This window comes from Gastrolobium bilobum, unplaced genomic scaffold, assembly GCF_033153095.1.
Source record: "Gastrolobium bilobum isolate Gb01-03AN ecotype WA unplaced genomic scaffold, APGP_CSIRO_Gbil_v1 utg4431, whole genome shotgun sequence".
NCBI classification, from domain to species: Eukaryota; Viridiplantae; Streptophyta; class Magnoliopsida; order Fabales; family Fabaceae; genus Gastrolobium; species Gastrolobium bilobum.
Genome location: NW_026899844.1, coordinates 500,432 through 571,873, shown reverse-complemented (window position 1 = coordinate 571,873; position 71,442 = coordinate 500,432). Strand labels below are relative to the sequence as shown.

General features: G+C 33.8%; 6 protein-coding genes and 1 pseudogene across 12 annotated transcripts; 3 read left to right on the top strand and 4 right to left on the bottom strand.

Moving 5' to 3' along the window:
• The first annotated feature begins 6,830 nt into the window (after positions 1–6,830).
• On the top strand, positions 6,831–8,091 carry LOC133293912 (transcription factor bHLH94-like). The gene is made up of 3 exons (XM_061492534.1): positions 6,831–7,340; positions 7,454–7,852; positions 7,993–8,091. Exons 1-3 carry the CDS (start codon positions 6,831–6,833, stop codon positions 8,089–8,091), a joined length of 1,008 nt encoding a protein of 335 aa, XP_061348518.1.
• An 11,566-nt stretch (positions 8,092–19,657) lies between these two features.
• On the bottom strand, positions 19,658–26,851 carry LOC133293873 (branched-chain-amino-acid aminotransferase-like protein 2). Its single transcript, XM_061492495.1, has 9 exons — positions 25,917–26,851; positions 25,492–25,590; positions 24,583–24,649; positions 23,900–23,988; positions 23,387–23,458; positions 22,978–23,058; positions 22,596–22,631; positions 19,915–20,046; positions 19,658–19,796 (listed from the first exon to the last, which is right to left on the bottom strand). The coding sequence occupies exons 1-8, from the start codon at positions 25,998–26,000 to the stop codon at positions 19,918–19,920; spliced, it is 657 nt and encodes a 218-aa protein (XP_061348479.1). The 5' UTR covers positions 26,001–26,851; the 3' UTR covers positions 19,658–19,796; positions 19,915–19,917.
• Positions 26,852–27,010: 159 nt separating this feature from the next.
• Positions 27,011–31,449, bottom strand: LOC133293839 (uncharacterized). 7 transcript variants are annotated; one of them, XM_061492448.1, is made up of 12 exons: positions 31,352–31,449; positions 31,209–31,278; positions 30,978–31,103; positions 30,804–30,867; positions 30,623–30,710; positions 30,181–30,265; positions 29,895–29,951; positions 29,583–29,696; positions 28,976–29,046; positions 28,796–28,866; positions 28,435–28,705; positions 27,011–27,960 (listed from the first exon to the last, which is right to left on the bottom strand). In XM_061492448.1, exons 1-12 carry the CDS (start codon positions 31,447–31,449, stop codon positions 27,936–27,938), a joined length of 1,140 nt encoding a protein of 379 aa, XP_061348432.1. In that variant the 3' UTR covers positions 27,011–27,935. The 7 variants fall into 7 exon arrangements, with proteins under 7 accessions (XP_061348432.1, XP_061348430.1, XP_061348433.1 ...); XM_061492446.1 differs by having other exon boundaries at positions 28,435–28,866; XM_061492449.1 differs by having other exon boundaries at positions 28,435–28,866; positions 30,978–31,117; positions 31,352–31,401.
• A 1,167-nt stretch (positions 31,450–32,616) lies between these two features.
• LOC133293898 (UPF0603 protein At1g54780, chloroplastic-like) lies at positions 32,617–33,794 on the top strand (annotated as a pseudogene).
• A 660-nt stretch (positions 33,795–34,454) lies between these two features.
• LOC133293842 (GDSL esterase/lipase At1g54790-like) lies at positions 34,455–36,574 on the bottom strand. The gene is made up of 5 exons (XM_061492454.1): positions 36,249–36,574; positions 35,890–36,090; positions 35,612–35,778; positions 35,206–35,476; positions 34,455–34,723 (listed from the first exon to the last, which is right to left on the bottom strand). The coding sequence occupies exons 1-5, from the start codon at positions 36,475–36,477 to the stop codon at positions 34,455–34,457; spliced, it is 1,137 nt and encodes a 378-aa protein (XP_061348438.1). The 5' UTR covers positions 36,478–36,574.
• A 2,509-nt stretch (positions 36,575–39,083) lies between these two features.
• LOC133293897 (kinesin-like protein KIN-1) lies at positions 39,084–48,293 on the bottom strand. Its single transcript, XM_061492519.1, has 15 exons — positions 48,180–48,293; positions 47,933–48,035; positions 47,578–47,621; positions 47,177–47,206; positions 46,968–47,090; positions 46,846–46,871; positions 46,598–46,679; positions 40,920–40,961; positions 40,807–40,840; positions 40,557–40,632; positions 40,269–40,488; positions 40,091–40,182; positions 39,767–39,881; positions 39,516–39,692; positions 39,084–39,242 (listed from the first exon to the last, which is right to left on the bottom strand). Exons 1-15 carry the CDS (start codon positions 48,291–48,293, stop codon positions 39,084–39,086), a joined length of 1,437 nt encoding a protein of 478 aa, XP_061348503.1.
• A 9,534-nt stretch (positions 48,294–57,827) lies between these two features.
• Positions 57,828–68,265, top strand: LOC133293856 (glutathione synthetase, chloroplastic-like). The gene is made up of 12 exons (XM_061492474.1): positions 57,828–58,205; positions 62,521–62,690; positions 63,287–63,362; positions 63,717–63,847; positions 64,205–64,327; positions 64,414–64,494; positions 64,763–64,843; positions 64,949–65,018; positions 66,071–66,192; positions 67,315–67,454; positions 67,583–67,775; positions 67,858–68,265. Exons 1-12 carry the CDS (start codon positions 57,897–57,899, stop codon positions 67,979–67,981), a joined length of 1,620 nt encoding a protein of 539 aa, XP_061348458.1. The 5' UTR covers positions 57,828–57,896; the 3' UTR covers positions 67,982–68,265.
• The last annotated feature ends 3,177 nt before the right edge of the window (positions 68,266–71,442 follow it).

Below are 71,442 nucleotides of genomic sequence, written 5' to 3'. Positions count from 1 at the left end.
ACAGATCTAAGTATAAATAGATCTCAAGTGTAACTGATCAATCAAGCTTTTCATAATTCACTTTTGCAATTACAGTTTCTTTCTCTTTCTTTCTCTCTCTGATACCTTTCATGGTATCAGAGCTTACTCGATCCATGGCTGTGCAAACCACCACCATTCACACGTTCTCTAATCCAGTGTCTGTTAAGCTGGATGAAAACAACTTTCTACCTTGGAAGCAACAAGCTTTAGCCACTATCAAAGGCTATGATCTTGACAGGTTCATCACGCAAGAAGTGCAAGATCCCACACCTGCTGCAAATAATACTACTGGTGAAAGTGTTGAAGGCAATACTGCAACAACCAATGGAGGCACACAAACTTCCAGTACACAAAAAGCTGCAAATGATCGCCAAGATCAGCTACTGATGTCATGGCTACTCTCCTCAATGTCAGAAACTTTGTACACTCGTATGGTAGGCTGTTCAACCTCATTCCAAATCTGGCAGAAACTAGATGATTTTTTTGTCTCTCAAACAAGAGCAAAAATCAAGCAACTGAAAGTACAGTTGAAGAATTCCAAGAAAGATGGAGATGTATCAACATACCTACTCAAGATCAAGAAAGTGGTAGATTCCTTAGCAGCTTGTGGTTCATCAGTTGATTCTGAAGATCACATAGAAGCTATACTTGATGGCTTGAATGAAGATTATGATTCGTTTGTCACTTCTGTTATTTCAAGGACAGATCCTTACACGGTTGGAGAAATTGAAGCTCTCTTGATGGCTCAAGAACAAAGATTAGAGAGGCATAGAAAAAATGTAACAAATACTCTTCAAGCCAACATGGCTCATCTTCAAATGAGAAGATCCAGTAATTCTTCAAACTTCAGCAGAGGAGGTTATACTCAGAATAGAGGAAGGTTCTATGGAAATAGAGGACCAAATCAATTCTACAGAGGGAGAGGAGGTCGATTCAATCATAATAACAGACCTCAATGTCAAGTCTGTGGCAGATATGGTCATTTGGCTTTGGATTGCTTTCACAGGTTCAATCAGCACTTCACAGGTTCAAACAACCAAAGTCAGTATAGCCAGAACAACAACTCGAGTTTGCAGGCAAATATAGCTGTCACAAATCAGAATGGTGGAAGGCAACAAGATGAAAGTGCCTCTGATTTCTTTTCAGTAACTGACAGCAGCTGGTATCCAGATTCTGGAGCCACTAACCACTTCACACCAGATCCTCATAACCTGCACAACAAAATACCATACAGTGGTCAGGATGCTGTTCAAGTTGGTAATGGCTCTAATCTAAAAATCAAAAGCATAGGACACTCATTTTTGCATTCATCTGTTAATTCTTCAGTCTTTCAACTATCCAATTTGTTACATGTACCTGGCTTATCTAAAAATCTATTGAGTGTATCTCAATTTGCAAGAGAACACAATGTCATTTTTGAATTTCATGCTGATGCGTGTTATGTGAAATCTCAGGCTACCAAGGAGACTCTTCTCCAAGGCAGACTTAAGAATGGCTTATATGCTTTTGATGGAACTTCAAAGTCCAAGCATATTTCCTCTGCAGAAAATTCACATCTGAATAGCTCTATTTCTTCAATTCAGCACAAATATCCTACATGTAACCATACCTCTAGTATTTCAACCTTAAGTCTTTGGCATTCTAGGCTGGCTCATGCCTCTCTTGATACTGTAAAGTTGGTACTTAGACATTGTAAAATACCATATATAAATAAAACTGACTCAAAGCTTTGTTGTGCTTGTTGTATGGCAAAAATGCATCAACTCTATTTACCTACTACTACCACTGTCTATTCTCAACCTCTTGAACTAATCCTTTCAGACATATGGGGTCCAGCACCTATAGAGAGCACATCAGGTGCAAAATACTACATAATATTTGTTGATGCTTTCTCAAACTACACTTGGATCTATCCCTTAATAAATAAATCACAAACCTATGAAATTTTTGTTCAGTTCAAAACTATGGTTGAACTCCAATTTGACAGCAAAATAAAAGCCTTGCAAACAGACAATGCAAAGGAGTACCTTAAACTCACTCAATATCTAAAACAACAAGGTATTATCCAACGACTAACCTGTCCATATACACATCAGCAAAATGGAAAACCAGAGAGGAAACATAGACACATAGTGGAAACTGGATTGGCCCTACTAGCACAATCTCACCTACCCCAAAAATTCTGGGAGGATGCTTTCCTCACTGCCACCTATGTTATAAACCAATTACCTACACCCACTTTAAATCAACAATCACCTTTTGAGACTCTTTTCCACATTACCCCTGACTATTCCTTTCTAAAGACATTTGGTTGCAGTTGCTACCCTTACTTAAGACCCTATAACAAACATAAGATTGATTTTCGATTAGCCAAGTGTACCTTTATTGGGTACAACACTCACCATAAAGGCTATAAATGTCTAAGTCCAACTGGTCAAACTTTCATTGCTAGACATGTCTTGTTTGATGAAACTAGTTTTCCCTATCTTCTTAAGTCACCTAATCCCATCTCTATCCCAACTCCTACTAGTCAGACTTCAAGTCCCATAATTCCAATAAGTCCCATAATTCCAGTAGGTCCTTTAATTCCAGTCAATTCACACACTACTCACACTAATTCCTCGCTGCCTCTGAACCCGAATCCTACTATATCTCCTTCCACCAACTCTATATTGGGTCCTCCACCTATTCACTCGCCCAACCATCACTCCAACAGTACAAACTTGAGTGTTCCATTGCATGATTTTTTTGTTAGGACTACTAATTCTACTTGCAGGTCCTCTACTGATACACATCCTCCTCAAGCATCTACTCATCCCATGACTACCAGGGCTAAAGCAGGCATCTTTAAACCAAAAGCCTACTTGGCAAGTCTAGAACCTACATCTACAGCTGCAGCTATTGCTCAGCCTCATTGGTTTAAAGCTATGCAAGAAGAACACTCTGCTCTTCTACGCAATCACACATGGGAACTGGTCCATCTTCCTCCAAACAGATCTCCTATTGGCTGCAAATGGGTGTTTCGTACAAAGTTTAACCCAGATGGCACCATCCTTAAATATAAGGCTCGCCTTGTAGCTAAAGGCTTCCATCAAGAAGAAGGGTTTGACTATCAGGAAACCTTTAGTCCTGTAGTCAAGCCAACCACCATTCGTGTTGTCCTCACTGCTGCATTCTCGAAGAATTGGCCCATTCATCAACTGGATGTTAATAATGCCTTCTTGAACGGTGAGCTTCAAGAAGAGGTCTTCATGCAGCAGCCTCCTGGCTTCATTCACCAAGACAAAACATTGGTCTGTAGACTTACCAAAGCACTATATGGTCTCAAACAAGCACCTCGTGCTTGGTTTGAGAAACTCAGCAACACTCTCCTTAGACTTGGCTTCACCACAGCAAAGTGTGACTCCTCCCTGTTCATATCCATTACTCCAACCACCACTCTCTTTGTTCTAGTTTACGTTGATGACATCCTTGTCACTGGATCTTGTTCATCTGCTATCCAATCCTTAATTGATTCTCTGAATCAAGCCTTCTCCCTTAAAGATCTTGGACTTCTCCACTACTTCCTTGGTATAGAGGCCACAAAAACAACTTCTGGAGGATATCATCTTCATCAGTCAAAATATATTCATGATCTTCTTAAGAAAGCTAACATGCATGACTGCAAAACCATGCCTACTCCAATGATCTCTAGCTCCAAACTCTCTTCTCGTGATGGATCTCCTTATTCAGACCCTACACAGTACCGCTCTATAGTTGGTGCCCTCCAGTACGCTACAATCACTAGACCTGAAATAACCTTTAGTGTTAACAAGGTGTGTCAGTTCATGCACAAACCCTTAGACACTCACTGGAAGGCAGTCAAGCGGATCTTGCGTTACCTGAGTGGTACGGTGTCTCATGGCTTAGTCATCAATCCTTCCTCCAACTTCAACTTAGCTGCCTACTGTGACTCTGACTGGGGTTCGGATCTTGATGATCGTCGCTCCACCAGTGGCTTCTGTATCTTCTTTGGCTCCAACCTGGTTACTTGGTCTTCGAAGAAACAACATGTTGTCAGTAGATCTAGCACCGAAGCTGAATACCGGTGCTTGGCTGCTACTGTTGCTGAGCTCACCTGGATCCAGTCACTTCTTTCTGAACTTAGAATCACCATTCCACGTCCTCCTACCATCTACTGTGATAATATGTCAGCTGTTCTTCTCACTGCTAATCCCCTTTTTCACAATCGTACCAAGCACTTTGAGCTTGACCTCCATTTTGTACGAGAAAAGGTGTTAGCTAGGCAAGTATCAGTTCATCACGTACCTGCTCCTGATCAGCTAGCGGATGGGCTCACGAAGGCTATCTCCACTTCATCTTTCCATCAGTTCAAGTCCAAGCTGTGTGTCCTTGCCTCCAAGCCCACTCAGCTTGTGGGGGGATGACAGATATACTAAGGCCCAATGGCCCATATGTATCCAAAACAGAATTCAACAGAATTCTGTTAACCCAATTGTTAGTTAGTTATAAATAGTGAGTTAGCTATTATTAACAGATCTAAGTATAAATAGATCTCAAGTGTAACTGATCAATCAAGCTTTTCATAATTCACTTTTGCAATTACAGTTTCTTTCTCTTTCTTTCTCTCTCTCTGATACCTTTCAATGACCCATTAGTGCGTGGGTTGTTGCACACAAAAACTGGCTTCAACATAGTGTGTGATCCGATGTGTTGCAAAAATGGGTGTAAATGTTAATATGTCAAAAGAATACAGAAAAAATATTAGTAGTATATATTATCGCCGAAATATTAAATAATTCACATGATTTCACCCAATACCTTAAATTTTTGGAAAAATAGCTTATAACAAGGCCTTAGACCTTCTATAAGAATGAGGTGATTTAAAGTTTATTAATCTTTATTGTCCTATTCTTTTAAATAAAATTTGAATGTCATTATACAAGAAGGGCGAGTTTGTCCGAGGATTTGTTCTTCAGACTTCAAGTCTAAAAAATCATATTGCGTGAGGAGTGAGGAAGTATAATGAAAATATAAAATCATTTATATATCATTATTTAACCAAATAATTTTAAAGAAAAACATTTTATAACATTATGTGTGTTAAAGGATAATTTATTATTGTTTTTTCAGTAACATATTAATCAGTTCCCTAGATATTGAGATAGACCACATGGTTAAGAGATACTTCTGCAAGATAGAGAATATGATGTTGAATGGTCTTGTTTGGCCGGGATAAATGTGGGATACCTTCAAGGTATACTGATGTTCAGGTAAGTATTTGATCAATAAATGCGCTTTAGTAAAAAACGGATAAGATGCTCATACCTAGACTTCAAGCTTTGTTATATAGTAATTGGTTGTTCTAATTATGCTGCCGTAGAATAACAGAATTTAATCCAATTGGTGGGCTGAAATGGCTTCTATAGGCTCTCACATGTATGAAATGTCTAGTTATGGGCTAAACCTTCTAGGAATCGCTGGAACTATGTGTCTGTCCCTTAGCTATTGGCTAGTAGGGTGGTTGTATGTCCTAAGCTATTGTTACCATAGTTTTAGCACATGCAAGATGGCGTCTACGCAAGTGAAATGCGTTTTCTTAGCCTTTGTCCGTTGGGTCTCTTGGACTATTTATGGGTTGAGTCTTGTATTCAGATCGGAATAGATTTAGACTATCACTATGGTCTGCTAGATTATAGTCCAAAGAACAATATATTATTTTCCAAGTTATGGATGATGAAGACATAGATGTGACAATGGAAGAATTTGTCAACAAGTCAAGGAAAGATTTCTTAGAATTGTGCGACATGTATGAATCCAGCTTGTGTAAGGTACTTCGTGATCGCGTCAGGAGTTGGTCCCCGCTGTAGTCTACCACTTCGAGTCTTCAGCGCTTGAATATTCTCTTCATTCCACACGGCCTACGAAACGTGTGTGCGCCGTGTTCGGCTACGGAGTGTGTCCCACATGTATGGTGTAGGAAGAACATGTGTGGTGGGATGAGTAGGCTCAGGCTAGTGCTCGAATAAAGACAGAGAATACTCAGATGACGACGACTCAACCATAATAATATACTGTAAAAAAATTAAAAATTCATTGCTATAAATAATTTAATTTCAAATAATTTACATGTCTAGTACATTGCTATAATTAAGATTTTAAAAAATATTAAATTACAAATAAAATTTTTATTAATTTTAATGCGCATCACTAAGCATAATATATTCGTCATGTATGCTCTAACTCACTTCACAAAATAAATTAGACTAACTACGATCAAAATTTATAGTCATTTTAAAAGTATGTATGCATAATCTAATTTATTAAGTATGAATAAAATTCTTTATGCATATATTATAAGTTACTACAATTCTCCTAAGTCACTAATTATAACCTAAGTTACTAAGCATGTTATAAATCACTAACCATCTCGCAGGAGTATATCCTATGTAACTATTCATATAATAAGTCACTAAAAATTTCCTAGGTCACTAGTATACTATTTCTATTGTTGTAATTCAATAATATAGAAAGCATAGATTAAGACTTACTTAACTGACAGAGTTTTGCTGCGTGTAAAAAATTCAAGGAGAAATCCATAAAGAAGTGAGAGCAAAGTCATGGAAAAAAGGTAGAGAGATTATGTGATCCACATTATTTCACGGGCAAAGCACTGTCCATTAATTTCGTATTTTCACCTCATCCAAGGCCTTTATAAGCTTAAAAATATTCTTGAAAAGGACGCAACTTGGCTTTTTCTCATCATCTTCTTCTTCTTCTTTCAGGACCTCGACCTCAAAATCGTGTGCATGTGTTTGCAGGGAGAGAAATATAGTGAGATAGCCATGGCACTAGAAGCAGTAGTATATCCACAACAACAAGACCCATTTGGTTATGGGATCAAAGATCTGAACAACTACAACTTATTAGCATGTGATGGAGGCAACTGGGGCTATGGCGATTTCAACCTCGAAAAAGAAGAGCATGGTTCTATCAATTTTCTCGAGAACCAAACAGAGAATTTTCCTTATGGAGATTGGAATTGCTCTCCGCCATCAATGTTGCCCCGCACGAATGAACTTCATGTCTCTAATAATCCATCTTCGGAGGCCACTGAACCCAGCACCACACACAACTTAAATAGCTCAACTTCCACGCCTTCTCGTCGTAAGAGGAGAAGAACGAAAAGCAGAAAGAATAAGGAAGAAATTGAGAACCAAAGAATGACTCACATCACTGTAGAGCGCAACCGAAGGAAGCAAATGAATGAGTATCTCTCTGTTCTTCGGTCTTTAATGCCTAAATCTTACGTCCAAAGGGTACTTTGATTAAATCTTTGTTCCATCGAAACATGCTTAATAATATGGTTCTGCTTTTCAAATTCTTGAAATGGGTTAACATAATTTGTTTGTGTTTTCATTGATGAATGCAGGGTGATCAAGCATCTATTATTGGAGGTGCTATTAACTTTGTTAAGGAGCTTGAGCAGAGGCTGCAATTTCTTGGTTCTCAGAGAGAAAAAGAGGGAAATTTTTATAAGGGTGCAGATATGCCATTTTCTGAGTTCTTCACCTTTCCACAGTACACAAGTACTGCTAGTGGTTGTGATAATTCTGAGGCAATGGGTGAACAAGTGGGTGAGGTTGAGTGTGGCATTGCTGATATAGAAGTGACAATGGTGGAGAACCATGCAAATCTCAAAATAAGATCAAAGAAACGGCCAAAGCAGCTCTTGAAGATGGTATCTAGTTTGCATGGCATGCGTCTCACAATCTTGCACCTACATGTTACTACCACCGGGGAAACTGTCCTCTATTCTCTCAGTGTTAAGGTTTGTGTATGGTGCCTTTTTGGTTTTCACTTTCCAAGCACTTTTACCAGTCTTTGGGGGTTCTTTTCTTCTCCATGTCTTTGTAAGCAGTGAAAGTGAAAGTGTACTAATGAAATTTTTTTTTTTATTTTGTTTTGTAGGTGGAAGATGATTGCAAGCTGGGATCAGTGGCTGAGATAGCTGAAGCTGTATACCAAATGCTGGATGGGATTCAACAAGAGTCAATAATGTTGAATTAAGATCCGAACTTGAAACTAATTTGGCCTATTTTTTTGTTTTTTTTGTTTAACCAAAGGAGCTTATTGAAGATGGTGGATATTTCTCTCTTCTATCCTCCTTCAAGTTGTACCTAATAATTGCAAGGGCTGTTCATTCTTTTTTAATCTATGATAGTTTGATAGTGCCTTGATGTGGGCTCCTTGGAAGAAGGTTTTGGTTTATTCCTTCTAACATATCTTTCTAGCTATCTACTTTTGAATGTTGTGTCTTCTCTTTTTTCTCTGGGTCTGCGTTGGAGAAGGTTGTTGAGTATTGTGCTTGAGACATACCTAAGTGCTCGGTCAATTCTGCCTACCTTGCTTTGATAGCTGTAGGACCATCTCAATCTCAATCACGAGCCAAATTGAGATTAATTATCTCAAAATAACTTTGATGAAAAAGAAAGCCAAACATTTTCGGAGATTGCCACATACTAGTAATTGTCTCTGAATACCCCTTTATCCTTACAATCTCTTATAATCAATTTCTTTGTTATTGAATCAAAATTAGATAAACCATTTTTTATCTAGCGATAATATTATAAGGATAAAGAGATTATGAATATAACTATAGGTTTTATAAGAATTATGTTGTAGGAAAAAGTAATTGTGTTATGTTATAGAGATTCGTTTTGCGTGCCAGAGTTTTTTTTTTTTGCTTCAAAAATTGTGGGTCCCACAAAATGTTATGTGAGTAGGAAAATTATTGTGGTCATGTTAAATGATAGATGTAAATCCCTATAACTATATAACTATATATATATAGTCCACTACATCTAGTCCTAACTTTTAATTTTTGCCAATAAACAGTTATAATTTATTGGGAATCAAACTTATTAATTAATATTAATTATTAATAAATAATAACCGTTGATTGACGGAAATCAATGGTTAGGATTTGATGTCAAATTTTAAAGTTTGACATCGGTGTCAAAGGATTATGCTTCATACACACACACACACACACATATATATATATAATAATAAGATTAAAAAATTATAATGATAAAAACTAATATAACCCTGCAATTTAGTATAATTATAAAAATACCTTAATTTCTGTCTCAAAAAGACATTGTTTTGAACTTACCGAAAATAACTTATTTCTATTGACTGAAGAAATCCTTTACCCATATATATATATAGAAAGAGAGAGAGAGGTGTTAATAATTTCTTCTATTGCATAAGAAACTATTAACCTTCTTGCGGAGATAAACAAAAGGTGGGACCTATCAATTTTTATTTTTATTTCAAAAAAAGGGGTGGGACTTTTGATGGATGTGAAGGACAAGAGAAAAAAAAATACCCATATATATAAGATTCTTTTTTTTAAAGTTATTTTAAATAACTTTGTCTTTTGTCTAATATTCATCGAAACGATGTCATTTTGGGGCAAAAATTATATTGTATTTGTAATTTTAATTTATTTCTGGATTATAATATTCTTTATCATTCTAAATTTTTAATTTTTCAATCCTAAAACGACGTCGTTTCGATGAACATTAGATAAAATTATCTAAAATAACGTTATATATTTTTTCCCCATAGAGACGAACCTGCACTTGTGCCACTGTGTGCAAGGTAGAAACAAATCTTTGGGGAAAAAAATAGTAAAGTATTTTTTGATTCCTCAACGAAAATTAAGGGGCCCAATTTATTCTTTTAGGAAAAAAAAAATTGACTTCTGATTCTTTTAAATTCCAAAATAGATTCAATTGGTTGAAATTGTGATTCCTCTTAAATTCAAAGAAAATTCATGTTAGTCGTTTAAAATGATTAATATGGGTATATTTTGAATTAAAAAAAATAGAATATAAGAGACATTCAACACGTTGAAAAAAACAGAATATGATATTGATTCTTGTTTATTAATGGACAATAGCTGAGATAAGATAAACATCTAATTCAGTATTCATTAGTGTGACCTGCTTCTCTCCTAATGCAAGGAATAGAAGAGGTTTAAGGCTCCACTACATCTTCAAGATTCTGAAGATCCTAAATGATTTCCAAATCTGCACTTTACTATCATCAGAGCTTCTGTTCTGATGATTTGACTCAAGCATTACTGTGGTAGTTTCTGTAAAATTGAACAAATGGAAAATAATAAAAAATCAATTTTGCATTATATTCTGAAGAAGGACGCCTTTCGTAGATTTGCAGCGAAAGCTCAATTAAAGAAAATGAGGGTCTGGTCGTTGCATCGGAGGAGAAGGCGGCGGGGCACAACTTTACAAAATCCTACCATTCTCTGCATGCATAGATTTTTATTGTTTCAAACACATGAAATAAAAAATGCTCCACCCTTATATCATTATCACGATGATTAAACTGAATCTAGGAATCTACAGATACCATATATTTATCTGAGTATACATGTCTCATTATATGAAGGAATTCATAATTTTTCAAAAATGCTACTGTTGAGTACTTAATTTTTAAAACCAGAAATGATGCATATCATCATCACAGCCCTCGATGGGACCAGGAAGAGAAAGGGACACAAAATAGAGGGAATAATAATTTCAGTAAATACCATTTTCGGTTATTAACAAATTTTACGATATTCACTTTAGTCTCTAGTAAATAAAAAGGTTATTAGTGATTTTTAAGAAATTCAAAGTGGACCGATTTTAATTCTTTTGAAGGACTAATGTAAGTCTTTTTTGAATTTGTGAGAGATCACGATTTCAACTATATAGGTCCATTTTAAATTTTTTAGAGACCACGAATAGCTTTTTATTGGCTAGGGACTAAAGCGGGTATCGTGAAATTTGTTGAGGACCAAAAATGATTTTTACTCTAATAATTTTTATGTTGTAGGAAATAAATTTTGTTTCCTACATATATATAAAGTGTATGAGATCTATATTTTTTTCTTCATCTTTCACATGCTCTCATACAGAGCATATAATTTTCACATACTTTTATGTATATATAGGAGATAAAATTATCTCCTACAACATAATAAATATTAATCTCTAAAATAAATGAATAAAAAGGAGGGCAATAATTAGTGGTGATTTGCGTTACGGGGGATAACGATTAATTTGTTACAATTTGTGGGGGAAAAAATGTTTATATAACACGACGCTTAAATTATTTTCTGATACGTCATGATTAAATTGTATTACTGACCAGCGAAACACATTATGTCATCTAGCACAATGTAAGATTCTTGTTAACTAAGTCAGAGTGTAAATTTTTAACAATTTCTTTTTTCGACATTGTCTATATGTGACTATGCAATTCTTCGTTCTTCCTCATTCCTTTTTCACTTTTTGCATCTATGTTTTTTTTTTTAATAATAAATTAGGATTCTTTTCTAATATCGAATAACTTAATATGATATGATTATTTCTTAGAAAGAAAAATACAATTTTCAATGGGTTTAGTGTGGGTTCTTTTAAAGAATGTAAGTTGTGTTTTTTTAATGATTTACACAAAGTATGACCGGTCATATTTTGTGTAAATATGAATTTTTTTTTTTTACTTTATACGTCAGCGACGTAACTGAAGAGAGAAAAAAAAACTTTTCAGATTTACATAAAGTCTAACCAGTCGGACTTTATATAAATCAATTAAAAGAACACAAGTTTGTATCCTTTTAAATGATACTTCTTTTTTTCCATTTTTAATATAATTAGTTAATCTATAATTAATTATGGTACAATTTTTATAATATAACTTATTTTTTTCTTCAACTTATTCATATTTGCAATTGATTAAGGCATTGAAGTTAAAAATAGTGGTTCCCATTAAGTTGTACGACTCATAATCCAATTCCAAGGCGAAAAAAAAATAAAAGAACGGCAAGTGCAGAGAAAAAAGTTTAAAAGTTCGTGGGGAGGGGCTGAACCTTTAGCCATCACTGTTCTTCCGCACTTCGGATTAGTCTCATAGCCGGCTCAAAGAGTCGAAGCTCGTGGGGATACCGGAGGGAGCCAACTCGTCTCAAAGAGATAATTAGGATTGAGTAACTCCAAAAAAAAAAAAAAGTTTAAAAGTTACAAGTATTTTAAACTAGGGAAAAAGAAGTATTAATCTATTATATTATAGAAAAGTTGTTAGGTTATATTATACAAATATCGATTCATTACTATTTTAAAAAAAAATTAATAAAAAAATATGGGACACATTATCATTGTTTCTATAATATAACCTAATAACTTTTTTATAACATAACATTCATAAAACCCTAAACTATTGTTAAAAGCGAACACTTTTTTTGTGGTTAATATTTATTTTCATTCGAAAGTGTTATTCAGTGATTTTAGTTAGCAAATAGAGTAACATGTCTACGTAAAAAGGTTTTACATTCATTGATTTATCTATAATTCTGTACCCAAGCTTTTTGATTGCATTGGAGGTTCAAGCTAGCATGATTGCTTGGTAGCGGGCTCTCTTACCAATGTTTTTTTTTTTTTTTTTTTTTTTTAATGTATTAATTTAATATTGATTTCCGATATTTATTAATAGAAATTTTTTAATGCTCGCGCACTTATACGATTGTGCCCAGCGACTCAATCTCGATAGTCTTATTACCAAAAAATTCTAGACGGCCGCAACTTTTGACTCAGGTATCCAAATCAGTTTTTTCCTTTCTATTTCATATAATTTGTTGAGATTTACGCAATGATACCTCATTTGGCATATTTTATCTTTCATAAATATAGTTCAAATTTACAACAATAGTTCCACAATCACAAGAACTTTTAAATCCAAATTTTGGCAGGAAGAAATAGAAACCCTTGATTTGTTTAGTTTCCTCAATTTTTAAATCAGTTTTGTTGAGTCTATTAGAGTTACAATTGCACTTGTGTGAGATAATAGTAAATCTCAAAATTAGATTTTGTAAAGAAAAGAAAACGAAGAAAAAGTGGGAGCAAAAATAGAGAACCCTATAAGTAGGGAAAGAAGGGACAAAGCAGGGATAGACGATAACATGTTGGCCATGCTCCTTTGAAGCTTTGTTTGTGATACCATTGTTAAAAATTCGAATTATGTTTACAAGAGATAAAATATGCCAAAAGATGTGTCATTGCTTAGATCTCAAAAAGTTATGTGAAATAAAAAAAATCATCTGATTTAGATCCCGAGTCAAAAGCTATGTCCTTATGAAATTTTACGATAACGATACTAACGTGATTGTGTCACTTGGCACAATCGTGTGAGTGGCGGAAGGGGGTCGCGACACTCACCTTAAGAAAAAAAAAATCCTTGTAAGTGTCGTGGGGGGATTTTTTTATTATGATCGCGGCCCATATCACTTTTTGTGATCTTTTTTTATTTTGGGTAAAATTTTATCTCATTTATACCCTTTTTTTTTTTTTTCAAATTCTCCCTCCATCCTTTTTTTATTCTATATTTAGAAAGGAACCAAAACAAACAACCTCATCGTGGAGGAGTGTCGTGACCCCTTCCGCCCCTCCACGTCACTAAACGATCCCTATTAATAAATATCGAGAATAAAATATCATATAGGAAAAGGGCAATGATTGTCTTCAGCCACATGTGATAAGAGCTTTTTCCCATTGATACATGAAACTATGTGTCAAATTTATTTTTATTTTTTATTATTTTTTAAAAACAATGGTCCCACCATTTTGTTTCAACAGGAGATAAGGTTTTTATTTATGTAAAATAAGAAAAGTTTTCCCCATAGGAAAATTAAGGGGGTAAAAAACCCTTTGGGTCAAACTGTCAAAGAGCACTTGGTAGTGGACTAACTGAATTTTTAAGTAGTGGCCATTCAATTATGATGTCGTTCTGTGAGGTTTTCTCAATCTTACAACCTTGTTCTTTCCCTGCATTTAGTTAAGTGAAAATTGCTCTTTATTCAATCCAAAACAAAAGTAACATATAGCATGTTTGATTGTATTTTTTTTTTAAATTCTTTTATTGAATAATTAATGAAATGTGTTTGTTTGAAAGAATATCTTTATTATTTGTAAATATCTATTTCTTTATTTCATTAGGATTTTGGTTAGGTCTGCGCTAAGTCATTAGTGTTTTTATATATTGTACATTCCTGTATCAATTCAATTAGTGTTTAAAACACAAACAAAAAAAAATTTCAAATATATTCTCTAAATTTGATTTTAAAATCCGAAAAAGTAGTTATAATTTTTAAAACTATTTTTACAAAACAGACATTATTAAACCAATTTTTTTAATATTTTTGTTTTGAAAATCAAAATTCTATTTTTGAGAACAAAACTCAACAAATCCTATATATTTTCAATTTCATAATGTTCTTCTTGTTCAACTACCCGTTTTCCATTTTTATAAGGAGATGTTCTAGTTCAGGTATCCGTTAGTGAGTGTTTGGTTAAGCACGTAATATTCTTTACGAAGCCATATATATACACAGATACACTGTGAAGATAACGAAAGAGTAAAATAAAATTATAAGATTTTAGAGAAGCCACGTCTCCCCATATATATATATATATGTTTACAAATTGTTTTTGAAATTTTTTAGAAATTACACTATGTTCTCCCGGGAGAAAGAACATAGTGTAACCAGTGTTCTCCCGGGAGAATATATTGTAGTTTGTAAATAAAAAAGTTTATAAATTTAACCTGCCCTATATATATATATATATATATATATATATATATATATATATATATATATAAATATACAATATTTTGTGGGATCCATATTTTTTAAAGCAAAATAAAAAATAAAAAAGTTAAGGCACGCAAAACGAATCTCTATAACATTACAGAATCACTTTTCCTACAACATAACTCTTATAAAATCTTTTATATATATATATTATATATATATATATATATATATAGGGTTTTCGTTTTATCCTTTAACATAACACAACAAATTTTCCTACACTCACAATATTTTGTGGGACCCACACTTTTTAAAACAAAAAAATAAATAAAAAATTAAGGCACGCAAAACGAATCTCTATAACATTACACAATCACTTTTCCTACAACATAACTCTTATAAAACCCATATATATATATATATATATATATACGCGTAATATTTATTATCATTAGTATTTTTTACGTAGTTGGGTAAGTTATACACTTACATCATTTTTTAGAAAATAAAATATATTCATTATGAAATGAAACTTATGAGATAAGAAAAAATTAATATTAAAATAATTATAGAGTTAAAAAAAGCTTAACTGATACATAAATCCATTTTTATTACTTTAAAAACATTTGTTTCTTGTTCTCAGTCTTTCACCGTATACCTAAGCCTTAGTTCTACTTAACCAAATTTTTTTAGAGTTTTATAAAAGTTATGTTGTAGAAAAAATGACTGTTTTATATTATAAAAATTCGTTTTTCGTGTCTTAATTTTTTTGTTTTTTGCTTCAAAAAATGCGATACTCACAAAATATTGTGTATATAAAAAATTAATTGTATTATGTTGCATGATGAATATAAACTCCATTTTCTTAATCTTCAAATAAACTTCTTTATCCTCCCAGACTCTTTATCCTCCATACCTTTTTTTTTTCTTCCAGTAAACTTATCCTCCATAACTTTCAAACATAAGCATATAAAATTAATTTTTATCAAATACTAGTCAATTTCCCATCACACAAAGCCTAATTCAGTCACATTTGAACTTTGTGCATAAAGCAGTGTCAGATGATAATGAGTAATATAATATCTTCATGGAAAAAAAAAAAAAAAAAAAAAACTCGTTATAACCTATAACTTTAGACTAAACACCTTTTTAGTTCCTGTCAATATCTACGAAGTCCTTTTTAGTTCCTGGCAATAAAAAAGGACTAAATTGGTCCCTGAAATTACAAAAAAAGACCATGTTAGTCCTTCTGTCAACTCCCAAATATGTAGAGTGGCCCTTTTCTTGTACTTTCAGAGAACAATTTGGTCCTTTTTTATTGCCAGAGACTGAAAACAGGGACTAAAAAAAGATGTTTACTCGTAACTTTATAAGCATAGCACCGCACAAGATAAGATTTTGATTGTGCGATTTATGTCCTCTGCAGATTTTTCTGTCCTTTGCTATGTATGTTAGGTCCAGTCTCCCTATTTTTTAATGTCAGATTCTAATTGAATCGTACAAGTGTCATAGCGTCCGTTTGTGACGTCCAGCGAAATATATAATAGTATAATAATGATAAATAATTCATTGGTTGTTGACGAAGCTCCAGGGTTGTCTTTTAGAAGATTCCAACTCTTACACCACTTTGTCTTTATCTTCTTGTTCTCTTGCTGGGAACATTGCGTTTATAGATTCCAACCCAATTTTTCTCTCTCTCTCTCTCTCGTATTATTTTAACGTTTGGTTGCTGAGAATTGTTTTTTTATTATAGGACATTGGATGAAGGAGAAATGTTTTTTATTCAAGAATCTTGATTTTCAGAAATATGATAAAAATATTCAGTTTACGATAATATTCGAAAATTAAAAATTTTAAAAATTTTAATTTTTCGAGAATCTTAAAAAATACCGACTACCAAACGACTCATTAATAATCTTTTAATTTTCGTGCAGTAATTTTTTTATCATTTTTTTGTTATTTTAATAGATATATATCCCACACAACATATGTATGTAGCACGAAATTTTTTTCTCCTACTGCACCATAAAATTGAAACCCACAATTTATACCAGACATAAAGATTGGAATTGGGTAGCAGCTCTGAGGAAAATAGAGAACATACAAAAAGAGTTGCAAGAATAGGACTCGCGGCATATAACATACAATTCGAAGGCAAAGCTAAAAAGAAATAGCAAGGGGATTTGAGACAATGACTTCATTTCTTTGATAAAAAATAGAATAAAGCAAAAAGCGAAAAAGTCATTTATTAAAACAAGGGCAGTCACCCTAAAAGGAAATGGTATAAAAGCATAGAAAGACACTAATAATTGAAGGAAACAAAGTGAATGTTGAGTATATTATATATACCCTGTGTTGGTCCACATGAAACACTGGTAATGGCTTTTGAGATTAATGTCACATTTGAATTCATGTGCGCTTCTTAACAGTAGCAAATAAAAATTAATACAATTTGAAGAATAATCCATACCAATAATATAAAATAGTAAAATACTAAAGGGACTCGAGCAAGGCAAAAGCAGATTGACTGTACAGGCATGATATGCACGATCTCATTCCCATGACAATCATTATCAACGCCAGAAAAAAAGAATCAACCTGAGGCTGGCCCAACACATATCCTTTCTTGTTGTGCAATAATGAAATTTTTCAGAAATGTTTAATTATTGTAGCCCAAGATCAGTTGGGCCCGAAAGTTGACTTGACTGACGGGACAACTTTATTAAATGGATTTAAAAGGCTTGAATGCTGGTTGTATAACAGTTAATTACTTTATTGGGTTTTGACCTACATGCCCTATAAAACTGCCATAGTAATAGGGCCTTTACTTTGATCCTGGTAATATTCGAATGGATTTTATAATGTTTGTGCATGACAATCTTTTCGGAATGAGTTTTTTTTTTTAAATTTTTGTTCTCGGGAACAAAAATGGATAAGAATTGTGTTTGATAAAATCGGTTTATTTTTTTGTTCCCGGGATGAACCATTTTTGTGTGTGTGCTGGGGAACAAAAAAAGAATCAAAAAATTTTCTGCTTCTCTATTCCCGGACACAAAAAGAGAATCAGTTTTCTCTCATACTCGTACGACTCCGTACCCGCTCACACACCAACACCGAATCACTGCTTTCAACCATATCATCGGACGACAAATCCCTCCCTTCACACAGAAGTTGCAAATTTTGAAATTTTTGAAATTAGGGTTAGGGCTCTTGAAGGATTACACGTCTGAAACAAATTTATTCATCTTATTATATTGCAGTCCATTGCAAAGTGCAGTTTGTTGAAATAAAAATAAATTAATATAGTGAATTATTTTATAGCTCGACCTTGGATCTGGAGGGAGCTCGACCTTGGATCTGGAAAAGTGCAGTCCATCTTCATAGGATTTTATGTTTTATAGTTCACAAATTTTAAATCCATTATAGAACAAAAATAAAAAGAAAAAGGAAGAAGAAGAAGAAGAAGACAGAAAGAAGAATGATTTTAAATCCAATGAAAACATAATGACAGAAAGACGAAGACAGACGGAAAGAAGAATGATTTTTTATAGCTCACAAATTTTAAATCCATTCTTCATAGGATTTTTAATTTGAAAGAAGAAGACGAAGACAAGAAAAAAAACAGAAAAAAAAGTTATCAAACGTAATTTTGATTCTTAGAACAAAAATAAAATATGTTAACAAACGTAATTCTGATTCTCAGAATTGTTCTAAGGCACAAAAATAAAAAAGAATCATTTCGTTTCAAAAACAGTGCTAGGGAATAGAATGATTGTCATGCGTAGTGCACTTTCTCTCACATTCAAGGGATTTTACACATTTTTTACACATTTTTACACATGCGCAGTGCAGGGAATAAAATACGTATAACAATGCTTTTTACACATTTTTTTAGAACACCGTGCACTTTCTCTCACATTCAAGGGTTTCTTTTATTATGATCCGGGTGCACATTTTTTTGGACGCTCAATTTTTTTTTACATTTTTATCCCTATTTTTTTTTAAAATTATCTCTTGTTTCTTTTTTCTTTCCCTTTTTAGTTAAGATACACCAAGGCCCGGTCCATCATAAATGATCTCCACATTCAAGATCAAGAAGAACAAAAAGTGCAAAAGGGGTGCCATAAAGCTGCTCACAAATAGGGGTGTAAATGGGTCAGGCTGGCCCAGCCCGACCTACATTAAGCCTGGCTTGGCTCGGCCTTTCAGAAAAGTAGAGTAGGCTTAGGTTTTTAAAAAAGTTTTTTTTAACAAATAGGCCGTAGGCCAATTTTGTCAAGCCTGGCCCAAAGCCTTGTAGGCTGGCCTATTTAATTTATTAAAAATAAAATAATAAAATAATATTTTTTTATTTTTTTTTTATAACATAAATAATATTTATTTTATGTGGCATGGCAAAATACCAATACCAACCCTAATTTTTAGATGAATGACATTTTCTTATTTTCCCCATTTCTTTGACTCTATTCCTCTATGATATACATTCTAAAGCTGGGGTATTATGTTGACTCTTTCTTGTTTGTTATTTTTTTCTTATGAGAAGTACTAGTGCATTCATGAATGAAACTTTCTTTGCTCTATACAATTATTTTCTTTCCTTAGTATCTACAATGGTAGGCCTACAAGGCCTGTAGGTCATGTCGGGCTTTCTTATTTTTAAAAATAGGCCGGACTTGACCTACAAATAAAGCCTTTGATAGGCCAGTAGGCCAGATAAGTTGAATTTTTTTTTACGTAGGCTTGGGTCAGGAAGGCCAAAGCCCAGCCCAGCCCATTTACACCCTTGCTCACAAATATCTATTCCCGAGTCATTCTAGTGGTAACAATTTCTATATAGTTACATAGATGAATTCTTATGCCTTATTTTAAAGTGAACAGAGAGAAATCTCAAATATTTATTGTTTAGATTAATGATCATAATTTTAATGACAAATCTCACAAAACCAAAAAGATAAAATGATCATTCTAGTTGTCGACATGGTGGCCTATCAATATTTATATTTCTCACATGACAAATGTTAAAATAAGAGAAGATCCATTCCCGAGAGAATGGATCCATTTCACACATAGCTCTCAGTAATGTATGATGGCAATTCCCACTCCCTTTAACTGAAGGCTGGAAGAAATGTAAAGTCAATAGGAATTATGGAAACATTAAGACCAAAAAATGTGGTGTGGCTAAGTCTAAAATTTATTTGCATTGGATTAAGAGCAAGAGAGAAAAAATGATATACCTTTCAAGTCTTAAGGTAGGTCGGTATAGGTATACCAGACTGTTCTGTCAATTTTTTATAAGCAGCTTGCAACCTTCCAATCACCGGCCCTACTTCTCCATTGCCAATTATGCGGCCATCAACCTTCACTATCTAAAGGTGATATCCAACAAATATTAATCTCATTTCATGTGCTAGTAAAAACTATTATTATTTAGGAAAAAAGACTTCTCATGTTACATGAAAATTCTCCTCTCTTACCAATCTCACTTCAATATCCGTGCCAATCACTTTTTTCTGTTTTTTATTTTTTTCTTTAAAGTGGACTCCACCCCTTTCTCTCTCTGTAGTAAAATTTGCATTTCTCATGCAACATGAGAAATTGCAAGCCCTGTTATTTAAATGGGCGCCAAGAAGCCAAGTTATTGGCTTTTTGACTGTACTAAGCTCATTTTTTAAAAGTTTGACTCGATTAATCTCCCTATCAAACTTATTATCATATTAATATATTATGATGCACTACTTATATCATCGAATTCAGACACGTTATTCAGGTTACTGTTTTACGTGCAAGTCAGACATTTTTGTGTCAATACAGGCAGAAACGCGGAGGAACATGTACCAAATTTCATGCAACCGGTCGCGGCTCTGAACATGCCACATTTGACTAACTTGGACGCGATACCTGCACTGCTGCGTTCCTATGCAAAAGCGCCTCGTCCAAAGCTCCTCCCCTTTCCTCTTTCTATAATTATTTGTCCCTACCCCATTCCAAAGTTCTATATTGCTTGCACCACCTTGTCAATATAATAAAAAGTTTTATTCTCACATTAAAAAATCGCAATACAGCATCAGGAGATATAAGGTATGAGCAATTTTGGGTAACTTGGTATAAATAAAATAACCTGTACTTCCTAACATTTTACATGGGATATTATACCTAATTTATAAAATAAAGTAACTATTGATTGTATAAAAAGGAAAGTAATAACTCTTTTGTTATACATGAATTAAAAAGAATAACCAAACATGCATAAATAAGTGTGAATAATATTGGCCACTTGTTTAACATTGTCCATCCTGTCCTGCCTATATATCTCAAATTTGCAAAAAGATTTAAAAAAATATTGTCCAGTAAATAATTCGTGCATTCTTTTAATTAGCTCAATAAACAATGAAATTTGTATCTAACCAAGGAGATTGACTTAGATATGCTACTTTTATAAAAGTTCAACTTATAATATAAAAGTACCATATCTAAGTCAATCTCCTTTAGCTAGATACAGATTTCATTGCTTATTGAGCTAATTAAAAGAGTGCACGAATTATTTATTGGCCAATATTTTTTTAAATCTTTTTGCAAGTTTGAGATATATAGGCAGATGGGATGGGCAATATTAAACGAGTGGCCAATATTATTCATTGCTTATTTATGCATGTTTGGTTATTCTTTTTAATTCGTGCATAACAAAAGAGTTATTACTTTCCTTTTTATACAATCAATAGTTACTTTATTTTATAAATTAGGTATAATATCACATATAAAATGTTTGGAAGTAAAGGTCATTTTATTTATGGGATTTATTAATCTCCTACATTAGAAGATGGCTTACCTCATACTATAGAAACAAATCATGTGGGTCCCACCATTTTCTAAAAAATCAAAAAGAAAGAAAGAAAAATGGCACGGCTTTTCATGTCTCACTTGCATAAGAGAATTCTCTTCATCAACATAAGATAATTTAAACCCTTTATTTATATTAAGTTACCCAAAATTGCTCTTATCTTATATCTCATGATGATGTATTAAGTTTTTTTAATGTGAGAATAAAACTTTTTATTATATTGACAAGGTTGTGCAAGCAATATAAAACTTTTGGAATGGGGTAGGGGCAGAGAATTATAGAAAGAGGAAAGGGGAGGGGCTTTGGACGAGGCGCTGTTGCACAGGAACGCGGCAGTGCAGGTATCGCGTCCAAGTTGGTCAAATGTGGCATGTTCAGAGCCGCAACCGGTTGCATGAAATTCGGTACATGTTCCACCGCGTCTCTGCCTGTATTGACACAAAAGTGTCTAACTTGCATGTAAAATGGTAGCCTGAATAACGTGTCTGTCTGAATTCAGTGATGTCAGTACCGCGTTGTAATGCATTAGTATGGTAATAAGTTTGACCAGAAAATTAATCGGGTCAAACTTTTTAAAAATGAGCTTAGTACGGTCAAAAAGCCCAAATTATTTGAATATCAGATTTCTATGTCTGGTGCTAATAGCAATGTAAAAAATCTGAAGCAGTCAAGTCAGATGGATTATATAGGGAAATGCTTATTAGTTCCAAAGTAATTGGAAATTTGGAACTAACTCATTCTATATGGGCAAATGATTACAGGCACTTTGAGTAATGTGCTGAGTTGATCAATTTAACTGGCAAAGTCAAGAATTTTCATTTTGTTTTAACCAATGTCCTTATTGCTTTTGTTAGCATAGCTAATTAATTGGCTCCGAGGATTGCCAGTAAAACAAAGAAATCAAGATTCTAGAGTTGACTAGACACAATGTTGAACATTAACAACGTGATATATAACAAGGAACATTATTTTCCGGTTTGACAATCATTTGTGCAATTGATTAAGAAAGGAATCAGTTAATATTCTAGATACACATTTAGATAAAATTCAATTGATAAGGCATAACAAGGCACTTACTGGGCTTAGTTCACCCATTGTTCCTGTCGTCCATATCTGCAAGACAGCCTTCTAGTTATGACTCAATATATATATATATATGGGCTTAACATTTCTGCAGCTGCCTAGATAGTGTTATCTACAGTTAACACAAAAAGTGGGCTCCACGGCTTTTTTTTTTTTAAAAAAAAAAAAACCCAGGATCTGGTGCCGTATCCTAGGATCCGGACGCGGATCCTTGCTTGCTGTAGGTACAGCAGCTGCAGAAATCATTTTGCGTGTATATATATATATATATATATATATATATATATAGAGAGAGAGAGAGAGAGAGAGAGAGAAGTCCCGTATTAAAGCAAACTTTATTCAGAAGATATTGAAATAGCAGATATTAAGTGTGAACCTCATCAGTAGTATGCACTTTTGACAGGCTGATTCTGCGCTCCTCTAAGATTAACTGCTCTTTCACCACAAGCTCCATTACCTAAAATTGCAAAGCAGCACAGTTCCATCAATGCTAGAATACACTTCACTGATAAACATAATTTAGAATCTCGAGGAGGGAAAAATAATTTGCCATGCACTGAATGAAATTATAAACTTAATGTTTTCTATTCATCTACTCTTGCAAACAAAAAAAGACACTCTTATAGTCTTACTAGTAATTAAAATGAGATGCTTAATAAAAGTACCACTTATAGCTGAAATTGATGTTCAGATGTCAACTACTTTTATACTCACATCCCAACATGAATGCTACAATATATACAGAAATTGGTATAAAAACAACTGGGTGAATTTTCAAAACTTACAGTTGCACGTGTAATGCCAGGAAGGCAGTAATCAGCATGGGGTGTCAAAACACGACCCCTTTTAACTATGAACTGCACAAAGAAGAGCAAGATATGAGTTGAAGTGCTCCAAATGTAGTACAACTCTCTGTTGCAAGCAAACCCTGCAGCAAAAAAGAAAAGCCTACGATCCTTCTCAAATACGGAGACTTAACAAGATTTTGTTTCACTCTAAGACTGCAAGTTGAAGATAAACTAACAACATATTTGTTGTACTGTTACATCATGTATGTAGATGATTTTACATTCTTTGAGCCATGCATTGAGCTCATGCCATTTGTCATCAGCTCAAAGTTATCCATGATGGGATTTTTATTTTTAGTTTTAGTTTTAGTTTTTTATATTTTGTGTATATCAATACTCCAGAGCTCGGACTCCAAGAAATATCCTCCTCCCACCTAGTAAGCCCCAGCATATAACTAACAAAAGGAGAATAAAGACTCTCCTGAAGTCATGGCAAAATTGAGGATATACAATGTTAGTTGCATTGGTTTCAGATAAATAACCATCTTGGTCGAGCATGATTGCATCATCTGCTTTTGCATTATTGCCTTCAATCTGCACTAAGCCAATGATAACATTTTAGTAATGTAATAAGATATATCATTCAGAATGACAGGATATTAGCATGACAAGATGCAGCAAAAATATGGTTTCATGCTTGTACCAGTTAATTGAATTACAATGTTCTATAATTGATGTGGCAATAAATTGTCAGCAAATATTAAATAATTCACCCTACACGCGCACACACACAAAAAATGACAGCATATCCGCACGGGCAAGGAACACAAATTGCATTTTCTTGTCCTGATATGAAATTATCCACAATACTCTATATTGGCTTTACTCTCAAGATTAACCTGTCAAAATTCATTATTACCTCCACAACCATTTTTTGTGACAATTGAAACCCATTACCTCAGTTTCTTTGACTTACAACAAAACTACTGCATCACAAAATCGGCATGAGAAAAAAGGAATATTAACTTCTTTCACCTCTATAATAAGTCAATGATACAATATCTCCCCGTCATGGAAATAAACAGTCATAATGCTCCCCTATATATACATTTTGTCAGAAACTGCTCATCTTATGTATCTAGAATAGTTGCTCAATAATTGCATATCTTGATAGAGATGTTCTTTACCCTTACAGAATCTATATTTCTTCCTTCTTGGACCAAAAATCATGTCATTGATAACCTTATTTCCATCAGATTCCTGTTATAATTGAAACACCAACTTTTCAATATGAAGCACAGAAAGAGAATACTGAAAGAGACAGGGGCAAAGGAAAAATTAGAATAAAATGAATGAAGAGAATTGAAAATGAATTTTAGAGTTCAATGTGTAGAACTTTTAGAATTCTCTAGTAGAAAACAACTGACCAGCCAAATTATTAAAAAAATATTGAAGTCTTTTAACAAAATAACTTATACTAAATCAAGCAGGCTCATTTAATTCCATTCTATCATTATGAAGCAGAACAAGCTCCACCTAGACTTTACATATTGCTTTTGTACAAGAATAAAGTATACCTGAAAAGAGAGAAATGCCAATGCTTTCCCTCCAGGTAAGAGAGGCTCTTATTTTTCAAAATTCACTCATTCTATACCCATTCGCCCAGATTTAGCCCCAAAAAAAAAAGTTTATCAACACAATAGCTTATCATCTTAAAATACACCAAGATGCAAGAATAATGACCGAGTACATTGGTGAGCCAGAAGAAAAACTCAGCTAGTGCCAAAAGATCCACCTGGTGAAATTCAGTCAGTGCCAAAATTGTATTACTTTTTAAAATTCAACCAGTACTAACATTGTATCATAATTTTTGAAGAAAATCTGTACTATTTTTTAAAATTAGCTGGTGTCTTGACACCAGCTAAGATACAAGTGGCTTCGCCACTGACAGGGTGAACAGAGGTAAGCTAAACTGCGAACAATGTTGCAATCATGGCACAAGCAAATCAACCTAGCCCTTGGCGTCAAGCACAAGACCATCAGGGGAGAAAGGTGGGGGTGAGGGATAGGAGATGAAGAAGGTAATTTTGTGACAGACATACCATTTTGGACAGTAGCTCCTCCCTGTAGGGTCTATCGAGACCAGTTACTCGTAGGAAATTTGCACAGAGGGGCTCAGCAAGCACTTCAATGTCATCCCTCTAGATAGCACAAACGAAACAGGATAAGCATAAAGCATGCAAACACCAAGACCAGAAACATGATTTTTCATGTAATCTTCAATAACAATACCCAATTAATCAAATAATCATTCCTCAATCATCAGAATAATAGCAATTCTACATGTAATAATTTGTTGAACAGACTAACAAACAATCTTCAAACCAAAAATAGTTTTTTTTTTTTCCCCTAAAAAAGAGAGTCAATTAGTGCAATATGCTAGTTCCAAGTTTGCATGCAACAAATGACACTGGATTATTGGAATGCCAATCTTAAGCATGAAAAGTTAGGAATTCCTGAGAGCTACCTGAGCAAAAGAATACATGAGACTAGTACTGAGGGATCTTGGAGCAGACCATGAGTGAATCACCTCCACTTCACTCATCGCCATATCTGATTCAACACAGCACACTAACAACTCGCTATTTCGGATTCGATCAGAACATCATGAATAAATAGATAAATAAAAACATGGAATTGATTGCCACTTTTCTTTGATGCCCAAGTCGTGTCTCTCGAGTCAAAATAGAATAGAAACAGAAACAGAAATAGAAATAGACCAGCCAAGTTTTCTGAAACAGGAACATGGTAATAGCGGAAGGAGGGTCTGGTAAGAAAGTTAAAGTTGCTTCGGTGACAATGGCACATGATATGACCAATTTTATTTGGCTTCGGTCCCGAACGGACATTTTTTTGTCTTCTAGTTACACTCGCATGGCACTTGCATTAGCATTGCATGCAGTGTTTTTATTAAAATACCATAGCATGCACCGATTGGAACAATAAACCTTAAGCAAAGATGTTCATGTAAACTACCTTGTTCAAGTCCAGCTTGCAGACCCAGGAGTTAAAAATAGAATGAACAAGAGAGGCATAAAAAAAATATGACTCCCCACATTCACACAGGGGGTTTAAAATTTTTATCCCTACTCGTCTTGTTCCGAATTATTCTTATAACCATTTCAAAAAATCAAAACTTATAAAGGTAAACCTACCCATCTCAAAGAAATAATTAATACATGTTTCCAAAAATAAATAAATAAATATGACAGAGAGTACCCTATCACCCGTTATGTGTTACAACATAGTTAATGTGACAGAGAATCCAATGCATTTTCCAATGATTCTTGTATCATAATGTTGAAAGAATTACATTCTTGTGTTGTTACCGTTTGAAGATAAGATAGAATCATTTTAATCACATACCATTTTCCGTATATGAAAACACGAATTTCTTTTATGTATCATTTATTGCATTTATTTACAAATTTGTAGAGTTTATAGTTTATACAAATATATATATATATATATATATATATATATATATATATATATATATATATATATATATATATGCAATCTAACATGTTTACACACATAAAATCACAATTTTATTAAATGGAGTAGATTATATTTACAAGCAGAGGCAGACGCACACTGTGGCACTTGTCTGTAGTAATTTTTGAATTTTTTTTTGCGGATCCACCCTCTTTTCTTTCAAAGCTTAAATCGTTTAATTGGTTTATTTTTTGTCTTCTTTAAACGCAACTGATGCATAAACTTGGAAATAGATATGGCTTACCTTTTTTAAATGCAATCTCTTCTCACTTTTCTCCCTTCTTTTTCCTTAAAAATGTTTCGCATTCGTTTTCTTCTTTCTCTATCTCTGACTTTTTATTTTTGGAGGAGGGGGGTTACTTGTATTTTAATTTTCGTGGCCAGACTTGTTTATTTTTTGGTAAGAACTAAGAGTTTTTTTTTTGGGGGGGGGGGGGGGGATAGGTTGTAAGTATCCTTTTGTAGCATTCAAAATATTTCCTTGGCCTAAAATGATACTATTCAAACACTGAAATCAGGGATTTCATGAGGTTTTAGATTAATGAACTATTACTAGAGGATTTTGCCTTTGGTTGGTCTCCCTTCTAATGTGATTAGATAACATTTAGGTAGTGTTTGGTTGGGGAGAAATTTTTTAATACTAGGAAAATGTAAATACTAGGGATCTGGAGGAAAAGTGAGTTAGATAGGAAAATTGTAAAAAATTGTTTAGTGGGGTAAAATTTTACCAAGAAAATTGAATTAAATTTCTGAATGTGTGTTTGGTTGAACATAAAATATTGATGGGAAAATTTAATGAAATTACAAAAATATTCTCGTAAAAACACCTACGTTTTATTACATCCTTCGAACCACAATAAATAATGTGTCAAACTGCTTTCTCAACAATGCCCTTTTCTAATTTATCCGATTTTGTTCTACAATTCCACATGGTCAAACGGCTTTCTCAACAGAACATGATGTTGAAATTCAGTACACGAATTGAACATTAATGAGTAGCAGAAAATGCCCACCTAATCATTTACTGTAATCTTATCAGTAACAAAAATGAAACACCAAAAACATGGATGAACAGGCTTTATCGCTTTACAATATATAGGCCAAGATCAGAACCAAAGCACAATTTAAAATCATTGGTTTCTATCCTCAGCAAGGTCGCTGACTAAATATTTACATTAGGCTTGTATTTCTCCATCACTTCACCATGTCTTAGGACCTTCCAAGTAACAAAGGAAAAGATAAAATGTGGAAGACAACAAAGATCTCATTTTTTCACTTCGTTCAAATAAGGGTTATACACGTACGGATTTCTTATGTTTCTCATTATGATCTCTATCGTCATCTCTATCCCCTTTATCCATCTCCTATCCTACTTAGGTCTATAAATTTCTCTATAAATTCCATTACCTTAGCCTTACCAATGAGGTTCCAATATTTTATACTGAATTAACTAGGAGAGGTTTCCTGGCTAATCATCTAATACGAACCTGATTGTATGACTGTAAGTGATACGCAATAGTCTTACACCAGCTTGATTGTATGACTGCATGTACCGGAGGAGATTTACTGGCTTCAGTGAATCAGTTAGGTCCCTAATATCAAGGTTAGCCTGGTTCCCCAGAGAAAGAAAATAGTTGTAAGTTTCAATATTCCGGATAACACATGCAATATAAGCCACTGGTGCTTCCTTTGACCAGCCATTAGTGCCATCATTATAAATTGTTTCGCATCTACCATCAGATCTGTCAATAGCATCTTCATAATTATGTTCACCGTTTTCATGTTTACCGTTTGGAGAGAGGCCCATGCAACTTGCATGCTGTCTGCAAGAATCAAATTTCATCTGATTCAGAAGAATGGTAAGTACCCGAACAAGATGTGGCAGGCATACTGGATCATATATCACATCTGCACCCAAACTGAAATAATAATATAATAAGAATGGCACCTGAACAAATTTTAAGAAACAGTACAAGAAATAACATTATATCCCAGAGGTTAAATAAAAATTTGAAGTTGAAGTCTCACACAACATCTGGCATGCTATCTTCGAGTTGACTTTCTGATGCAGATTCCCATGGCAGATACAAGCATTTTACCTGAGATACGTGGATCAGTGCATATCATTCAACTGCAGAACCTTGATACATACAATTCAGATTATGTTTTCCTCTATCTACACAGGTAAAAAACGCAGTAATTTAAAAGAGAATCATCAAATGGTGTAGATCCCATCCGCACCAGACAGCTTTGACTTTAGTTTTTATAAACACTGACTAGACTCTGACAAAAAGGACAAAAAAGATTTCAAAAAAAATTTAAATATTAAACTTCCATAAACAAAATCCACTATCATATGCTGGAACTGCACACTAGAAACTACTGAAAATATGAACAAGGGAATGGGGTAATAAGTTGGAGTAAGCACATCAATGCTCTGAAGAAAGATAGGTAGATAACTCAAGATTTAAAACACTGGAAATTATTATTTACATTTACAATAGTTTAGCGAAAAGCTCAGTGTCATACGCAAAACCTCAGAGATGAATGCCGTGAGGATTACATAACATATATATATATATATATATATATATATATATGATCCAATATGCACTCTACGCAAATTCCGACTCACCATGCTTGGGTCTTCATTTCTTTGCGGCATGTCAGTTTCCATATTCAGGTGGTTCAACTCCAAATTAAACTTCATATTAGCTAAAGTTGATAGGTCACCGTCACTTAATATCACCTGTTGATAGACAATAAACAAATCCATGTTGACTAGATTTGACAAGCAAAATATCACCCATAAAAAAAATCCATAGCACCTTTTGCTTGTTTAAATCTCAATCTGTTCTAAAGCATACTGAAGCAAACATAGTTTAATAACAGAAATGCCTTCGTTTAAAATTTTCATGCATGGGTCATCAAGTATAGTTGGTTATACCTTGGAAGCTTTCGCATGGGCAAGACATAAACCAACTAAGCCAACTCCTGAACCAATCTGTTTGAAATTTTAGATAAGTGCAACACGGTATGGTAAGAACAGCTGGAAGCCTTAAAATTTATAAACAGAACATGAAAATTTAAACTATTGCAAGGGTACAATAATATGTTAGAGCTTCTCTGGTAAGTGGAGATAATCACATAATTGTCACATGAAAGGACTATTCCTGATTGGTTAACGATAAAATTGCTACTAGATTTTACAAACTCTTAAACATATAACTGACCTCGAAGCATGATTTTTTAGAAAATAATTCTGGATGAGAAAGTATTAATTCGGACAGAAACAGACTTGATGGCCATATCGAGCACCTGCACAACCAAACCATACCAACTTTAAGAAGTTAATGCAAGCTCTACAAACAGACTATCCATACACATGGCATATACATATTAGGGGGAGAAATGTTAGAAACTTTAGACAAGATTCAACAAATGCCCAAATCAATGGCATTTTTGAATTCAAAACAAGCTGTATTCTCAAGGAGAAAGATTACCGATTACCATCAGGAGGAAGTCACTGTAGTATTGACAAACAGGATTTACAGATAGAAACAATTAAACATGAATACACACACAAACGTGGGGGGGAATTACACTCATACTCCACAAATTCACAATCAACAACAAGGCATAACATTGAAATTAAGATATTAAATATAAGCTTACCCAGTGCCACCTTCAAGCATGTTTAGAGAAGATTGCAATGGAAAAACCAGTACCTTTGAGAGCGGAAAACTTTGTAGTTCAGAACAACCTAGTGATACCAGTTACCAATCAAATCAAAGGTAAGATGAATGAAATAACATCATAAGAACAATGGACAAACATCACCTGAATTATGATTTACCATCAGGAAAAATAAACGAAATTCTTTTGCAGATTCTTGCATCTCTTTTGCCTAAACTATCGTCCTGAAAAAAAAAAAGGAGGAAAAAAAAATAAAAATAAAACTCTCAAACGTCTTACCAACTACTTCCAACTAGAAAAGGGAGGCTTAAAGGAACTTGTTTATTATGGAAACCTTAAATGACGTCATGTACTGAGCATACAGTTCGTACAATTGATCCAACACATAGCCATGATCGAGCTCAACTTGAGTGATAAGTTTCTTGAGAAAATTCTTCAAGTAAGGAGCATAAAAATCATCCTGCATTTAGCATTCTAACCAATCAATTAAATAGTACAGAGCATTGCAATCATTTGGAAAATAAAATAATAATAGTAATAAAGATAGTAGAGAATTTAGATTTACAGGTGTGGAGAGACAATGTTCCCAAATGAACTTTTGAACCTGCTCAGTAATTGAGCCTCCGCCACACGCCCTGCAATTGCATCGCTAACTCTATCAATGTCATTTAGTCTACTCATAACCAACCACAAAGAGTAAGGAACAACCTCGCATGCGAAATCAAGCACTCCGAAGGCTCCATCGCTAGAATTGCAGAAACCATATCCACGCAACAAGGGAGAGACGGATCCAGCTCTTGCTCCATCGCCATGCCCCTAACAACACTCTTCCACTGCAGCTATCTGTTTAAGTGTATAACCCCAACAAAAACATGGGCCCAAATCATTCGACATTTGGGCTCCCGTCCTGAAAAAGTTATGGGCCTCCAACATTTAGAATTGAATAACAATTGCACAATATATTCTATTATGTGACAATCACTGTTGGAATGATCTGGGCCAGCTATTGTTGACCCAAGTCAATTTTAGCTGGGCCCATAATAGCCTGATTGACAGCCCATAGACATTATCCCTGTTTCAAACACAGAACCAATTCAGGCCACCCAAAATCTGAACCAAAGAGAGTTCTGAGAAACATGTGGTTTGTGCAAGAGAACAAAATTGACAAAAAAAAAAAAAAAACTTTCTGCTTTTTGAAGCAGTAAACTTGAAAGCTTTCTTCCAATTTCCTGGGTTTTGTTAATTCTCCCTAAGGGTGTGTTTGGTACAAGGGTATTACAAGGATTACTAGTAAATCTTATTTGGTAAACGTCAATTATCATGTTTGGTAGAAGTATCAAAAATCAATTCCCGGATAACCAAGATTTATTGGTAAAGCATTTTGCAAAGAAAAGTTAGTGTTGGGATTACCAAAAATTAGGCGATTTTCATGATTATTGAGGGAAGGAAAAAAAGATCAACATATTTTTGAGACAATAATACCCCCAACACACATCAATACCCGTTGAAGAATATGTTTTGAAAAGTTAATGTTAGTTTTGTAAAATCATCATATATTACCGGTAATATTTTACTAACAACCAAATATATACTTAGTAAAATTATTAAATATTTCTGGTAATATTTATTTCTACGAAGCAACTTTTTTATATCATTCCCGGTAAATTGAATTTCTTTCTATATGACTGAAAATCATGATTCCCGGACACAAAAAAATTTCTCTTGTATCAAACACACCCCTAATGGAAACCATTTTTTCTGCTCAGACTCTCTGCCTATTTTTGTCTCTCTCTCTCCAACTCAAGTTAAATTCTCGGAAATTTCTTTGGTACTACAGAGGTACCGTAGATTCAGTGCATCTTCCATTCATATTATGACACGTGTCTTATTTTTGTCAAATCAATAACAAATAATTTATTTTAAAATTAGGAGAGAATAATTTGATATAAAATAAGACACGTGTCACAGTATGAATGAAAGATGCACCAAATTTTCAATGCATCCATAGTGCCAAAGATATTCTTCAAATTCTCTTTCTTACTTTAAGCCCATTAATTCCGGTCTCAGAAAAGAGACCACACAATTTAATCTTTTTAGTTAAATTAATTTTTTGTATCATATAAGAGTTTTGTGTCTTGAGTTCGATGCTGATTTTTTCTTGTATTGTTGTAGAATTTCTTAACAAGTAGATTGGACTTTGCATCGTCCACGTTTAAAGCACCTATGAACTCTCACACGAGAGAAATATATTAGAGTATAATATACACCGTTTAAGAGATCCTCACTTAGGATCTTAGGTTCAATTGTTTATTTACAGAAAGCAAGTACCTTTATCCCTTAAACCACCATCCTTGCCTTCATGCTCGAGCTGGTTGAGTCATGCTGGGCAGGGGCTAGCAGCTATGGCTATTTCCTTGGCACTAAACTTTACTACTTTAGCCCACTCTTGCACACTGGCATCTGAATTTGATGTACTCAACGAAGGACCACCCAAAGAGTCTTACGTTGTTGACGATGCAGGAGTGCTAAGTAGAGTCACAAGGTCTAATTTGAAGCAGTTGTTATCTGATTTGGAAACGAGGAAGAACTTCCACATCAATTTTATTACAGTTCGAAAACTCACGGTTAGTTGTGCAACTCATGCTGTTGAGTTAAGTAAACTCTTTTTTTCACGTGCTTTTCTATGATATTGAAGTTAGGAGAAGTTGACGGATTTACTAGGAAAGTTCCTATAACATTAACATGGGGAAATCATTTGGCTTATAGTTTCATGTTCCCTGCAACTAATGGCAAAACGGAATGGCTAAGCTGCAGCCGTTTGATGTGGTTGCAGAGCAAAGCTGATGCTTTTGAATATGGTGAGTCGGTGACCAAGTTTTGGAGGGTTGGCATCCCTCTGTGGAAGAGGGAAACAACAAGGGCATAGTGGTTCTTGTCACAAGTCAAAAGGAAGGAGCAGTGACCGGTGGTCCTGCTTTTGTGCAAGCCGTTGGACAAAATATCCTTGATGCCACCGTATCAGTGAACCTTCCAGGTACCTCCTTCCATTGCTTTTCTTTTCGCTCTATCACCTTATGGTATCAAACTACTTCCAAGTCTGGGTTTGGAGTTTCTCACTAACAAATATGGCCAACTTGGATTGGATTGCTAGTAACATTACTTTGCGTGTACGTGTAATAAAGGATTAAAGCTGTAAAGTACAGATGCAAGTTTTGATTGAAAAATCCTTTTGGACTAACAAAAGTTACAAACTAATGGAGACTTTGATGATAGGGATTTCCAACTTTTTAAGTCCTAAAGCATCTAATAGGCTATTTTTATTTATTTTTTAGTAACAGATCCCTAATTAGTTCTTTGAGGCGAGTTGAGTTCCTATGGGCTATGGCACAATATTATGCTTATCGTATCCAAAAAGTGAGAAAATAGTTATATAATTGAACCTGTCTTCGAAACGCTTGCTCTTTAAATTCTAATATATAATGTGCAGATATAACCATACTCATGTTACAAAGTGAGCAGATCATGTTATCACCATACTGCATTACTATCAAGCTCTTACCGTACATTTAACTGAAATAGAAAAACAAAGTAGAACATAAACAGAATGTGCTTATCCCAAAAGCCCCTCTTGGATCGTATATTCCATATAATGAACCATGAAGCCTGAATGTATTAAATTGGACCAATCTTTTAAAACGTTTTCATTAGTAAGAGCTTGACTGTCATTCAATGTTACAATCAGCTATTTGCTTTCACTATACCAGCACATAAAGAATCAAATAATGATGATAACAATAAACATACTGGGTATTTAGAACTTGAGCTTGAGAAGGAAAGGCATTTTGTCTGAGAAAGGAGGGTCGGAGTACTTTCCAGTGAGAATTTGTGATGCGACATATTGATTAGCAGTCTCAGTGTAATGAATCCCGTCCCAGTTTATATACTCAGTGCTATCATTACAACCTTTCGCTGTAATTGTGGTTCCATTGAAGGTCTTTGTTTGTCCACACGAAACTCGACTGTCATAGTTCAGTGGCGGACCTCCATATCCACAACAAGCCATAATAGGTTGTTCAAACCCTGCAAACATATAATCACACAAATTTAATTGTGTTTACCCCTGAAAAATACCGATGTGCTAGAAGAGAAATTAACTACATTGTTATGGCTGACACTGCATCCTTCATTTCTCAATAAATTGAACTCCCTTCTGGCATTTCTAATGAATGAAAACTTAAAAGATAATTTGAAAATTTTGCTGCAGTCACTGATTTAAACAAAGCTGGAAAGATAAACTACATAAATTTCCAGGAATAGTTATGCAATGAGCAAGGAAGCCAGTCTTAGATATTCTTGCATTGTCAAATCATGTCAAAGTTGATGAGCAATGAATGGACTGTAAGTAAGTTGTATCTACGGATGACAAAGCCATCTGAGAAATTTAAAATCTACGGATATCGACATCAAAACTCTTAGAAAGGGTAATTATCCAAAGATAAAGGCATTGAAATAGGTAGAATAGAAACGTGGCAAATAAATATAATTTACCCAGAGACACTAACCGTATTTAGAATAGTTTGCAATGAGGTTTGATTTTATGGTGAATATATCAACATATGTGACATTTGCATCTGAATATTGGCCCTGCAATTTACTACAGAGGGCACGAAGCTGTAGATTAAGTGTTTTAGCAGCTTGGTTGTGTGAACTAACACATCCTAGTTCGTCAAGCTTTGATGGATCAGTTCCAAATTTAGCAATATTCTGAGCCAAGCATCCAAGAGGACCCGTGTTGTGTATCCAGAAATATCTAGCCCCCTGGTCATACAGTTTCTAGCAAACAAAATAACAAAGAGTGAGAACTCATTTATGTTAACCTCAGTAAAACTGGGCATATGACCTATAAAATTCAAGTAAGTTTTGGAATAAAATATTTAAAAATAAATAAAATGATAATTTGACACCAACCTTTATTCCAGTTTCAAATTCTAAAAGAATAGTCGGAATTGAGGCAAGTATTTGGTCCAATGTTTTAGAATAAAATGCGCCAGCAAGATCATTCTGGCCAATGTCAAACATGTACAACCCCTTGTTGAAAATATCTTCATTTGGGACGTACTTATCAAATTTCCTGCCTGTAACGTCAATGTGATCATTTTTCTTAACATGAATGAAATGAGATAGACAACAAAAGTAGTAATGGAACTTAGTCAAGTTTGAAAACATTAGATTTATATGGCAGAGACCTTTGGAAAGCAATTCAAGAGCCCGAGCTTTGAATCGGAGGAACTGAGACACCTGAATCCCAAAGGAGAAGGGGCAAATGGATGATGCAGTGGCTGGAAGGACAGTTGAACCTGCAGCTGCAAAGTTGCAACCTTTCCTATAACTTGGCAAACCCAATGAATCCAGATATGCATTTAGGAATGGCAAGTCCATGGCATCCACTGCAATAAACAACCAATAACATATTGAGCTATCATTAGTAAAAAGAAAAGCAAATAAAATTGCAAAAAAAAATTATATGATAATGGGAGACATAATCATCCAAGGAAGAAATAGATGATATGGACATTAACAGAAGGAGGTTATGGAGATTTATTACTAAGGAAATCGATGATGAGACGGCCATCAGAGTATCTCCCTGATGGTACTTGAAAGTAAGTCTGTCCATTAGGCGGGTAAAGGCTCTCAATACCAGCAGCAATAAGAGCACCGGTATCAGAATTTGAATCACCGAAGTTGAAAACTGCTGGAAAATTAAAGTGCATGGATTTGGAAGAAGGTAAGAAGATGGCAATGATGGTGAGAATCCGAAGGGTGGCCATGGCCATGGCTATTGACTATTATTGCAAGGGAAGGGTTTTAAGCCTTCCAGAGTTTGCTTGTGTTTCAAACATCTGCGGTACAGTTACTTATCTATCTGACATATGTAACAATAGATGTTCGTTTGTTTGGTGCATCAAGCTTGTAGTGGAAGTAACTCTTCGTTATATTCAATCAGTAATCTATTTAATCAATGCACTAAATTTCAAGTAATTGGTGAAAAGATGGATGTTAAAAAGTGATGTTACTTTGGTTTTCAAAAGAAAAGAAAAGTGATGTTACTTTTCTTTTCTTTTTTGATACATAAACTTATTAATATATGATAATGTCATATTAGGAAAGAGAAAAACACAAAAATAAAACTAATAGATTTTACATAAATAATGTTGGCTCTTATTATAGTTATTAATGTGGTGTCTTTTTCTTTCATATTGTCATGTCAACAACTAAATTCAAATATCTTATTATTATCAAACTTGATATAAAATATAAAAATAATTTCACACTAAATTAATATTATTTTTTTATGAACAAAAAATCAAACCATTTTCTTAATGAGTTATTAGATATGGAGAATGGAGTAGATATTTAAACTTCAATACTTATATAATATTTATCCCCAACTAATTGCATCCAGAATGGATAAATCCAAATAAAAAATAAAAAATAAAGATAAATAAATAAGAAGTTGGAAATAAATAAAAGAGAAAAATAAATAAATATAGAAAAAAATTAAAATGCAAGTAAAATTTTAAGAAAAACCAATGTTAAAAAAAATTAGTAATACTTGAGCCAACTTGTTAAAAAATCAACTTCCATCTTGAAGCTTCAAGACCACATGTCAAGAGACTAGTTAACTCCATGAAAGTAAAGAGGCCGAAAAGTAACTTGCAGTTAGCTTAAACTCTCTTATTTTTATTTTTTTGGTATTAAGCTTAAACTCTTTTTGGCATATAATATTGTAATTATTTCAACTACAAAAGCTTCTTTTATTATTTATTCATATTCGTGCTTAATAATCTCTAAAAGCTTGCCCAGGATTGATTATTGCAAAGACTATATAACAATATAATTTCAAGATATAATTAAAAATTACTTAGGAAATCCACAATGAGACGGCCATTGCAGAACCTTCCAGATGGAGTTTTGAAGTAATCTTGTCCATACGGCGGGGCGAGCTGAATGCCCAACCCTGCAACAAGTTCACCTGTGTCCGAGTTTGAATCACCGAAGTTGAACACTGCTGGGTAACTGAAGTCGACCGGATTTGCCAAAGCCAAACAGATGGAAAATAAGACAACTTGAAAAATTACATTTTTGGAAGCCATGGCATGTAATTTTCACTTGTGTGCAATGGAATCAACTACCAACCAGATCGGCTGATACCAATTATAGCTCTGTATACATTGTCATGATGGAAAATGATTCGGTGCCTTTTATACATGCAGGCCCAATTGGTTGCTTCAAATAGTTAACGTGAAGTTCTAACAAATAAAATAAGAAAACCCTTGCTTTAGATGGTGGAAAAGCAACTGAAAGCCAAAAAGAAAGTGTTCCTGTCCCAAATAAAATAAATAAAATAAATAAAGTGTTCCTTGTCGTTTCAGTTACCATCTTACCCTTATAAACATCTTAAGAGTCAGGCTTACACAGAAATTGTACCGTGATTACATTAACTGATTTACATAAGCCAGTGAGTAGAAGTCCATCCCTTAATAGACATAAACTCGTACTAAAATTTGCCCTGGAAAATCTGCCCAGGAGAGAGATAAAGAACGCTCGGAAAACAATACAAGGGGTAACGGAAACTTGAGAGAGCACTATTACACAAGCAAAGAGATTGTTTTTTCTTGACGGATTGTGCGCTTGTGTCTTGACTTGCATCTCCACGGGATTGTATTGCTTGGCCTCACCATCCTCTGATCCCCACCGTGAACCTTTACACTTGGCAATAGTCATTCCTAAGCAAGATTTCTGATGGACAACAATCTGAGATCTAATAAGGGCTTGTGCAGTTGTTTCCCTTCTGTTGAAATAATTCTTACAGTATATAAGCCAAATTACACTGCATACCAGTGCAAAATCACAGCAAGGGAATCCAATGCCTCTTCACCCTGTACAACTTACTATTTTCTTTTAACCTTTTTTTTTTTTTGCCAATACTAAAGCTGTACAGCTACTGCGTAAGGTTGTGTAAAAACAAAAAAGACAGGTGCATTGAAGAAGTCCAAATAATACGTGCCCCCTCTTCCTTTTTATTTATTCATGGAGTAATTGAGCCAGACCGACGACGTTGTAATGATCGAGAAATTAAATCATGACTTGGTTGAATCATTGCAGAGAGATTTCAGAGGACAACTACTTTTGGCAAATTATTCATATAAAACAATTGTCGGGTTACAAGCAGAGGCACTCAAACGATTATTTTGATTGCGATCAAGGGCTTGAGTGCGTGAAATTTAGGAATCGGCCTTTTTATCAGGTATATTATGCTATTGGCCAGTCCCCAGAATGTCCAACAATAAAATCTATGCATCGTAACCACATACCGCGCCATTATAATTTTGACAGTATTTTAAGGCCGGGAACACATGGTATGGATGAAGAGTTAATGTCATCGTCTTGGGGAAGTGTGACCCAACCAGCGAAAGACGAATGTCAGGATACCTGAAATCAAATTTTGAAAAACCGAACTATTATCTGCTTCCTTGCAGAATAGAGAATTGATGGAGGCATCAACTTTGGCCTTGAGAATGCTGTTCTCCCTTTTAAGCTGTTGAATTACATGTGCAACAAATGAACATTTATGTTTTCATATCGTAATTGGATAAATTAATTTAGCATTGTTAGAAATAACGAGCTCTAACTGGCATAAAACTGCCTAAAATGTTAGTCGCTAGAGGTGGGCTAGCGATGAAGGTCAAGCTGGGGAATGTATAGGAGGTAATAAGTTTTAATCTTGTAGCCAAAAAGGGCCTAAAGGGTCAATTGACTGAGACACTATTATCTACTACTGAGAGAAAGATTCTAGCACAGTTTTGCGTACCTCGTCAACGGTAGATATGAGCTTTTCCAAGGCTTCTTGTAGTGAGGATATAGTCTGTAAGGTGAGATCTTCTATTTCTGACTCCTCTTCAACTGATGGAGGATCAAAGAGAATGCCCTCTTGTATGAACAATTCCTCTAGTAACTTCACATCTTCAACATTCAATCTTTCCCCCAACTGTATCAACAGAAGTCTTATTACCAATTTTAATAACATAGACGGAGAAGGGATTCCCACAACAGTATTCTCACCTTGTTCAAAATTCTACCACATGACTCATCCCCAGGTGGAGAAGAAGCACTGAAACCTGTGTCGCATTTTTCTTCACTGTAATTGACACGAGGTGACGCCTTTATATGTTTTGCCCTGCCCTCAACACCATATTCCAAAAACTTAATGTTATTACTATTTTAGCCTACTCAATCTCAGTAAGATCAACATCGTCTGCTAGTAGTTCTATTCTACCCAAATTAACTAGCTTATTTTTTATTTTCAAGTAAGGAACTCTGATTACTATATCTAGGAAAAGGAAAAAAAGTGAGACCGTGCTTCAAATGCATTCGTGGATGACATACCTTGCTCCAAAACGAAGAGTTGACAGACTCTCTGATGCATTAAAAGCACTGGGGGAGCAACAACAGAGTAATGCAGTTCTAGCATTTCCTCCCTGTGAATAAGAAGTACCATTTCTGGGATACTGTTCTACTGAATAATGGATATAATTTGATAGATTAGAGGTAGGGAGCAACTAACAAGTGCATCCTGAAGAATTCGAGTGAGCTTGGAATCACGGTAAGGGATATGGCTTGCTTTTCCTTGCAAACCACATGTAAGAGAATTTATTACATTCCCAAGAGCAGATAAGGATTTGTTTATGGTCTTAGCTTCTTCTAGAACCCTTCCCTCGGCACCTGTTTTCTCCACTTTCTCAGACCCCGCCAAGTCCACAAGAATTAGTTTTCCTGACCTCATCCTGTTCACAGTCTGCCTTTAAGAATGATTTTATATGCAATGACACGGTGATGTAGGAAGAAGTAATACCTTCTATCTCGGGAAAATTCTTGCTGAATTGTGAATATATAAACACAATGACTTCTGCTGCTGGCCAAGTTCATTTCTACATGTTTAGGATGTTTGCAGAACGCAAGTGACCTTTCTACCACTACTTTTCCTTCCTCAAGATTACAGGAAATTTACCCTAATTATTGTGTATATTTAACTACAAAAGAAAGAAAGAAAGAAAAGATACTGAATAAAGGACAAAGGGAGTTAAAGGTATAAAGCAGGATACGGGTCTCTCCAACTGCCCGGTTTGCTATCCCCCTCTACATATTTGAGAAAAGAATTAGAAGCCAGAATACATTGCAAAATCGAACCGAAGAAAGGTACTCTTTTTCTTCTTACAGATAGGCTTTGCAATGCTTCAGCAGGCTCCAGTACAGTGATCTGAAGGAAAAACTTAAGGGTCATGTTAGTACTATATGATATCAATCGAATAAGAATTACCAATTATTTATTTTTTTCAAAACGAATTATCTTGTAACATATAATGAAGGAAAACCTTAAAAATTGCATATAAAATACTAAATTATTCAAATCTACTCCACTTGCTGAATCAGCTCATATATTGCCCCGCCTGATGCTCAAGTGTTGCTACCTGAAGAAGAGCGGCCTTAGCTACATAAAGCATGATCACGTATGATGTAAGCGCATGAACTTAGTCTGCACCTACCGTTGGGTCAAGCACTTACCTCAAAGGTCAAAAGCTATAATTAATGATAAAGGTTCAACAATATTTCCTTAAAGTTTCATCGAACCACATCATACACATGCTATGGTTCAGAATGTTAAGCCCACAAGACAATGGTGCGACTACTTCCTTAAAATTTCTCAAAGTTGCAGCAAGTTTAAGGTATTACACCCATTGCACTCAAAAGCTACAACTAATAGTAAAGATGTGTAACATTCCGGGCGCTGACAAGGACGGGGAGTGATCGCCGGTGCGAAAGAGCGTGGACAAGGAGCGGCTCCTGACAGGCTTCCAGCAACGGGAGTACATGAATGAATTGAATCGACACCCGAAAGAGAGGGATTCCAAAGACTGTGCAGGTGTGAGACAGCACAGTTTGGGATAGCTTATAAGAATTAATTAGTACTACCTATACTAACAAGATGCATTTTCTTTTCGGTAGCCCGGAACGGAAGAACTCCATAGTTAAGCGTGCTTGACTTGGAGCAATTCTGGGATGGGTGACCTCCTGGGAAGTTTTCGCAGGAAGTGTGCGAGTGAGAAAAAAGCACACTGAAAAGTCTCGTGTTAGTATGTGGGGATAGTCATTGATCATTGCAAGTTGTCAGGCATTACAAGTGGTATTAGAGCAGGGCCTCTCTTCCAGTACGGTATAACACCTCGTATTTTTAAATTATATATTAATATATTAAACATGCATTAAAGGGAAGGATTAGTGAAAATCCTGAAAATCAGGTCAAAAAACAAATGAAGGGTAAAACGGTAATTAACCAAACATGCAACCCTAAGAAGGTAAAATTGAGTAGAAGGTCTCAAATGATAAAAATAACCCTGGAAATGGATTCAGAACGAAAAATTGAGTGGTTAGGCAAGTTTCGAAAAATTCAGTGAATAGTGTTTTTACCAGGTAAAAATATTGCGGTACAGTTGCACCGTGAAACGTGTCAATTGAGTTTTGAGCTCTAGGTTTGGATATAAGTTATAAATAGTATATAGGACTAGGAAATATGATTTCTGATGAAATTTGACGGAAATTAGTGAGTTTGGGTACGCGTGCCTACGACGCGCGTAACAGCTTAAAACTGCAATTTCTCCGAACGATCGGAAAACTCCGGATTCATCTGATCAAGGGTAATTAAATGACAATGGTTAATGTTAAAAATTAGAGTTTCTAAATAGGTTATGAAATTATGGACGTTTAGTGGAATCAGAGGGAGTTTTGAATTATTTTGAAATCGCGTGAGGTGGCGGTGGGGCCCACCTCACTTAAATCACTTAAACCCACATGTTCCTTACTATTCATCATCACTCTCATCACTCCTTCTCTCTCCTAAAGGCCGCGGGTTTCACTTGAAAGGGGGGGGGGGGGAGGGGGGGACTTGTCAAGCTTCAAACTCCATCATCCAACCACCAAAATCCAAAAAGTTTGTCACCAATCTTCAAGTAAACGACGATCCGGACTCAACCATACCATCCATTAGCCTTGAAACCCTCTCATTTGTGAGAAAAGAGGAGAAATCAGCCACGAATTCAAGGGGGCTTTTGTGATTTTGGAGTTGATTGCTCAAGCCATTGCTTGGAGATTAATAGGAGGAGCCTTGTGACTTAATTGTGGGTAAGTTTAACACCTTTCATGGATTGATTTGATGATTTTGTTTCATGAAAACCTAGAGCTTGTATGCTTGATTTATGGAGTTAGAGAGCTCAAAATGAGATTGTGTATTAGATAAATGGGAAAAGTGTGTGTCATTTTAAAGGATGTAAAGTTGTTTCATTTTAAGAGAGAGAAAGAGATAGATAAAGGAGGAGAGAGAGTTGACAAAAAAAATAAATATGTGGGTCCCACTTCTTTGTGAGAGTGAAAGGATATAAGTTGTGTTATTTAAAAGGATAAACAATTTTTCCTAGATAAATATGTCTTAAAATGATGTGTTGGAGTGATAAATGCAATAAAATTTATTGAGGAAATGTGCTCATAACTTAAGAAATTTTGATGAGAAATCCAACACCTTGTGATTTTGAATTGTTTTAGGATTGTGTAATTGAGTTGTTATGTGGTTGTATGATGTAATAATAGGATTGTATGAGGTGTGGAATAGTTGAATTGATGTGAATAACCATTGGTGTATGGTTAGGTACAATTCGGCCTTATGTAGGATCATGGGGAATATGATGTTGTAAAATTATTTGGTTGATGTGTTGTGTGCTTAAATGGTAATTAGAAGGGTTGTGTAATGGTTGAATGCTTTGGAAATCAAAGGAAAAGTGGTTGGTTGTGTGGAATTGGTCATGGAACCTAGAGTGAAATTAATGACAAAATGAGGTTGTGATGATGTAGGATGCAAATTGGCACCTAAAATGATATTGGGGTAGCCTTGGGATGCTTAAGAAAAATGAAAAGAAAATAAAGAAAAATATTTTGGGTTTTAACACATGAATGGCCGAACGTCACTTGGTGGGAGGAGGAAAAATCGACATTTTGTGAGTTTGGTGGTTTACCGTGTTCTAATGATCCATATATGATCAATGTAGGTTGCCTTACGCGGATTTGAACCCGGAACCGTGAGCTCGGTGGGTTGCCCTTGGTCCCGGACCAAAAGGGATTGTGGTAAGTATTTGAATCATGCATTTATGCTTGATAATTGGCATGTAATTGGTAAATGGAAATTAAATTGGGAATAACCTATGTGTAGGCATTCTATTGTACCTAGCTCGGGGATTTATTGTTGTGGAGCTACGTGAAGGTGATTAGTAAGGTAACCTCTTGGTACTGGGGTTTGATCCCCGTATGTGTTCCACCATGCCCGTTGAAGGTGATGGTAGAAAATGTATGTAAATAATATAGGATAACATGTTCATGCATATTGGATGTGTGTTGGTACATAGGATGTACCGTGTCTCTGGCCAGTAGACTGTTTGCCTTCGGCCGTTACGAACTTCCACTGGATAGGTCTCCATGAGGGAGTTCCAGTTGACCTGGGGTCGTGGTGTGTGATCCAGATAGGAGCACACTAGGAAGTCTCGGGTGGATATGGTTGGAGGGTGCTTGGTTGATGTTCTGGGAACACACCTTGGTTTGAAACCCGTAGGCTTATATGCCGAGCCAATAGGCTGGACGTTGCGTGGTTTTGGCATTGGCCATTCCAGCTTCGTCGTATTTTGTATCCCTATGCTCCCCTATTTCACTAAATCTCTTGCTTTATCCCGTTTTCAGATGTTATGTTGTATTATTTATATGCATCGAAGTGAGCCATTGGGCAGAGTACTCTCCAGAACCTCTGGGTTACTGAGATATATTCGTATATCTCACCCCGCTTTGAGGGCTTTATTTCAGGAGGTAGCAGTAGTGTTGGAGCGGCGGGCAAGAAGCCCGTAGGCTGAGCGGAAGATTTCTATGTATTTTGCATTTTGGTTGGGCCTAGGCTAGATTTAGGGCATGAACATTGTATATGGATTTAGGATGATGTAAGAGCACCAAGACATTGTTGGTCCTTGTGTGCCACCCAATGATTATTAGGTACAAATTGAGGTTAGGAAATACTTTTGCAAATTTGGGATTTATTGGAAAAACAAAGAAGACTCTGTCGAAATTTCTAAAATATAAATAGAGTGTTGCCAAATTTTCACCCCCTATATGATATAATTGGACCCCTTGGCCTTCATGGAAGTTATAGATCTTTCTTTTACCTTTCCAACATGACCAAGTTTGTGTCAATAGGATTAGTATAACTCAAGTTATGGGTAAAATACCAAGATAGGTTGAATCTTCCCTGTTTTAGTGCCTTCCTTCAGAACTGCGGCGCTGTTGGCGCCAAGTTGCCATCAGTAGGAGGCCGTGACCATGGCACTATGGGCGCCAACCTGGCGCTGCAGGCGCCGTCCTCACTGTCTTTGGCGCAATTGTGGCGCTGTCAGCGCGGGGGTCCTGTGGAATCAGCATCCCCTTTCTTAGAAAATTCATATCTTGAGCTACGGTGCTCCAAATGGAGCGCAGTTTGAACCCACGTGAAGCTAACGAATAAATCTACAACATATTAAGAAGTGAGGAACATTAGAGAGGTATAAAATACTTCGAGTAAATAAAAAGGTGAAGGCATTTAGTATGAAACATGGATAGAATGAGATTTAGGCTAAGTGGGTTTATGGGAACCACTTAGTGTCTTGAGAGATGTAATATATGATATAATAGTAGTTTAAATAATTATTTCGCAAATAGTTTACAGTTACGGTCACAGCTCTTATTTAATACGTATTTTATGGTTTTAAATGTTCGCGTAATAAACGGAAAAAGTTTACTCGTATTTTTATAAATGAATTGCTGTGATTGTAACTGCGCTTAATATCATAATTAATGTTAACAATACCGGTGTACAACGGGCTGTTACATACGGCGTGGTTCGAGGACGAACCAGGCGGAAGCTGGTGGGCATGTAACATCCCGGGCGCTGACGAGGGCGGGGAGTGATCGCCGGTGCGAAAGGGCATGGACAAGGAGCGGCTCCTGGCAGGCTTCCAGCAACGGGGGTACATGAATGAATTGAATCGACACCCGAAAGAAAGGGATTCCAAAGACTGTGCAGGTGTGAGACTACACAGTTTGGGATAGCTTATAAGAATTAATTGGTACTACTTATACTAACAACATGCATCTTCTTTTCGATAGCCCGGAACGGAAGAACTCCATAGTTAAGCGTGCTTGACTTGGAGCAATTCTGGGATGGGTGACCTCCTGGGAAGTTTTCGCAGAAAGTGTGCGAGTGAGGAAAAAGCACACTGAAAAGTCTCGTGTTAGTATGTAGGGATAGTCATTGATTCTTGAAGCGGCCGGGCATTACAGGATGCAACTTTATTTCCTTCTAGTTTCTTTGAACCACATCAACCTTAAGGATATGCACCCATTACACACGCCATGGTTTAGGATTTGAGGACTCCGTGACCTTGCTTTCTAATACCACTTGTTGAATCATGTGCTTACACTAGCCCAAAAGCTAAAAGCTGTAGTTGATGGCAATGGTGAAACTTTATTTCCTTAAAGTTTCTTACAACCGTATCAAGTTTAATTACACTCATTACAAGCATCATGGGCCAGACTATTCAGCCCACGAATCTTAAGGAAAATGCTAACCAAAAAAGCCAACACCTACTAATGGCTGTCAGGACACAGGTAGGATTCAAGTTTCAAAATTGAATACAGCAACTTAGCAGAAATTACATTCCAAGTTAGTCTTTTATGCAAGAACATACATATAATAGTGGACAACAAAGTAAATTCAGAATGAAGATGAATAATTACAATGAAATAAGATATAGAGTTTCCATAAATACAGCTCACCTCTGTAACACCAGGTAAAATTATTCCCCGTGATTTACTCTCCTTAATCTGTATATTGTCTTTTGATAAATCAAAAAGGTCCCTATATAAGAAGGCAGAGTTATTCTGAAGTTTAACTCCGAAAACATCCCAATTCACATCAAAACTATCTTTTCCATCAACGTTGAGAAAATTGTCAATCAGAAACCACTAGAATACACCCTAAGTACATATATAGGGAAAAAATTACTTGCTTTTTCCATGCATACCTTACTTTTTCCATGTAGATTTCAACCTGGACAAATCACAAACAAAATCAGAAAAATAACTTACTATAACCAGATGACTTTGCTAGTATCTGACTGGTGTTAATTAGTATGTGTCTCAGTACCATTGACAATTTGATTGAATATGTTATGTCTTCATCTGAAGGATTTAAGGAATCAAAAAGTCCTTCTACAACTCTTGGAAGCAGGCCCTTCTTCTGTTCATCACATTCTAATATACCAGCTCCCTGCTTCAGAAAACTAGTCATTTGTATCGCCCAATTTAGGATCTATAAGATCATTTTAGGACACTTTTAATGTGATAATATTTCACCTCCATACTATATGTCTTCCCAGCTCCTGTCTGCAATTGATTGTAGAAAAAAAATCTTAATTAGGGTCCAAGGAGAAATGGATTCATGAATTGTGTTGACAAGTTTTTTTGAAAATAGAAGATTAAGTATTAATAAATGCGGCCGTCCCTCCTAATGGAAAACTATATGCAATTTAGCGTACAATGCTGGGGATCATATAGTTCAGTGTATGATGCAATGTGTCTTACATTTTACACACTTCAAGACACACACAGAGCTGCCATTTCTGAGGGAAAAAAATTACATATGAATTCGCATGCATGATTTGGTAACTGCCTGAGATACTTGGAGATACGTATGTACCTTTGAAAGTTTAACATGGAGAAGCAAAAAGCCTATGGCAAATTAGGGAAATGCTTACCTGTCCATAAGTGATAATTGTCCCATTAATTGCATTAGCAGCATCTGTTTCAATTTATGGAAAGCGTGATGTCAAGAAAAAATAAATCTGTAGTTAAGGCAAGTGTCATTTTCCTAAACTTCATTGTTAAGAAACATTCCTGAAATTTTTTAAAGAAAATATAGGACCATACAGACATATTAGCAATAAACAAACTGCAAGGATTAAAAATTTCATCTCACCGAAGTTGATGAACCATTTGGCTACGAGGATGTTGTCATTTTATAAGGAAGCAAATGCCATCGAAATTAAGGAAGATTTCAATTTTTGCATTGCATTGATTTATAAATTTGTAGTGAGAATTTTGAAGTTGTACCTCTAACTATGGGAAGAGCTAGGAACTGATAGACATTAGCTTGCTCGGATTTCTCATAGAACACTCTATCAAAGCTAAACACGAATTCTTCATCCTTCTCGTCCTGACCAAAATTATTTCAAATTTGTAAGGCAATCCATCTTAATTTGTAATGCACTCCTTGTTTTTGAGTGATGAGTTTCACAGCTATAAAATAGAAAACGATAAAAAGAAAAACTAACAGATTCTTAATCTGACATATAAAAACCTTGAAAATGAAAGTTTCGGTGTCTATGCACTGAATGCAGACAGAATCATCGCCATTTTGCTTCTCCTTTGAAGTCAAAGGCCTAAAGCGTGCACAAACTGTAATATTTGACATGATGCTTCACAGCAAATATTGCTTTACGATAATTGTTGATTTAAACCTGTTGTTGGAGGAGATTCACACATGAAATGAAAAACAAGAGAAAGATTTAGAAGCTAGCTCAAAATTTTAAAAGAGATCTGTGTAATTTTCCTGATAGCATCTAATGTTTGATTTCTCGGAAAGCTAAGGAAACATAAAGGCATGCGGAATCGAGACAAGAAAGTTTGAAGCTATTAGGTTTTCCAATAAACAAGAGTCTCCACTCCATGAATCGATCAATTGCATCAGAAGACAGGACATGACCTTAGTGGAATATCTCGAAGCTCCTAATTCCTACATATAGCCTTTTCAGATGGAATCAAAACTAAATTTAACGATATATTAATAGAGACACTTGCATGGAGGTTAAATTTTCGTGATGAAGCATAAGGAAATGTTCTCTCAAACGCAACATCAATAATAATCACCCTATGTTAGAAGCCAGCTTTCTTCTTTTATGGTGCTACATTTTCTCGGCAACCAAACAGCATGAAATAAGAAAATAATTCAAAAAAGAATAAAGAACATCATTCATCAACGAGAGAGGGGGAGAATCTCCTCCCGTTACCGATGGTGATGAGCGGAGTGCTTAGTCGCCAAAAATATCTTCAATCTCCAGTTGTCGCAGTGAAATGAAGTTTGCGTGATGATCTTTGATGGCGGGAACCAAAATAAGAAGGCAATTTCTATCTCTATCTTTTTAATTTTATTTGGTAAATAAAATCTCTTTCTGTTCCTTTTGTGGGTTGAGACTTGAGAAAGTAGAATCGTCTGCTGGGCTGGAATTGATGACAATTATAGTGGGCCTATAGAAGCCCAATTGTAGGCGCAGATTACCACTCGTGCAATACGTTACTCTCTCTCTCTCTTTACTTGTGGATAGAGAGGTGGCAAAGTGGGCTGCCCGCTCCGCACTGCTCCACCCCGTCATCAACCTGCTAAAAAATGAGTCAGTCCGCCCTGTCCACTTTTGGAAGTGGGCTAAAAAACTCAGCTCGTCCCGCCCCGTTTGACGGGTTGGCCTGCCAGCCCGAGCCTATTCTACACTGACCCACCTCAGCCCGCTTATGCCCGCCTAAAAATGAGCCCGCCCCACTTTTGAGATGGGTTAAAAAACTCAGTCCGCTCCGCCCTGTTGGGCGGGTTGGCCCGCCGAGCCGAACCCGTTTTGCCAGCTCTACTTGTGGAGGGCACTAACCAACATTTCTTTAACTAGATTTGATTTGATTTAAAAATTAAATTTAAAATTTATTAGAAATAAATTTTTTAACAAAATTAAAACTTACTACTACTCGGAAAGAATGAAAGATCTTTCTTAATTGAAAAGAATTTAAGAAAAGAGGGAGAAAAATCAAAATTAAGGAAAAATAAATAAATGGAATGAAATAAAAAAGAAAAAGAATAAAAAAAAATGAATGGAAAACAGCTTGAGAAGTATTAAGCAAGGCAGGTCCGGCAAATTGACGAACCGAACTGAATTGTTATAAACTTACCCGGTCGCTCAAATTCAAATACATCGTTGAACTTGGCTTGCAAGTTGCAACAGTAAATTAAATAAATAACAGTAAATATTTTTTTGGAGTTCTCAATAAAAAAACACGAAACCTATTTTAAATATGGTCACGAGTTCGATCCTCACCGTCCCTCACTTGTGGAATTAAATATGCATAAGGTCAAATTAAAAAAAAAAACAAAAATTGGGCCTACGCAATATCCACATTTCAAGCTCAAAAAGCTCTTACGAGAGAGGGTGTATCAAAGAATAATATAAATCATTAAAAAACTCTCACCCAACACCTTAGGCTTTGTTTGAGAGTTGATTTTTTGAGGGGGAGGAAGGGAAGGGGAGGATTTTATTAATCCCTTCCCTTGTTTGGTAGTTTAAAAAAATGGAGGAAGGGAATTTGGGATTTTTGCAAAATACTCCAAAACATTTCTCACCCATAAAATTAAAGTTCCTCCAATTTGAAGGGTTCAAGGGGGAAATATTAAAAATTACTTTTTTATCCTTAGCATTAAAATGTAAAAACTACATAAATATGAATCATTTTTTAAATGTGACATTATTAAACAAGTCTCAAATATTGACAGAATTTATCGACAAAAAATATTTCGTCGAAAGTAGTGACGAAATTTTTGACAAAAATCACATTACGTCAAAAATAGAGACGAAACAATATTTGGCCATAATCACTCACATAAACTTTTTCAAAAAAAATACAATTAAAATTCTAGATAGAATCAAAATTCCGTTCAAACTTTCAGGAGAAACATTTCCGTGAAAAAAATTTTGACAGAAAACTTCCGTAAAAAAATTTGTTGAAAAATTTTCAGTCAAATTTTTTTACAGTCAATATTTTCATCAAAAATATTAACGTACCAAATTTTCAATGAAAATTTTTGACAAAAATATTTTTAAAAAATTTCTGATAGAAATTTTTTTGTCAAAATTCTTTACAGAATATAAATTCCGTCAAAATATTTGACAGAAAAACACATTCGTCAAAATTTTTGACAAAGAATATTTTCCTCTAAATTTTTAACGAAACACATTTTCATTGAAAAAATATTGTAAAAAGATTTGACGGAAAAAATTTTGAAGGAAAAAATTTCTTCAAAATTCTTTATAGAATCCAAAAACCGTCAAAAAAAATTGACGAAAAATATTTTTGTCATACTTTTTGACGAAAAAAATTTCTGTCAAAATTTTCGACGAAACACATTTCTATCAAAAAAATTTGGTAAAAAACATTTCTATCAAAATTTTCCACGCAACACATTTTCGTCAAAATTTTTGGACGAAAATTACTTTTGTAAAAAAATTCGACGAAAAATATTTCTATATAAAATATTCCATCAAAATTCTATACATAATCTAAATTCTGTCGAAAGTTTCACAGAAACATTTCCCTCCAAATTTTTGAAAAAAATATTTTCGTTGAAATTTTCATTGAGACACATCTTCATCAAATATTTTGGACGAAAAAATTTTCGTCAAAATTGTTGAAGGAATTCTTTTTCCCATCAAAACTTTTGATGGAATTTTTTTTGTCGATAATATTTAACAAATCATTTTCGTCAAAACTTTTGACGAAAACTAAATTCCGTGGAAAATTTTGATTGGAATTTTTTTTTTGTAAAATATTTCATTGGATAAATATTTCATCGCCTTGGATGAAAAGTATTCTGACGAAAAAATAATTTTTTTGACAGAATTTTTGTCGTTTTCAACGTAGAATTTTCGTTGAAAATATAATCTTTTTTAGTAGGTGAAAAATACATAAATAATTTTGTTTAGCAATTTTAAAATTAATTTTATTTATAAAATATAATAATTATATTAATTTTAGAAAAAGGGTAAAATTGTAAAAAAAAATCATTGATCCTCCAATTTCTCCCTTACCATTTTTTTAACTCCTAAACAAGGGAAGAGAATACCCTCCAATTTCCTTCCCTTCCCCTCCAAACTCCCAAACAAAGCCTTAAGATTTTGGGTTGAAGTGTTTCTTTACAAAGGTCGACTTATGTCCCTCTGAAATTCTAATTTTTTGAAATTGTGGTCCCTTAGAAATTCAAAGAAAACTCACATCAATCTCTCTAAAAGGAATAGTATAGATATTTTTTAAGGGATTAAAATGGATTTCGTATTTTTTATTGAGGACCGAAAATGATATTTACTCAATAAATAAATAAAGTATGCAAAGTATTTCACTTTATTTTATTTTATTTTTTGGATAAACCGTAGATATATTTTATCGGAGGCAATTTTATTTGAGACAGATCTAGAATTAAGACTTTAAACCTCTCCAAAAAATAGTATTGACAAGGATCGAACACATAATCTCACATCCAATTGCTCAACTCTCATGTGCCAATTGAACTTCCATCTTCATGTATTTTACTTTATTTTAGAAGTGTCTTTAATGCACATTGTTGTTCTTAGTGCATATTTTAAAATAAATTAATTTATATATGCACTTATACTCTTAAACATGAGATTTTATTTTATTATTTTGAAATATTAATTTGTCCGGATTCAAAGGTACTTCCTAACGTGCTTTAAATTCTTATTTTACAATTAAAATATACAGATATAAAGTTTGGTATGCAAACTCAACCTCAACTCATAAGTCGTAATTAGGGGTGTTAACGGATCGAGTCGAACCGAACTTTGGTCTTAAAAGACTAAGTCTGTGTTTAAATGCGTTAGTTTGACCAAGCCTGTTACCTGTTATCAATATAACTATCGATCTGTGGCCTGACTTATTTATAAAAAATAAAAGTCTGATTTAGCCTGTTTAAAAAAAAACAAGACAATAAAAATTTATCCAAACAGAATATACAATCAACAACACAGTAATTCCATAAATATTCATAAATTCAATGTATATCCAAACAACATAATATAGAACAAAATCATTCAAAAAGTCTGTTTAACCAATATGGGATGAAATGGAATGAGGAGAATGAGAGGGCTATTACAAGTGGTATAAAAAATATAAAATAAAAATAAAAAAGGGAAAGTATTTCTACAGCCACTTTAGATAAAGTTATTTACAGCTATCCATTTTTAACTAAGTATGGCCGGTCATACTTAGTTATAACAATAAAGCTGTTATTTTTTTCTCTTTCCTCAGACACTCTCGGCTGACGTGGCGGAGAGAGAAAATGTAATTTTAAAGTATGACCGGTCACACTTAGTGAATAAGGGGTAGCTGTGGACAACCTTATCTAAAGTGGCTGCAGAAATGTTTTCCCCAAATAAAAAATAATATATTAGGCTAACCTGAGAGGCTGTAAGGCCGAGCTTTTGAATTGGAGTCTGAAACCTTTTTATTAAATGAGCTTTTATACAAGTTCAAGCCTGATTCCAACAAACAACTAATTTTAGATATGTAAGCTTAAGTCTTTACGAGCCGAGCCAAAGGCCCCTGAAAGACCCCTGATTCGTTTAGCACCCTTAGTCATAATTAAGGATGCTTTTATTTGTAAAACAACTAGGTATATCATTTAGGGCCCGTCTGGTGTGATGTATAAGACCTGATAGTATAAGCTTATACTATACGTTATGATATTTTCAATTGTTTGGTGTGACCATCGTATAGTATAAACTTATACAGCAGGACCCGTTTATACATCAAAATGATGTATAACTTAATCCGGCTTAGGAGTGGTGGATTAGGCCTGATAAGGAGTTGATGTATTAATATTGATTACAAGTACAATTTTCAATAACTAATATATCATTTCAATATTTATATATTAAAATAATTTTTTTTAATATATTAATTTTTAAAATATTAGAAGATATTATCTTATACAATATCATACCAAACGCTGGATAGTATTAAAATTTAATCAAGTCTTATACAATCAGGTCTTATACTATCAGGCCTTATCCTATAGTATGCCCCAAACATGCCCTTAATGTATATTGCTGCACGAGTCACAACTAATATTAATTTTAATAATATTTATAATGTCATTGGTGAAACATTAAATGGTATTTATAGTATTTGACACGTTTCTTCTTGCCACGCAATAGCCATAATTAAAAAGCACAATCTTGTACCCAAAAAAAAAAAAAAAGCACAATCTTGCTAAGTCTATGCCTGCATTCTTGCGTAAACTTTCATATTAAAACGCACAACTTAATAAAAAAGACTGCAAAATATTCGGGGCAACGTCCCTTGAAAGAAAAGCAATGAATCTCTTCGGAAGGGTTTCAAAGTTTCGCTTACTTGCAAGTTTAAACTTGTATATTCTTAGCACGCAGTGAGATTAATCAGTCCTTTCTCCCCATTAACATACCACATTACCATTTTCAGATATTGTGATAAAAATTTAACAGATGGACAAAAGAGAACTCCATCTTCAAGATGTGGGCATATGCTATAAGCTCTATCATTTCATCATGAAAACTCTGGCTTCACAAGCGTTGAAGACGGTGACTTTGGGGCAACCTTCACATTACGGTTCAAGCTCAAATGAGGTGCAAATTTCTATTGCTACACAAGGAGGCTCTGGCAATAAAGCAGACTCAGAGACACCACGTGAAGGTGATGATGGTTTACCTCAAGCTGCAAAGAAAATGGTTAGCATAAATGACAACGTGGAGGAAATCATTTTACCGAATATGAAGAGGAGAAGGTCCTTCCAAAAATCAAATTCCATGGATCAAGAAGAACATCCGAAGCCTCTGCGATCAATTCTGAAAGTTTGTTCCCATCTCGATGACAAATCAAATTCAAAATGTTAATTGCGTTTTGTATAATGTTGATGTTATGAATTAGCAGGCGACAAGCCAGTGTAATGGCAGCACATAGTATTGTGAATATCTTTGTGCAATGAAAATTCCACATCTGGCTTCTTTGTTACACTGCTTTTTTTTATTCTTTTCCGTACATGTATCTCGCTCTTTCTATTTTATTTATATTTTTATTATTGCACTGAACTGAACACTGAACAGAGTCTACTGATTGCTGGGCAAGTTTGAAGTTTTCTTCTACCCAACCTAACGATTTTTATTTTTTTTCATTTCCATTTAAGAAAATCTGTTTTGTTGTTACATTTATTTGGCTTTTCTATTTTGTTTTTACAAAGATATTTACTTCCTATGTGTTTGGATTTTTCTTTTAAGGGGGCATTTGGTATAAGAGAAATTTTTATTTGTCCGGGAATCTCGATTTTCAAAAATATAATTTTTGCGTTCAATTTACGATAATATCTGAAAATTTAAAATTTAAAAAAATTCAATTTCTCAAGAATTCCTTAAAATCCAGCGTACCAAACGTCCCTTGCGGGAAAATCAATTGTTATGTTGCTGCAAACAGATCTGTTTTCCTGCTCTCCCTCCGAAAGCAGCCCTTTTTGTTTTTTTAATTTTTTGTTTTCGTGGGACCCACATCTCACACTCTCAGCTGGAACCAAAATTGTTGATCCTGTAACGTGACCGATACATTCGCCTTTTAACTCATGTAAAGGAACAAAACTAGTAAAAATATAAGGATTTGTATTTGCCATTTAATATGACACAATAAAATTTTTTACACACACAATATTTTGTGGGACTCATATTTTTTGAAAAATAAAAATAAAAATTACGGCACGCAAAACGAATCTCTATAACATTACACAATCACTTTTCCTACAAAATAACTCTTATAAAACCCAAAAATATATTATTGGAAAAGAAAAGAGAAGATAAAACATAGGTATGTTTGATTGTGTTTTTTTTTTTCTACAAAATTATTCTGTAGAATAGTTAATGAAATAAATATTTTCTGTATTTTGTTGTTTTAAAGGTTAAAAGTAAAAACACAAAACAAAATTAACCATTTTTTAAATTTGATTCTAAAAACTAAAAAATAATTATAAATTTTAAAATTATTTTTACAAAACATATATTATCAAACATGATTTTTTTTTCTTCAGAAAATTAAAAAACTATTTTGAAGAACTGAAATTAAACAAGTCCAAAGTTACATTTTTTTTAAGTAAACAACATTTTCTTTTATTTAAAGCTTGAAAAGAAAAGAAATGGATTCTATCATCTTAATCGGGAGTTAATTTAAAAAAAAATCCTTATTTCATCTGAATTTAAGAAACAAAAATTGTGTCTTGGAAAAAATAAAAGAAAAAAACGTGATAACTATCCGGCTTTGCAGCCAAAAATTATTTCCAAGATTCGAAACTCTTACTCTTTTGGCAATTTCCTTTTTAGTCTTAAAAAATTCTCACCATACTCTTTTGGTAGTTTGTCTGTCTTAATTTACTTTCCAATCTCTACTTGTAGAAAATAAAACAAAACGATTACACTAACGAACTACATACAATTTGTGTGAGTCCTGAAATCTAATGTGGATTCATAACACTAATCACAAAAGTGATTCAAGAATGTTATTGTTTCCCCTACATAAATCTTAATTGTGACATGTAATTGTTCATATGAGGGATGACAATTCATGTTAGTGTATTGTATTCATATCAAGTTGAGATTTGATGCGAACACAAATGTATTTAACCTGAATAAAATATAAATAAAGATCATTGTTGAGACATTTGACATGCTCATTTTACGGGTTGACATGACACAGTATAAATTAATAATCAATTAATATCAAATTATTTGTTTATTATACGGATTAACACAACATGTCACTATACGTATAACATGTGTATTAAATATTATTTTCACCAATATTGTATTGATATAATAAGAAACGACACAACATAAATAATTTGAAAAAAAATCAACTCGATTTAATATCATGTTTACATATTCACATATAACACGATATTAATTTTGTCATGTCTTGTTTTCCTGGCATAAATGTAAGAGATTATATTTTCTTATGCAACATGAGATAAGATATCTCACGTTACACTCACAAACTTAGGTGGGTCCCATTTCATAGAAAAAAGAGAAAAAGAATTTGAAGTGGGTCCCACATCTTTTTGAGTGTGTAGGAGAGACTTATTGTCTTCTATCACATGAGACTAATATTACCCTAAATGTAAATATAGGTCAATTAGAACACAAAAATCTTATATCATATCTATACCAACGGGTTATATTCTGAATTGCCGTGGGCCGTGGCCACATAGGAAGAGGGGGGAAGGAAGGGATAACAGGAACAATTAAAATGAAAATTTTCAAATTCAGGTAGATAACTGAAAAAGATCAGAATTGGGTATGACGTAGGAGGGGAGGAAAACCGGCCTTTTCTAGCCCAACGATTTCAATACATTTAGCCCAAAGCATCAGCCTTGTCAACGGTCCCACGACCAATAACAACCATGATTATTATCCACGAGAACCACGAGCCTTCTGTTTACTAGTTTTTTTTATGAAATATTATTATTATCAAATAATGTTATTATTAATATTATTATCATATTTTAATTATGGGAAAACATTTTTTTTTTTAAAGAAGAAATTTTTTCTCATGTTAGTGACTCATAGCATAAGTGGGTCTCACTTTAATTTTTTTTTTTCTCCACTATTTTGTGAGCCCTACTTATATTATGAGTCACTAAGATGAGAAATTTTTTCTCTTTTAAAAGGAGAAAATATTTTCCTTTAACTATTTATTTCTGTCAATGATTATTATTTTTATAAATTAAATTCATTAATTAATTATTAATTCACAATAGACAAAAATCAACGAGTAAGACATGATAATAAATATAACATTATTTGGTAATAATAATATTTTATCCCAATTTTTTTATGAACAGAGATATTCTTACTACTAGAAAAATTTACTATCAACTCACTACCTCCATAATCACCCTTAAATCAATATTTTCTCTCTCTCTTCAAAAACTTTTCAATATTTTCTATTTTTGATCCAATGGTAATTGTAAGGGCAGTGAATTGGTAGTGGATATTTTTGGTGGTTAGAATATATCCTCTCTTCTTTTATTTATAATTCATCGTGGATAGATTCGAATCTAATACAATAATATGTATATGATTAAAAAAATGAAATGAGGCATCGAAAAAGTAAAAAGGGGATGAACAATGTGTGGCTGTGGTGCAAATTGCAGAACGTCATAATGGTGGAGGTCTGAATGGATGTTGGGTCTGGTTGCTTTGCTAGCTCTGGCACTAGCCGCTTCTTAAGACACATCTTTCCCTCTTTCTGCTCTAATTATCGCAACCAATCACAATCACTCTCTTTCCTGAAACCCTTGAAACTCATGCCTCAACAACATCTGACCATGAGGTCTGCAAATGTTGAAGAGGTGGTTAATTCGTCCATCGAGCTTCCCCTCTTCGATCATCATCGCATTGATCAAAAACTGCTTCAAAACATCGCTTACGATGCTCTTGTTTGGAGCTCTCTCCATGGCCTCCTTGTTGGCGATAAATCTGTTCAGGTCACTCTTCTACTAATGCTTTTTATTATTGTTTTGTTATTATTAACATCCCTTATTACTTATCACACCCCAAACTCATCAAAACAATTTTTTTTTGTCCTATGACAATGTTCCCACTTCCTCGGTAACTTAACCCAATGAGGAAAGATAGCTATGTACTTTATATCTTTTTGTTTTTTACACTTTGGTTATTATTAAAGATAGAATTATATCACAAAAAAAAATATATAGAATTATATAATTACTTTGTTGTATAAATAACTAAATTAAATTTTATTTATTTTTTTAATAAAGATTTCAACCTGTAATGTAGATAATAACTAGTAGAATCTTTGTTTATAAAGTTATTAAAGAAAGTTTACCAAAAAAAAAAAGTTATCAAAGAAATAGCTTTAAAACTATTTATAGTACAAAATTACAAATATTTATAATAAATACAATTTCAATTATTTTGGTTTATATTTATATAAAATTTTCGCTTCCTTAAGTGAAAATTTAATTATTTTTAATTGAAATATCAAAATATCTAAACATTATAAAACAATATAAGCTTATCCAAATAAAGGAAATTTAAAATAAAAATAAAAATTAACTTTGTTATGAATGCCAGTTTTCATCTAATAACTCAACAATAACAATGAACATTAAAAACTGAAAAAACATATAATAAGAGAGCTTCAATAATCATAATTAATTTGATTTTGTTAAAAACTTGTCATCCTTTTGCTTCGAGAAACTTGTTCATTTTGTTTTCACTCAGAACTTCAAAATACTTTTCCCCCTTATTGCCCCTCAGAAAACTTGAATTGTGAAAATTTTGTGACCCATATAGTATGAGGGGAGCTAGAGGCAAGAAGTTCAGAAATGACTAGAGTAATGGAGTATTCATGATAACCTAAGAAGAATAAATGGGAACTGAGGGGAGGATCAAATGGAAACCAATGAAGAACTACCAAATAATTTGAATAATAATAAGAATATATGATTGCATCATAAGAAGAAAATAAAAGAAATGGAATTGATTAGTTACCCTTTAAAATTTAAAAAATGAATTAGTTACCCCTTAACCATGTCTTCTAGAACACTTCTTTGCTGTTAAGTCATGACATTCTTTGTTGTCTGATATGAGTTTTCGAGTTTGACACAAATTTAAGAATTTCAAATCATTTTGCTACTAACTCTGGAAACTATCTCTTAAAGTTGCCCATTAGTGAACACGTGCTTGGGTAAATAGATGCCCACAGCCCACAGATGAAAGTGATTAAACTTAATTTTTATTGATTATAATTGCAAAGCAACAAGTAAATGGAAACTGCCTTCTTTAAAATTTCAAAGATATTGTCTTAATATGACTCCGGTAACCGTTATTGCTCAAGTAATATTGCTCCCAAATTTCGTAGCAATTAACATTGTTCTACTGCATAATCCACTGGATCTATATTTATGAGCAATTTTTTTTAAATTAATTTACATCTTGATTAAAAATACATGTGTAAGGAACTTTATATTTTTAAAATTTTTTAGGACCTTAGTAATTATTAAAGCACAATTTCGTGTAAACACTACATTCCCATACATATAGATATTTAAGTGATCTTCATGAAAAGTTATCAATCAATATGTTATAAATTAAAAATAAAATATATTCTACTATTATTTGACATTTAAATAAATAAATAATCTTATAAAACTGAGTTTCGTAAATCTTAAATCCGAATTTCTAAAATATCAATATTAATATAATTTGTTGATTTGAGACTCCTATATCATACTAATTATTATCCTTTATTGCATGTCTACTTCCCATATCAGTATTTTCACCCCTACATTTGTTTTCTCCTCTCTTTGGCACTCCAAATAAAAAATTCCTAGGGAGATCAATAGTGGACTGACCGTGGTCCGTGTAGCGTAAAACTCTAAATGCATCATATTAAAATTGAACAACGGTTAAAACATATTATTTTTTTTGGTAAAAAAAAAAATATATTTAATCCTACAATATTAAGAAATACCCAAATTTGCGTATAAACTTCGATGAAAACAGTTTTTAAAAGCAGTCGAGTCTATATCAAGCACATCATGTAAAGTTAATAAACATTTGAATATGTATCAAATACATTATATCACCCCGTGTATGTACATATCTCTCCAAATAATTTGAATACACGAAATTATTCAACAAGTTATACTCTTGCCTCCACTACATGATTGGACATTGCACATTTTAATATTTGAACCTACGCAGTTATTACTTACTACTATAAAACAGATAGAAGAATACATGAATCATATCAAAAACTAATGTTTACGGTGAATGCATATACATCTACACATCTTAAACAAAAACAAATACCCTTTTCAGAATATCAATCATAAACAGCTGTCTATTGACTATGTCATGAACCGAGTCGGTGCTAACTAAATTTTATCAAAAAAACACTCGAAGCACGGACAAATGCGGGAAGAAATAAATTTTTATTGTTGGAATTCTTGCAAAAGTTTCACGTTGCTTAAGAATGAATTTAATTAGAATCATATAAGTGGAAAGATATATAAATTTTAATTGAAAGAGGTTATATTTATTACTGAAAAGTTTTACAAATTTTACTATTAAATTAATTATCGTTGATTTTCGCCAATCAAACGGTTATTAATTAATTTTAATCGTTAAATTGGCGGAAATCAACAGTGATTAATTTAATAGTAAGAGTTGTAAAAAATTTTAGTAGTAAGTATAACCACCACAAAAGTTCATCATCCTTATCACCAATTTAATCACCGTTTGATTAAAATTAAATCTAATGGTTTACAATCAATCATTTTTACTCTGCATCCTTTCACCTTCTCTCTATGTTTGAGAACTCTCTCTTCACCCTTTCTCTTCCGTCGTTAAAATTCATTCCACTGATCACTAATCGGATTCGCCGATCTCCACCGTCTTATCTTGTTCACAAGATTGTGGGGGGGTTGAAGCCAAAAAATTGAATTTTTAATGCAAGTAATGATTTTTATTCTGGTTTATATGCTTCTACATCAATGAAGGGTTGTCTTATGGCATGATCACTATGCGTTTCAGGCATAATGAATCAATCCTTGAAAATTGCCTATAAATATGATGAATTGATTTTGTTGGCCTAATGATGATGGAGATGCTTATTTTGTTGTTTCACGAGTGAAGAGCATGGAGAAGACCATTTTTTTTATAAGGAAATAGAAATTGGAAATAAACCTGCAATTTTGACCGAGCACGAGAGACAAATTTATTAAGTATTTTATTAAGTATGTCATGTGCAATTGGAAGATCTAGAGAAAGAATGGAGAGAGGGTTGTCAGACCTAGAGAGAAGGTGAAGGTGCCAGAGAATGAAAGGATTAAAAATTAGGATTATAAAAATTGATTGTGAGCCTTTAGATTTAATTCTGATCTAATGGTAATTAAATTGATTGTAAGGGTGATAAATTTTTATGCAATCCCTTTTTGAAAATACAAGTTAAAAACAAAAAAGTAACCTTTGGATTCATTATACATCATCAAGTTATTTTGAAATATTAAACTGACCATTAATCATGCCTCTTTTGTGACCAATATAATTTCAGCTACTCAATCTTTTAGAACCTACCTTAATGGCGAGTTCTTTGAGCCTAAAATATGTTGTAGAAAAAAACAAAAAAGGGAGTGAAGCTCTCATGTTAAATTTTTACATAACCCTGATTATGTGAAATTTTTGTGTTTATCTCTTTCTTCGTTATGATAATTAGACTCCAACTATTTAATAATACGAAGAGAGATAGACACAAAAATTTCACAAATTTTAACATAGATGATACATTTCCTAAAAAAAGGCGAGTCCAATTATTTGATAACAACATGTTGGGAATGCGTGAATAGTGTTAGAGAATAATATAAATCATTAAGAAGGCTCTCACCTAACACCCTTAATGTTTTGGGTTGAAGTGGTTCTTTACATGGTATCATAATCTCTCACCACCCGAATTAAATAAGTATAGGTAAACTTGAAAAGAAAAAAAAATTGAGTTTATGCAATATTCACGCCTTCAAGCCTTTTGTAGGAAATATGTTATAAAACAAGAGTAAGGATATTCTAACTACCAAAAATTCTTACTACTAACTTACTACCTATCACATCACCATTGGATCAAAGAGAGAGAAAATGTTAATCTAATGGGTGATTAGATAGGTAGTAAGTTGGCCGTGGAAATTTTTTGTAACGAGAATATTACTCCTGAATGTTGTTCTTTATATGGATGGATACCTTGCTAAGAATTTTGAACAATAAATGTGTTTCCAATTATAGAGATCAGGAAGCGTTCCTGGTGTGGGCTTGGTGCATCTGCCGTTTGCTGTATTACCCTCATCATTTCCTGAAAGTCATTGGAGGCAAGCGTGTGACTTAGCACCTTTATTTAATGAACTTGTTGATCGGGTGAGTTTGGATGGAAAATTTCTACAGGAAGCTCTCTCCAGGTAAGCTAGTTGCAAAATCTGTAATTGCCTGTTGTTATATTTTGAATCAGGTGGATCAACTTGATTTTTGTTACCACACATAAAGGGGCGCAATAAAATTTTCGTCCGGCTAAATATATCTTAATGTATTGTATCAATGGACGATTTACTGTATATACTGGTTCTTGAATTGATTTTTGAAATTAAGCTTTCAATAATTACTTGCATTAGATGTCAGGAGCACTTACATTTACATTCACTTGGAATCTGTATGAATTTCTTCTTTTGTTAATGTTGCGTTATTCAAGTATGATCGACTCCCACATTGGTTGATAATGGTCTAAGTGAAATGGATATAAGTGGATAGATCCATGAACCAAATGAGTTGTGATGTAGTATCGGATCAACTTAGTATGATTGGCTTAGCTTAGTCCATTGGTAGTGGTCCTCCGCCACGGGCTCCTATTGGACCTGCCTGACAGTTAAACCTCTATCTTTTGTGCTGTCATATATATTTGTACTTACCTTTGGCCACCTAAAAAATTTGTCTATTTTTTTACTCAGTTTAGTTTATGCTTTTAATTGGATATAATGTGTCTCTGTTCATCTTCATGCAGAACTAAGAAAGCGGATGAATTTACCTCTAGACTTTTGGATATTCATTCCAAGATGCTAGAGATTAACAAAAAAGAGGTAGGCGTGTATTAGTAGGACATTTGTACCAAGAGTATTACTAAATCAGTTTTAGTGCTTACTCTAGTTATTTTATTTGTTCAAAATGACTTACAGTTTTCATATATTATTTCAATAGAACTCATTTTATGCTCATTTTCTAGTTGTTTGAGAGACAGTATAATTATTTTAGAACATTACTACATGTTTGTTTTTCAGAAAATGTTATATACCAACTGAAATCCTACATGTATAATTCTTTACTCAAGCAAAGGATTGAGGGTAGAGACTTAAATTTTTTTTATTTTTTTATTTGATGAAGTGAGTCTAAGGAATTTACTGATTTTACTTTTGCCGTTGCCATAATTTTAAAAGGAAATACGCATGGGAATACTTCGTTCAGATTATATGGTTGATGAAAAGACTAAATCACTTTTACAAATAGAGCTGAACACTATTTCCTGTGCATTTGCTGGTGTTGGTAGTGTCGTGACTGAACTTCATAGGTAAGTGTTGCTGTAAATTCTGCATATTATGCTGTTATCTCTAATTTATAACCTCTTAATGATGCTTTGATGTCTTTGTTTCATTACAGCTGTGGGTTTATTTGAGCTAAATGTTTGAAATGTGAAATGTCATTGTCGATACTGATGCATATATATTTATGGATACATTTCAAAGTTTTTAAATTGTTAGAAATCAAAGTTTATTTGGAGGGAAACAAGCTTCTTACCAGTTGAACCAATGGTTGTTGTTATAAACATTGAAATTATTCATATGAACTCTGAGTCTGATGCTATATTTTCATTTTAAGGAAAATTTATTATGAAGAGGTATCTTTATATCAATTACTCATTTTCCAGGAACATTCTTTCTCACTATGGAAAATTGCTTGGGCTAGATTCCCAAAGGGTTCCTGTTAATGCTGCTGTCAGTAAGTCTGCAGAGGCCTTGGCTAAAGCTTGGAGTGAATATAATAACCCCAGGTCAGTTCGGAGAATTTTTTTTCCTTTTCAACATCTTCTTCTGCTGCTTTTGGTTCTATGATATATTTCTGAATGGATCCGTACAGGGCTGTGATTATGTTTGTGGTTCAGGCTGAAGAACGAAGCATGTATGATCAGCATTTGATTTCTGCACTTATAAGAGAAAGATATCCTTTTCTTAATCTTAATAGTTATAATGATAATACAAAATGAAAAGCATCCATTTTTTATTTTTATTTTTCCCATCTAGCAGAGTAGACTGTTTGATTTGTATAATTTGGACTATTGAATGTGATATCAAAGGATATAAAGGGATATTTTCTTTTCTTTTTTTTGTAATAAATAAAGGGATATTTTCATGTAATGAAAACGACTATAATTTTTATACTTAGTACATATTTGGGTTGTTAGTTATTGTCCTCAGCTTTATAACACACATCATATTACAACCATACGAAAAACGTTGGCAGAAGTTGATCAAGGAGGAGAAATTCTACCAGATGGAACACTTTCTGTGTATGTAGTCTTTAGCTATGAAAAACTTATTTTCTGCTATAGCTTTGTGCGTTACTTACATTTTGTTTCTGACTATAGAGAAATATAATTCCTTGACACTTGCAGGGATGGACAAGCAATTGCCATCATTTACTTCCGGGCGGGCTATACACCAGCTGACTATCCTTCAGAATCTGTGAGACTTTCAGTTTTTTGCTGCTCATAAGAACTGCACTTTTCCAATGTGTAAACACCTGTTTTGTTGTCTTTGACTTACTCCTTTTCTTAAACATTAGGAAAGGTTAGCCTACTGAACCCGGTATCTGTGTCAAAAATAATGTCTTACACTCTTACTAGTGTTATTGTGAGTTAATATTTGATTACCCTATGTGCTAACCAAACTTCTTTTAAGATTTTCATGATAAGAGGAATTGTAAACCGCCTGCAAGTCAAAGTGGCCAGAGATGCCAACATCCTTTCTAACTTGTCAGGCACCTATTTGCTTGCCTCTGCTATTCATACTAGTTCGTATTTTATGGATATCCACTACCAAAACTAAGAAGAAGACTTTCTAGTAAATATGAAACTTTTATGAATTTAATTTGTTTAATACAAATGCTATTTCATGATTTTTTTTTAAAATTTTTTACAACATGATGCAACTTTTGGGATAAGGCCAAGTAGGACACTGAATATGTGAGACATCTCTTTTTTGCTTGGTGTGGTTGCTTGGCAGCTTTGGAGTTAAAGTTTTGGGCCCTTGAAATGTTGATTTTTATGAAGATAAATAATATTGAATTTGTGCCCTGAAATAATTGGGTTCCATAAGCATAATTTATTGGTGATTGGTCAGTACAGCATGGGTTCTTCATGACATCACAATGTAAAAGACTTCATCATTTTACATGTTGTACATTTATGTCACTTTGTACTTAAACTACCATGATCTGATTTACTTTTCTTCTTTTCTACCTCATCCTTTCTATTCCATGGATTATCCTCTACCAGAATATTGTTTCCTGCTAAAGCTGCGCTGTATCTTTTAATATTTGTGGGCATTCTAACTTGATAATGAGTTTTTATTTCTCTTGTAAACACCTATTTCCCAGTATCAATAAAAGTACATTCATTCCTTGCCATTTGTTTTTGTTCTGTTTGATCTGATACTCTGATCTGGGAATTTCCAATCTGTCTGAATAGAATTCAGAACCTAACATATGGTTTGGGTGTATCTTGCTCAATATGTAGCAATGGAGAGCTAGGCTACTGATGGAACAATCTTCTGCTATCAAATGCCCTTCAATATCTTATCATTTGGTTGGCACCAAGAAGATTCAACAGGAACTTGCGAAGCCTAGTGTTCTTGAGAGGTATCTTCTAATTCATATTCTTCATATCTACCAATTTTATTCCATCCTTTAAGCTTAGAAAGCAGTATGATCAATTCACAGATACCATGTTTAAAGGAAATTGTATAATGGACAATTTTGAGTGAGTTATCATGTGAAGTGAGATTTTATCCTTCAGGTTCTTCGGCTCTCCAACCCACGCCTTATTTTGTTGGTTAATGATGATATGGTTGTTCACTCTAGGGATGTTAGTTTTTTGTTTTAAATGCTTGGTAGGATTCCCTTCCTGAGAAAATTCGAAATGTTATATCTCATCCAGTGGGATCATATGCTTTTTCGATTTGAGTATGTGGCTGCAACCTGGAACATCGTTCTTTTATGTCTTTGGTTGGCCAATGGTGGCAAGAAGCAGAGTTAATGGTCGGGAACTTGGGATGCTTAGAAGTTTATGAATTTTTTTTTGTTTGTTTAGGGGAAAGTTGAGGGTTTGGAACTTGAGGTTTTTGATGAAAAGGTAGATGGATTGGAAGAAGAGATTTTGTTATCCGAAGCTCATGTTTTCTGAAGAGCAAATCTTAAGAATGAATTCGAGTAGGTATTGATGAAAGAGGAATCCAGTTGGATGAAGAAAGCGTGGATTAATGGGCTAAGGATAGAGATGTAAATTCAAAAAAATTCCATTGAGTGGCTGCGGGAATGATTAGATTTTTATCTGGGAGATTGAAGGTAACAGAGGAAATTAGCATAGGGAGGTTTTAATTGATGTGCTTTCGTTGTTTGTTCATTTTTTCAATGCTTCGTTAAGGAGGATACTTTATCCTGTTCCTGTACTTCTTTCATTTTCTCTTCTCATGATATTTCTTCTTTTGTCCCAAAAAATAAAGGAAAAAAAAAACGTACAGTTGGTATCTCAGAAACAAAATGTTCTGAATGATTGATGGAAATACACGTGTTTCCTCGGAACTACACTCACGCTTCCTATTTTGGTTTAAGTAACTACAAGCAAGAGTATGACATGCCCCCTTGCACTTTTATCTTAGGAAACAAGTAGTTGTATGACTAATTTGTACATTTTGACTAACCATAATTTGTTTCTCTGATTGATATCTCTTCCCTAAATCCTTGAGTCAAAACTGTAAGCAGGTTCTTTGAAAACAAAGAAGATATTGCCAAACTGCGTGAATGCTTTGCAGGATTGTGGAGTTTGGATGATTCAGATATTGCTAAAAAAGCAATTGAAAGGCCAGAGTTATTTGTGATGAAGCCCCAAAGAGAAGGAGGAGGTCTTATACCACCTAAACTTTGATTCAATCTTCTGCCCTCTCTGACTTTGTTAAAATAGAAACAGAAAGAGAGAGGGAGGGAGGGAGAGAGAGAGAAACTTACCTAATGAGCTGTAATTACTTTTCAGGAAACAATATTTATGGTGATGCTCTGAGAGAAACCCTCCTAAAATTGCAGAAAGCAGATTCTGGAGAAGATGCAGCTTACATCCTTATGCAGAGGATATTTCCAACTAATTCTCCAACGGTTTTGATGCGTAATGGTAGTTGGCATAAGGATCATACCATATCAGAAGTTGGGATATTTGGTACTTATTTAAGGTACATTACTTGACTACATATCTATCCCAATTCCGTGGTTAAATTTGTAAAACTCTTGACATACATGGACTGAAATTTGCAGGAATAAGGATACGGTTATCATGAATGACCAAAGTGGCTATATGGTGCGTACAAAACCATCATCATCTGATGAAGGTGGGGTTTTACCTGGTTTTGGAGTAATAGATAGTGTATACCTGACTTGACGGAGCCAATCCCTTTAGTTATCAGGGTAATTCAAAACCTTACGTAGTTGAATGTTTGCATATTATCATTTAAGTCACCTGTTTTTATTTATCTGCCTCCGAAAATGGAGAAAGAAGAGGGAGGCCACGCTGTTTCTTTTGCATTCCCCTTGGGGTGTTACATAATTATGTAACATGTTAATGCTTCTTTCAACGGCCGGTTTTATTGTAAACAATAAAGATTGATGAACTGTTCAAACCTGTTCGTTCTTACTGAAAGACAGCTTGATTGGAATTTTGTTTCTCTGCATAACCTTTATACAGCCCTGTATTCTTTTTATATATCTTTATTCAATCTTAATTCGCATAACCTATCAGTGGCGGAACCAGGATTCTTAATTAGGGGGGCGGAAATTTTTTTTTTTATTTTTTTATAGCAACTTGCATACAATGTCAACAAGGCAGCACCAGCAGATTTGTAAAATGCATTCACAGATATGATTTTGAGACCATAACCATGGATTTCCTTCCCACTTGACCGATAAGACGCAAGGATACCGGAAAGAGCATCCCCATCAGGGAAAAGCATTCTAGCATTTACCATTTTCGAAAATTCCCAAACAAACATCATGCCTCCCAACATTGGAGTAACCTGAGATTAAGGTTGTCCATGGGATAACATTAGTATCCTTAATTTGTTCAAAAACCCTTGAGGCCTCACTACAGAGTCTCATCCTACAATAAGCATCCATCACAGTATTCCAAGTGACAACATCAGGTTCACATCCATCCAATCTCATAAACCCCAACACCTTCATAGCCTTTTCCAGCAACCCATTATGCACATACACGGATATCATCGAAATCAACGAAAAAACATCCCTTTCAGCTATTTCATCAAACACTCGTGCTGCACTCCCAACATCCCCACACTTGAAATAAAAAATAAAGCAAGGTGGATCATGCAATTAAGCCTTATGATTCTTAGTTTGAAGCTCCTAAGTGGATCAAGTTAACAAAGAAGTTCTTCACACACACACTCAATGTTACAAAGCAAGAAGCCAACAGAAATTACGCTAACAAGGAGTTCTAAAGTTGAAGTGTATACAAAAGTTGAGGAGCAACTCTCACGTAAATATTATTGTTGGAATATTACATTAGAACTGCTCGTTTTAGAGTAGCCATTGTTGCAATTATGCTACCAAATTTATGTAGGCTAATTAATCATTTTTCTTTGCTACTTGAGAACGAGCAATATTTTGAGTTGAGGGTGTGTTAACTCTCCCAAAAGAGAGTTAAGATAGGGCTTTATGATGAATTAATTGTATATATTTCATATAAGTTGTCTTAATTGCATGATATTTGAGCTTAATATTCTATATTTATAATTAAGTGCTTTATTACAAAGTATGAAAAATATGATAAATAACCTTGATTTTATGTAAGAATGGATGTCTAGTTGAGTATTTTGTTTTGCAGAAAAAGAAGATGCTCATGTTATCAAAAAAAAAAAAAAAAGAAGATGCTCGAATGCTGTAGAAAAAAAACTGACAGAATTCATTACGCGAAAAATAATGCTATAATAATCACGACAACACAATTACAAGGACGCGGGAACGAGAAAATAAGGTTTTCAATTTCAAATTCAAAAGTTTGTTATGGTTCTGAACCAAAAGATAACTCACCAGAAAGCAAAAGATAAAGGGTCTGCTTGATAACTGTTTTGTAAAACAGTTTTTTGTTTTTTTTAAAAAAAAAAACTTGTTTGACAACACTGTTTTCACGCTTCTTGTTTTTAAAATCGTTTCTGTTTTGTTGTTTTAGAAACAGAAAAAGTAAAACAGCTCCAGGGTGTTTTTGTAATTAAGGGGATTCATTAATGGCATTTTGATAATTAAATCGATTTTTATTTTATTTTAAATTATTTTGCGGTGGCAATTTTGTAAATATGAGGATTTATTAATGACATTTTTGTAAATAACTACAACTTCTTTATAACTTTAAAACTAACCATATTCTGTTATAAAAAAAAAAAAAAACTAACCATATTCAAACAAGTTTTATTATTTTTTTACTCTCAAAATCAGTTTTCAAACTTCATTCTCAAAACAGTTTTCAAAAACAAAAAAACAAAAACATATTCAAACACACCCAAAGACTTTTTAAAAATCAAGGAAATAATATTTTCAAATTCAAATCAAGAAATAAGAACTTATCCGTCAAGTATCAACAGCCTAATCCAAATGGATAAAAAAATAACAAGATAAGGTTACAATAACAAAATTTGAGCCAAACAAGAATTGCATTCCTCAAACTTAAGCACCAAGTCATCACCCATTTTTCTTATAAAAAGAAAAATTCATTGACTTTTATACTTCTTTTTAAAAGTGTTGAACTCTTTCATAGTATTATATTTGTTAAATAATTATCTAATGTGTTGGTTTAAGAGGAGAAAATTAAAGTGTCTTAGATATTCTAAAATTTATGGCTAAAAAAAAACTGTTAAAAAGAATTTCTATAACACTCTTTTTTGGAAGGAGGGATTAACTTCTTACTAACTATAAGAAGATAAAAGTATTATTAATACGACAAAAGGACAAAAATAGTAATGATAGTAATTCAGTTGTCGCATGAGAGCTGAGAAGATAGGATAAAAATGTGTATTTGAGAGAAATTTAAAATCTTAATTCTAAATTTGTATTGGAATATTTAGTTTATTAAAAAAGAAGAAGCAAGCAAAGCAAATGCATCAGCTATACAGCAACGTTGTAGATGCGGTGGGAGAAACCAAGGCTCATTGAACCTGGACACATCTTTTTTTATACTCATGTAGCCAAACCAATTGAAGAAAAAATAAAATTAAATATGTTGAAAAGATTATAATATTTATAAAAAAAATTAAAAGTAAAAAAATAAAAATAGAAGAAAAAAATCAAATATATCTAAATCAAGAAGAAGAAAAAACAGACACAGGATAAAAAAATAAAAGAAAAATAATATTAAATATATTAAAACTTACAACTGTAAGTTGGATGGAAATTCTTCCCCTAACAAAAAAAGAGATTTTGGCGGAATTGTCACATTTGAAAATGAGCACAATTTTGCAAAGAAATAGTCCGCTTGTTTCTCAAAAAGAGATGAAAAATACGTTCAATATCATTTGATTGAATAGTAACACAAAAGACTAGAAGTAAAGAAATGAAAATAATTTCAATAAAAAAATAGATTTGAGACAAAAAGAAATAAAAGATAAAATAAGATAAAATAAAATAAAAATTAATATTTTAAATTTTTAATATAGTAGGTCTTATTTTTTATTTTATTTTTTTCCTCGAATTATTTTCTTCTTTTTGATTTAGTTTTTTATTTTATTTTCATTTTTAGTCTTTTTATCACTATTAAAAGAAATAGAAAAAAATAAAAAAACAAGAAATAGAAGAAAAGTAAATTAATTTTGTAAGTTTTTAACATATTTTGTCTTA

Coding starts and splice junctions, on each gene's coding strand:
- LOC133293897 (XM_061492519.1), bottom strand. CDS start 48,293: ATGTCAAATATTACAGTTTGTGCACGCTTTAGGCCTTTGACTTCAAAG. Junction 47,091..47,176: donor GGAAGACATATAGTATGGAG/GTGAAATATTAT, acceptor TTTCTGAAGCAG/GGAGCTGGTATATTAGAATG. Junction 39,882..40,090: donor ACTCTTCGTTTTGGAGCAAG/GTATGTCATCCA, acceptor TGTTGAGGGCAG/GGCAAAACATATAAAGGCGT.
- LOC133293912 (XM_061492534.1), top strand. CDS start 6,831: ATGTGTTTGCAGGGAGAGAAATATAGTGAGATAGCCATGGCACTAGAA. Junction 7,341..7,453: donor CTAAATCTTACGTCCAAAGG/GTACTTTGATTA, acceptor TGATGAATGCAG/GGTGATCAAGCATCTATTAT. Junction 7,853..7,992: donor TCTATTCTCTCAGTGTTAAG/GTTTGTGTATGG, acceptor TTTGTTTTGTAG/GTGGAAGATGATTGCAAGCT.
- LOC133293873 (XM_061492495.1), bottom strand. CDS start 26,000: ATGGCGATGAGTGAAGTGGAGGTGATTCACTCATGGTCTGCTCCAAGA. Junction 23,459..23,899: donor AAACCAATGCAACTAACATT/GTATATCCTCAA, acceptor TTCTTTGTGCAG/TTCATAGTTAAAAGGGGTCG. Junction 22,632..22,977: donor AAGTGCATACTACTGATGAG/GTTCACACTTAA, acceptor GCTGTCTTGCAG/ATATGGACGACAGGAACAAT.
- LOC133293842 (XM_061492454.1), bottom strand. CDS start 36,477: ATGGCCATGGCCACCCTTCGGATTCTCACCATCATTGCCATCTTCTTA. Junction 35,779..35,889: donor TCTTGAATTGCTTTCCAAAG/GTCTCTGCCATA, acceptor TTGACGTTACAG/GCAGGAAATTTGATAAGTAC. Junction 35,477..35,611: donor AATTTGAAACTGGAATAAAG/GTTGGTGTCAAA, acceptor TTTGTTTGCTAG/AAACTGTATGACCAGGGGGC.
- LOC133293856 (XM_061492474.1), top strand. CDS start 57,897: ATGGATGTTGGGTCTGGTTGCTTTGCTAGCTCTGGCACTAGCCGCTTC. Junction 58,206..62,520: donor TTGGCGATAAATCTGTTCAG/GTCACTCTTCTA, acceptor TTCCAATTATAG/AGATCAGGAAGCGTTCCTGG. Junction 64,495..64,762: donor TCTGCACTTATAAGAGAAAG/ATATCCTTTTCT, acceptor GCTTTATAACAC/ACATCATATTACAACCATAC.
- LOC133293839 (XM_061492446.1), bottom strand. CDS start 31,449: ATGGAGCAAGAGCTGGATCCGTCTCTCCCTTGTTGCGTGGATATGGTT. Junction 31,279..31,351: donor TGCTTGATTTCGCATGCGAG/GTTGTTCCTTAC, acceptor ATGCAATTGCAG/GGCGTGTGGCGGAGGCTCAA. Junction 29,952..30,180: donor CTAAAAAATCATGCTTCGAG/GTCAGTTATATG, acceptor AATTTCAAACAG/ATTGGTTCAGGAGTTGGCTT.